The sequence below is a fragment of the Pelecanus crispus genome, chromosome Z (genome assembly GCF_030463565.1).
Source record: "Pelecanus crispus isolate bPelCri1 chromosome Z, bPelCri1.pri, whole genome shotgun sequence".
NCBI lineage: Eukaryota > Metazoa > Chordata > Aves > Pelecaniformes > Pelecanidae > Pelecanus > Pelecanus crispus.
In genome coordinates, this window is record NC_134676.1 from 34,401,726 (window position 1) to 34,473,814 (window position 72,089).

A 72,089-nucleotide genomic window follows, 5' to 3' on the forward strand; every position below is an offset into this window, starting at 1 on the left:
TGCATCAAAAGAAGTGTGGCCAGCAGGTCGAGGGAGGTGATTCTGCCCCTCTACTCTGCTCTGGTGAGACCTCACCTGGAGTACTGTGTCCAGCTCTGGGGCCCTCAGCACAAGAAGGACATGGACCTGCTGGAGCGGGTCCAGAGGAGGGCCACCAAAATGATCCGATGGCTGGAGCACCTCTCTCACGAGGACACACTGAGACAGTTGGGGTTGTTCAGCCTGGAGAAGAGAAGGCTGCAAGGACACCTTATTGCAGCCTTTCAGTACTTAAAGGGGGCCTATAGGAAGGATGGGGAGAATCTTTTTAGCAAGGCCTGTTGTGACAAGACAAGGAGTAATAGTTTTAAAGTAAAGAAGGATAGATTTAGACTGGATATAAGGAAGAAGTTTTTTGAAGGTGGTGAAGTACTGGAACAGGTTGCCCAGATTGGTAGTGGAGGCCCCATCCCTAGAGATATTCACGGTTAGACTGGACGGGGCTCTGAGCAACCTGATGTAGTTAAAGCTGTCCCTGCTCACTGCAGGGGGGTTGGGCTAGATGACCTCTAAAGGTGCCTTCCAACCCAAAGCATTCTATGATTCTATAATTCTATGATTCTATGATAATTGTTAACTTCCAGTCAACTGGGACCTCCTCTGTTAGCCAGGACTGATTATAAATGATTGAAAATGGTTTGGTAAGCACTTCTGTCAGCTCCCTTAGTACCCTTGGGTAGATCCCATCTGGCACCGTAGACTTGTGTGTGTCTAAATGGTATAGCAGGTTGCTAACCATTTCCCCCTGGATTACGGGGTCTTGATTCTGCTCCCCTTCCCTGTCTTCCAGCTCAGGGGGCTGGCTACCCCAAGAACAACTGGTTTGAGTATTAAAGACTGAGGCAAGGAAGACATTAAATACCTCAGTCATTTCCTCAGCCTTTGTCACTATGTTTTCTCCCACATCCAATAAAGGATGGAGATCCTCCTTAGCCCTCCTTTTGTGGTGAATGTATTTATAGAAACATTTTCTATTATCTTTTACTGCAGTAGCCAGATTAAGTTCTAGCTGGGCTTTGACCCTTTTAATTTTGTCCCTACATAACCTCATGATATCCTTGCAGTCCTCCTGAGCTGTCTGCCCCTTATTCCAAAGGTCATAAACTCTTTTTTTCTTTCCTGAGTTCCAGCCAAAGCTCTCAGTTCAACCAGACTGGTCTTCTTCCCTGCCAACTCACAGGATATAGATACAGCCTGCTCCTACACCTTTAAGATTATGTTCTTGAAGAATGTCTGGCCTTTCTGGACCCTTTTGCCCTTCAGCAATGCCTCCCAAAGGAGTCTGTCAACCAGGCCCCTAAACAGGCCACAGCCTGCCCTCTGGAAGTCCAACATAGCAGCAGGCTATACCCATGCCCCCTGTCATGCCATCTATATTGAATTGTCCAAAAAGGAACTGCATGTGGCCTGTTAAGACTATTCTTTGTGTAATTCAAGATCTTCCTTACATTAGAATTTCTGCTGAATTGCGATTTCAGTATCCTTTGCATCAATTTGACTCAAGCTGCTTCCATGTAAGAAAAACAAAGAAAAATGTATCACTTAGCTACAGCAAATTGATGTGCTTAGCAAAAAGCAATTTGATACTCTGCAGTATTTGAAAAAGGCACGAGTGCAACATGCATCCCTAGTAAAGACAGAAAGAACCTCCCAGAATAATATGTATGTAAATAGTTTCATCCATAAGGCATCCCATCTGAGATTCATGCTATATGGGATGTAAGACTTCAAATACATGTCTAAAAAATTCCCTAGATTTTCGTTTCCAAAGCTGCACTCCACTGCCCCCTGGTAACTAAAAGAATCAGTGTGGATATTCTGTGCCAACAGCACATCATATAGAGTATTAAACCAAATGAAAATGTCCAAATATATTATTTATGAGACTTTTACAGAGCACAATATTATTTTAGAATTATCTAGTAAAATCTGTATTGGGGATAAAAAAATGTTGGGTTTTTTTTTTCCTGATTATATATGTATTCATATATATAATTATGCCTATATATATGTATAATTATTTTCCTGACTGTTACATAAAAATGTATTGACATTTTGCTCATTATATGTAGTATGTATATACAAAATAATATTTATGCTTCTATGTGTATATATATTTATTTATATAAAACTCAAAATAACACTACTTTTTATGCAACAATTGCCATGATACATTTTGTATGTGTATGTACATACATATTTACACATGCATGTATATGTATATGCATATACTTGGCCAATGCTGTTAATTGAAGGCGGAATGGGGGACAGTATAGGAGTTTACAGTCCCAGACAAAAAATCAGGTACAGTAGCAAAGTTTCCCTTTAGTTGCACAGAAAGTAGGCACAATTATTCAATAATCTTTTGGTTTTGCAAGCAACAGAAAATCTAGTGGATGATTGAGAGAACAAGACTGTTTGCTTTGCAGTGGATGGAAGCAATTACTCTTACAATGATAAACCATTTCTTTTGGATTATCAGACACTTCATTTATAAGAAAGAGATAAGAACATATGAACTGCGTGATATTGTCATCTGTAATGTTCCCACAGAAGAGAATGTATATTCCAGGAGATGAAAAAAAAAAAAGAAAAGAAAAGAAAAAGAAAAAGACCTAATGACAAGTGTAGCTAGTAGCTATTTGTTGAAATAAAAGTTTTGGGGTTGTTTTGGTTTTATTTTCTGCAGATAAATCTTCAGTTGTCATGGAGGTCACAAATTGCAGCTTTATGAGGACAGAATGAGGAAAAAACTCTCATACATTCTGAATTTTGGTACTCCTGTCAGTCTGTGCACTTCTGTGAAATTATTTTCTTCAACAAACATTGATTTTAAGTCTTGTGTAAAAGTTAGTTAGTGATAAGGAACAGATAGATATGAAAATTATTAACTACATTTTGAAAAACCATTTTGAGATGAAAGGATAGCTTCACTATATTAGGAACAGATGTTATAATCCAGATTCCACATAGGGTGAATTCAGTGAAAGTTATTAAAAATCCCAAACCTCTTGGTAATTTCCTACTTGCTGTGATTTATGGCATTTTCCTATGTTTGACCTAGAAAATACAGTACACACACAAGAGACACAGAAAACTTTATAGTACTATGAATTCATATAAAAAATAAATTCAAGCTGGGTAATATATCAGAAATGTTACTATTGCATTTAGGTATGTTATTTATCTAGTGAAATTTAACATGCTGATAAATAGAAATGCCAGTCTAAGCAACGCTTCAGGGCCTTAAGCTGCTTTATGCTGTGTGGATATATCCCTCGGAGTGTTATATTCATACTTGATGAATCTAACTTTCATCTCTGGGTATTCCTGAACTTCAGTCTTTATCTCCATTTGTCAGCTTAGAACCCACCAATCCACAAAATCAGAAACAAACACTGATGTTTTCATCACAACACAAATATGATAGCTGATATTCTGAACTTTATGCACCATGAGTTAAGAATTGGCAGTACAGCAACATCACTATAATCCTGTTGTGACAGAAGAGCTGAGTCTCAAATCCTCTCTCATGCTAGAACTGCAAATATGGATGTGTGAAACAGAGGTCAAAATACAACATAAATTCTATTTCCCTTCACTGAAGATCTAAAAACATTTCTTATTCAAAGGGCAGGATTGGGATCCTCAGTATGTAATTAAGTAGTGTGTTATAGATCTACAATTCTTTTCAAAATAGAACAAAGGGTGGATATTCCACATTTCTGTGATGTGAAATTTCAGAGGGTTTTGACACACAAAAACAGCAGGTGGCAGATATTGAAGCTCTGAAGTGAGGGAGTACATGAAGCCACAGGTTTCTGCTCTGACTCTGATTAAGATCCTGAGAATGATGGAAAAATAAAATTAGCACAACCTTTGGATGACCCTCAGTCACAGTGATACATTTCACCTGCATTTAATCCATACAAAGCTTGACATTTTCACTAGCCTCCTACTGTATTATTCCTCCAAAGAATCATCCTGTCTTCAGTCATTACCTTGAATGGAGTTAGACACTGGGTGTCTGGGCTACTTAAAACTGATTGTAACCAACCGAGTCACTGCATTAAGGTATGCCGGTTTAGGGCATAGTTATCCCAGCACTTCCTCTGGTAGGAAAACTGATTTAAGAAGTTTCTTTTTACCCCTATCCAGAGGTAATTACTCCTGCCTCATGTGGTAAATGTCCCCCATCTACTGTGTTGACCCAAATGCTGTTGAACCATTAGGTAAACAGGATCAGAGAAATGATCCTATTCAGAAGAACAGGACATTCCCACTGTCAGAGCTTCCCCTGCCCTGAACAGTTGTGGTACACTTGGACTGAGGGAGTTCTCACCACAGTCTTGGCAGAATCAGGAGACTTTCTGAGATTTGAGTAACAAGTATTCTGAGGTTCAAAACTGAATGGCTTCTTGAGGAAAGTAGTGGGGACATGATACAAGTGTTAAGGGAAAAGGCAGAGAGAGAGTTATGTGACAGAAAATGCCAAGTGCCCCCGCTCCCACTTGCAAAGGGAAACTCAGGCAGTGGCCATCACCCTCCCAGGGGAAGACCTGGCAGCTGTGGTCACCACCGCCCGAAAGCCGCCGCCAGAAGGAATGCGGTGACCCAGCCGGAGCTCCCGCACACACACGCAGCCGTCCAGGTCTGGCTGCGGGGAGTGCCTGAGCCTGTCGCTTGTACCGCAGGGCAGCAGAGACGGCAAATGGCTTCGCTGTGAGCAGGGAGATGATGTCCTCAGCCTGGTGGCAGAGCTGAAGGAGGAGGTGGGAAGGCTGAGGAGGATCAGGGAGTGCGAGAGGGAGACAGACTGGTGGAGCCGCACCCTGCCGTCCCTGGGGCCAGGGCAGCAGGCGGAGGCCCCACAAGGAGCGGAGGATCCCCTGCCCTCTTGCCGGCAAGCAGAAGGAGGGGATCCAAGAGATGGGGGGGAATGGAAACAGGTCCCTGCCCGGGGAGGCAGGCGAATCCCCTCCCGGCCTCCTCACCTCCCCAGCTGCCCTCACATAACAGGTATGGGGCTCTGGGAGTTGAGGGCCAGGCAAGCGGGGAGGGAGGTGAAGGCGAAGGTCCAGCCAGGGCGTAGCTGACGGCCAGTCGGTCAACCCCACGGATCACGACTACCCCTGTTAAAAAAAAAAGGAGGGTAATTGTGGTGGGTGATTCCCTCCTGTGGGGAACTGAGGGCCCGATCTGCCGCCCGGACCCGTCCCACAGGGAAGTCTGCTGCCTCCCTGGGGCCTGGGTTAGGGACGTTACTAGGAAACTCCCCGACCTCGTAAGGCCCTCCAATTATTACCCGCTGCTGGTTGTACAGGTGGGCAGTGATGAGATTACAGAGAGAAGTCCTAAGGCAATGAAGAGGGACTTCAGGGCACTGGGACGATTGGTTGCAGGATCGGGAGCGCAGGTAGTGTTTTCCTCAATCCCATCAGTGGCAGCGAAGAATGCTGAAAGGAATGGGAAAACTCTCCTAATTAACAGGTGGCTCAGAGGCTGGTGACATCGGTGGAATTTTGGTTTTTTTGATCATGGGGAGGTTTACATGGCACCAGGCCTGTTGACAGCTGATGGAGATCGGCTGTCTCCAAAGGGGAAAAGGATTCTTGCCCATGAGTTGGCGGGACTCATTGAGAGAGCTTTAAACTAGGTTTGAAGGGGGAAGGGGATCTAAATGAGCTCGCTAGTGAGGAGCCCAGGACCGGGATGACAACACTGGGGGCAAAATCGATAGCCCATCTCAAGTGCATGTACACCAATGCATGTAGTATGGGCAACAAACAGGAGGAGCTGGAGGCCCTTGTGCAGCAGGATAGCTATGACATAGTCGCCATCACAGAAATGTGGTGGGATGACTCTCATGACTGGAGTGCTGCACTGGATGGCTATAAGCTCTTCAGAAGGGATAGGCAAGGAAGGAGAGTGGTGGGGTGGCTCTGTATGTTAGGGAGTGTTTTGACTGTATAGAGCTCAACAGGGGTGATGATAAGGTCAAGTGCTTATGGGTAAGGATGAGGGGGAAGGCCAACAAGAGGGATGTCCTGTTGGGAGTCTGCTATAGACCACCCAACCAGGATGTAGCGATAGATGAAGCATTCTACAAGTGGCTGGCAGAAGTCTCACAATCACCAGCCCTTGTTCTTGTGAGGGACTTCAACTCGCCGGACATCTGCTGGAAATAAAACACAGCAGAGAGGCAACAGTCTTGGAAGTTCCTAGAGGGTGTGGAGGATAACTTTCTGACGCAGCTGGTAAGCAAGCCTACCAGGGGAGGTGCTTTGCTTGACCTGCTGCTTACAGAGAAGGGCTTGTGGGAGATGTTGTGGTCGGAGGCAGTCTGGGGCTTAGCGACCATGATATGATAGAGTTCTTGATTCTTGGCAATGTAAAGAGGAGGGGCAGCAAAACTGTTACCATGGACTTCCGCATGGCAGACTTTGGCCTGATCAGGATGCTGGTTAGCAAAGTCCCATGGGAGGCAGTCCTGAAAGGCAAAGGGGTCCAGGAAGGCCGGGCCTTCTTCAAGAAGGAAGTCTTAAGGGTACAGGAGCGTGCTGTCCCCGTGTGCCGTAAGACCAACCAGCGGGGAAGACGACTGGCCTGGCTGAACAGGGAGCTTTTGCTGGGACTCAAGGAAAAAAGGAGAGTTTACCACCTTTGGAAGAAGGTGCAGGCAACTCAGGAAGAGTACAGGGATCTTGTTAGGTCATGCAGGGAGGAAATTAGAAAAGCAAAAGCCCAGCTAGAACTCAATCTGACCACTGTTGTAGGAGATAATAAAAACTGTTTTTATAAGTACATCAACAATAAAAGGAGAGCCAAGGAGACTCTCCATCCTTTGCTGGATGTGGGGGGGAACCTTGTCAGCGAGGACAAGGAAAAGGCTGAGGTAGTTAACGCTTGCTTTGCCTCAGTCTTTAATAGCCAGACCAGTTATCCTCAGAGTGCTCAGCCCCCTGAGCTGGAAGACAGGGACAGGGAGAAGAATGGAGCCCTCATAATCTAAGAGGAAACAGTAAATGACCTCCTATGCCACCTGGATGTTCACAAGTCTATGGGGCTGGATGGGATCCACCCGAGAGTACTGAGGGAGTTGGCAGTGGATCTTGCCAAGCCACTCTCCATCATCTATTCAGCAGTGCTGGTTAACAGGGGAGGTCCCTGATGACTGGAGGCTTGCAAATGTGACGCCCATCTACAGGAAGGGCCAGAAGGAGGACCTGGGGAACTACAGGCCTGTCAGCCTGACCTCGGTGCCAGGGAAGTTTATGGAGCAATTCATATTGAGTGCACTCAACAGGCATGTGCAGATCAACCAGGGGATCAGGCCCAGCCAGCATGGCTTCATGAAAGGCAGGTCCTGCTTGACCAATCTGATCTCCTTCATTGCCCTGGTGACCCGCCTAGTGGATGAAGGAAAGGCTGTGGATGTCATCTACCTGGACTTCAGCAAAGCCTTTGACAACATCTCACAAAGCATTCTCCTTGGGAAGCTGGCACCTCATGGCTTGGATGGGCGTACACTTCGCTGGGTAAAAAACTGGTTGGGTAGCTGAGTCCAGAGAGTAGTGGTAAATGGAGTTAAATCCAGTTGGCGGCCAGTCACGAGCGGTGTTCCCCAGGGCTCTGTTTTGGCGCCAGTCTTGTTTAATATCTTTATCAATGATCTGGATGAGGGGATTGAGTGCACCCTCAGTACGTTTGAATATGACACCAAGTTGGGTGGGAGTGACAAGCTACTGGAGGGTAGGATGGCATTGCAGAGGGATCTGGACAGGCTGGACCGATGGGCCGAGGCCAACGGTATGAGATTTAACAAGGCCAAGTGCTGGGTCCTGCACTTGGGTCACAACAACCCCATGCAACGCTACAGGCTTGGGGAAGAGTGGCTGGAAAGCTGCCTGGCTGAAAAGGACCTGGGGGTGCTGGTTGACAGTCGGCTGAACATGAGTCAGCAGTGTGCCCAGGTGGCCAAGAAGGCCAACAGCATCCTGGCTTGTATCAGGAATAGTGTGGCCAGCAGGACTAGGGAAATGATTGTCCCACTGTAGTCAGCACTGGTGAGGCCGCACCTTGAATACTGTGTCCAGTTTTGGGCCCCTCAATACAAGAAAGACATTGAGGTGCTGGAGCATGTCCAGAGAAGGGCAACGGAGCTGGTGAAGGGTCTGGAGCACAGGCCTTATGAGGAGCAGCTGAGGGCACTGGGGTTGTTCAGTGTGGAGAAGAGGAGGCTGAGGGGAGACCTTCTTGCTCTCTACAACTACCTGAAAGGAGGTTGTAGTGAGGTGGGTGTTGGGCTCTTCTCCCAAGTAGTTAGTGATAGGACAAGAGGAAATGGGCTTAAGCTGTGCCAGGGGAGGTTTAGATTGGATATTAGGAAAAATTTCTTCACGGAAAGGGTAGTCAAGCATTGGAACAGGCTGCCCAGAGAGGTGGTGGAGTCACAATCCCTGGAAGTATTCAAAAAACGGGTAGACATAGCACTTTGGGACATGGTTTAGTCTAGTCTACCCTTGATTGGTTTAGTGTGGACTTAGTAGTGTAGGTTAATGGTTGGACTGGATGATCTTAAAAGGTCTTTTCCAACCTAAATGATTCTATGATTCTATGATTCTATGACACTTAGTAAAGGTTAACACTCATGCTGAAAGTTCACATCACTGCATTTTCCTTCATTGCAGCTTTGTTGACTTGTTGGTCGGTTAAAAGTCTCATGTTTCCATCCTATGACTAGGAATAGATACCTCCGTTACACCTGAAATATGTCTGGAATCGTAACAGTTAACCTGCTGTAGATCTGTTCATTATTTATACATACATAAATTGATCTGGACCTGCTCAGGTGTTGTGGAAGTCACATTTGAGCTGAGGACTTCATGGGCCTTGACAGTTTTGAATAGGCTCCCGCAGCACATATAAAAGGTTAACTACAGTCACACATTTAGGAATCTTACATGCATGAATGAAGTAAAGTCTTCACCAAATGCCCAGCAGTTGAGTCACTGTTCAGGAAGCTGACTGCACTGCAGCTTTCTGCAGTTCCTAGGGCTACTTATTTCAGCACAAAAATGTGGAGAAAACAAAAAAGGAACATAAATGTTCTCTGACATTATAAACACCTTTGGTATTGAGAGTTTAAGATTTACTCTGATGTTCATTTCAACATCATCCATCACAAACAGACATCAGAGAAATGGAAGTTAAAAAACCCCAACCTTCTTTGTTGCTTGAGGCATGGCTTGGTTGGGGGTGGCTTTTGTTCTTTTTTTTTTTTTTTTCTTTCTCTCAGTTTATCGCAATGCTTTATTTTTATTATTTTACTTACTGAGTTTTTGACTAAACAAACTCCTTAATCCAAAATAATCTCAAAGCCCCAAAACCTGGCAGTAAAAATATCTTGAGTATCCAGCTACCTAGAAGCAGAAATACCCTGCAGCAGCTTCTATGACTGCATGGTGTGTGTAAAATGGGGTTTATATTTCTGTATAAGATGGGCTATAAGGAAGGGGAGATCAGAAAGACACAAGCACTTGTTGTTCATGTTCAGTAACTTCGTATTTAATTTTAGTATTTTCTTATCCTTGCTTCTGTGATTATTGCTTACTTACAATCACATAAATACAAACCTATGTATTTCTGATTATTTTTTTCTGGTAAGAAACAGAGTCCTAGGAGAGCTAGCCTTCAGCTGCCACAGCGTTGGTTGGGGTATAAGAACTTAGCAAAGGATAAGACTGAAGTAGATAACACAGTGAACAGCACCGCCGTCTCTTTTATCAAGGCTATGGACAATTATTTTAAAGAAATTATTGTCTTGTGGTTTGGGGTTTTTTTTGTTTCCTTGGGAAAGCTTCCTTAGACATAATAGGCACATATTCTGTAAGAATTTCTGTAATCAAAGTAGTATAAGACCATGTCTGTGTGTCCTTTCCTACTGGAAGTAGATCCTATCTAGGAGGTGAATGACACATTTTTATCTTTAGCAGCTTTTTTCCAGCTCCATTCCAGGTGGTTACTTCCACCTCAGTTGTCAACTCAATTGCTTTTGTGATGTTATGCTGTTCGTGTTTTTGGTTTGGTAGGGTTTTTATATTTTTTGTTTTTAACATATCAAAAAATGACTTTAATTTTTTTAAATGCCTAATGAAAAACAAAGAAATGGAAGAGAGGTTGTTTGTGGTCTAAAGAGGGGTCATTATAGACTGATACACAAGCAACTGAATCTTCACAGCTGAGTCACAAGAGCTGCTGGTGAGATGAAAGCGGAACATTAGGAAGATTATATTTTTTAAAATTTACTGTTCTCTCAGTCCCATTTTTTCCTTATCATTCTTAATATATAATATCACCATGTAACATCCTAATCCAAAAGGGAAGACCATGCCACACAGCCTAACGATGAGTGAATCATACAGCTGTCTTGATAGTACAACTGTAGCAGGTGGTTATTTCTCATCCTCTTTCCTTTTCCCTTTAGATTAATTCTTCATTATGTCTGGTGAATGCAGGCTGTGTAGACACTGTAGTAACTTAAGTAACTGTGGTCACCTGTCATAACAACAAAAATACCACCTCTGGTTCATACACTTCAGGAAAATAATTACAAAAGACCATTATAATAGCTACCTGGGACAGGAACAACCTATTTATGTCAATCTTTCTATGTGATTTAGGAAATATGTATTTTAATGCATCATAAACAGTTAGAATTAGCAGGGTTTTGCTGTGGTTTTGGTGTCAAGATTTCTTTTCAGTAGCTGACTATTCTTGCCCCATAGCTGGGAGATGCTACACCACAACAGTGCCTCAATAAGCAAGGGCAAATTTATGTGATAAGATCAGTTGGATTGGGGGACAAATAAAAGAGACATGAGCCCCTTGTGACAGTAGCTGAAGACAGGTCAAGACTGATCACATGCTGCACAGCACAACACTTCAATACCAGTGATTAATGGGATAGCTTCTGAGACTGCATATTCTTTTTCCATCACCAACACTTAATACATAAGCACTAACTAGATACATAAACTCTAACTACACAGAATGACTTCCCTGTCACTAGCATTAACGGATGTGACAAAAAGCAGAAATAAACATCAGAAGAATTAGAAGTGGACCAGTGTGGGCAAGACCGAAACGCTTCTGGGAGCTTTCAGCTTCCAAAAATGCCCTCTTCTCTACTTCGCAGTGTGTCAGTATGCTCTTCAGGATAACATCACTGAAAAAAAGGTGATCACTTTTTCTCTCCCAAAACAATTCTCCCAAACTATCACATGTAATTCTCGTGTGTGTCTGTGCGTGTGTGCATGCATGCACATGCACATGCACATGCACCCTTTTACCCTTAGGACAGTCTGAAGAAAGAGCTGCAGAACTGAGGTTTCAGACAGTTCTCAAAACATACTTCTTTCTACCTCATACAGGAGATAATCTTAGTACTCTTCCAGCCTGCATAAGTCATACAAATATTAATTTGCCTGACCATTCAAAATCTAGTATTCTTAATTTCTTAACTAACTATTTATTTATTCAGTGAGAACATCCTCCATATTCCTTTGGTAACTAACTCTGTACCTGTTAGTCTGAAGCATTGCCTCCATGCCAGTACATATGTTTACATGCACAACTGTTAGAAGCAATTCTAGATGGAATCGAACTTTAGTTTATTGTTCTTGACTAACATCAAGAAGGAAGTAAGCTGTTGCTTTGACATGAAAATGATCTTTGGGAAATTGACCCTCCTCAGCTTTCTTCCAGTAACATTGTAAAATTGTGACACACTCCAAAGGAGAAAGCAAAGGTTGATCAGATCTATGTCTCCTCTTAGCTTGTGAGTGGCTACATCCATGTATTGGCACAAAGTGCTCTTGTATTATAGTGCCTTTGAAGTAGATCTTCAAACTGTGACTGACAGAGAAACAGGGCTCCTGCCTGCTGCTTTGTCAGCAACATTATGTCCTAGTCACTGAAGTGCCTACCTGTTCATTTTGACTACAAGAAAACTGGGCTAAAAGATTTGGACTTCTATCTTCAAAACTGAAGAACCTGACCAACAAAATGTGTGTACTCAAGCTGGGCTAATATCTTATGACCACCAAAATTTTTTACCATTTGTAATTGCAATCACAAAGCAACTACGAGAAAGGGCAATTATTTTATTTTTTTAAAGTGGAACAGCAAGGCTTTTCTCATATCAAAGAAACCAGTGAAAAGTCAATGATCTAGACCAAGGTGAACTCTGAAAGTATGTATGAAAAGCAAGCCCATAGGAAGTTCATGCGCCCCTCATCTTTCATCTTGTTCTGTTACCCCAACTAAGACATCTAGATTTAGACTGGATATCTCTCCACTACAATAGCTTGTCCTTTATGAATGTGAACTAATAACAGAAAACAGAGAATAAAGAAGTGTCATTTCTACTTCCAAATGTGAGTTAAAAAACTAAGGGAAAAAGTAAAATAAATTACCTAGCAGTAGAGTAAATTATTTAGGATCTATGCAACCTAAGAGAAATGGATGTTCTAAATCGTTTAGTATGGGGTAAAATCCAAACTACTGACAACTGTTTGAAACACCAGCAGCACTCTGTATATGTTATGTATTTCCTGGGAGAACAATTACCTCTTTTTCCAGTGTTCATTGCACATAACTTAAGAAACAGGACAAAATGGTATGGCAGCATAGTGACAGAATGCTACGTATGATGAAATTAAGACATCAGAAATCTTAAAACAGTGTTAGCGGTAATATTAAATATCAGCATGATATTTAAGAATCAAATGTGTACCTTTTAAGGCAATATTTACATCCAGACTATGCTTTCCATTCTAGATTAAAAAAAAAAAAAACCAAACAACAAAGCCCTCTGGCTCTTTGCCTGCTCATGTTTTTACCTTTTATGGAAAAAAAAGTCTTTAATAACTTCTGTAAGTCAACTGTAAACTCTGAAACAATTAATTGATCATCTCAATAAACCAGAATGTTTCAGACCTTAAACTTTGTAGTATAAACTATGCAAACATAAAAAGATACAATCTGTCATTTATTTCTTTGAAACAAATTTATAAATCAAAATATTCTATTGTGAAAATACTAAAGCTGTGCATTTTTTTCTTAAAAAGTATTCAGTCAAATCTGCCTCTTTCTTTTTGCAAAATGCATAGGCCCAGATAAATATGGTGCTCACTGTTAAAATACTCAACAACAAAAATTTAATACATCACAATAAGCCCTATTCCAAATATTCCACATTTAATGCAAATATGTTATTTGGGAAAACTGCCCTGTGTCTTATATTGTCCCTGACATTCAGTTGTTCTGTATTTTTATCATTAGATCCATTATCTAATGAGGAGCAAAATGTTGTGTACTGTAATGTTACCTCTAACACTTTATCCCCAGAGTTATTCACATGTTTTGGTCATTATTGTCCTATGAAAATTCTTTATATTCTGGCTGTTTGAGGAAGTACCACATATTACATCAACTAAAGGATTTCCTTCACTGTTGTGGGAAATCTAACATTTCAGCTCTTGGGCCTTTGAGTTATTAAGGGAATTTTCATGTTCAGTACCCTGCAACACATTCAGCTTTGCATAATCCAAAACAACTTCACACCACTTATGGTACATGGCCCATGCAGGAATGTTTGATTTTCCTAACCATTCTTTTCCCTTCCTCACAGATGATAATTTTTTAACCATTTTTAAATTCTCTTTCCCCAATTAATGGGAAAAGGTAAAGTGGCATCACTGATTATCAGAAAACAATGACAGACTTTTAAAATCTGGAAAGTTCTGAGAAGTTAAATTTATCTGCCAGTTTTCTGCAACTGATTTTCATGCTGTCTGTCTAATACCTTCATTCTCCACAAACATCCAGGAGGGCAAACCTCTACAGCCAAGTGCAATCCCACCACAATCAGTCTGGCAGGCCTGAAGCTTAGGATATAGGTCTTGTCCATGATTATTTAAAGTGAAAAAAGTTCTGAAGAAATTCTAATTAGGATTTACTGGGAGAGCTGAGATGAAAACTTTAGCCTGATTAGTAAGAAAAAAGCATTCCTAAAAGAGCATCCAAAAAGGAAGAAGGACATGAGATGTCTTGAAGTCTGGTCAAAGCAGGAAATGAAAATACAGTGATAAAAGGCACAACACTAAGCATAGGTTAGCTGACCTAAGAATTACATTTTCCATTTTGTTTTTTTGGAATACACAGCTTTCAAAAAAGTTAATAGTGAATCAGGGATTATTTAGAATTAAAAATGTGTCAGAAAAACCATTAAAACTATTACTGCTCAGTGACAATATTTCTTATATTACTGCAAGGACCAGTCTTGCATTGAATGACACTGAATAGTGTCATTCAGCAGGCCTTTTCTACGTCTAACTACATGTACTTGTAAAGGAAATTCAGAAGTTAATCTAGCCTGCTGTAAGTTATGCTTTCCTTTTGCCCACTTATTAAGTAAATTGCTCGACTTTATATTCCTTTAAATTCTACTTGGAAATACATCCAGTTCAAAGAGAAGAAAAATATTGTGGATCAGAAGTGTTCACTGAGTGCAGCTATTAATTGAGTGAATAATATAATCAACCAGCTCCACCATAACTTTTTTTTTTTTTTTTTTTAGCTTGGACCTCTAAGAATGGACTTTTTTGGATATAAATTTTGTGCACAATTCTTCACTCAAACTCAAAGGACTAAATCAGAAAACATGTAAAAAACTGTAAATTTCCTGTAAATGGTTTGCTGTCATTATAGACAAACATATAAAAACCTGCAAAAAACCCTCTAATTTTCATGCTGAAATAAGTGGACAAAATATTTTATTAAATCTTTCTTAATGTGTCTCTGAGTTTGGCCCTATCTCAGGTTTGTACACCTGAATTCCACCATTTTTTCTAGCATAAATATCTGAAAAGTAGGAGATTTTCTAGAACACATCTATCATTAAAAAAAAAAAAAGAAAACAACAAAAAAGATGAAATCCAGTAACTCCAGATCAACCAGTGAAACATTAGTTTTAAGGGGGTATGCTTGGAAATAGTCTAAAGTGCTTGGAGAAACACCTGGAAAAACACAGTTTGATTTAGGATTGCTACTCAGGCAGGGGAGTTTATGCTTAATTGCACAGTATCCTTTAAAAATGCTTCTGTTATGACAGAAAAGAGAAATTCTCCAGATTCTGTAAAATTACTCTTTAAAAATGCATCTGAATAGGTTTCATGCAGGAGATGAGTGGTTAACATAAATAATACTGCATGTATGAAAATGACCAGAAACAGTACATATTCTAGTAGATATTACATATCTTCCTTCTCTTTGAATTCCCTCACCAATACAAGATTATGTAGCACAGGAAAGAGAAAGAAATAAACTATGGACTCTCTCCTACTCAGTCACTTTCGCTACTCTCCATTGCTGAATAGATCAAAAGTGAAGACAACGTTCCAGGAGGAACTTACATTTTAAATTGCTGTCAGAAATGGGAAAACTCTTTTTTTGAGCTAAAGAAAAATGTGTAGCCTAGTTAAAGCAAATCTTCCATTTCATTAGCAATTTCTGTAAGGAAGAGGATTGAATGTTCACATTTCATTACATCATCTCTTATTTCTATATTTTCTAGTGAGTTTCTAGGCAAAAACTCTCTCCTGTATTTATTTCTTCAAAGTTTTCTAAGCTTCTGTAGACCATAAAAGTAGTAAACCAACACTGTAATAACCTCCATCTCAGGTGGGCTTTTGTAGTATGGAGGGAACTGCAGAACTGTCCTGAATTAGTCCTTAAAATTCTGTTTCAGAGCATGAGCAATCCAAATTAGGAGTTATTACTTTATTTCTAGGGTAAAAGGCAAATCAGCATTCCATTCAGTTGTCAGAGAGGCTGACATCTGAGGAGATTCTTATCTGTTCCAGACAAACAAAGGTAGGACTCCGCTGTCCAACTTTTCATTCAGCCCCCAAGAGAGCTGTGGTCAACCAGAGGCTGAAAGGATGATCCTTGGAAACCTTTCCTTTCAGAAACTAGGAAAAAAAGTGCTTATCAGTTCTAAAAATAAAAATGTAACAGCCTGGTTCCCCAAATACTAGGTAACTTTCAGCAGCCTGAATTCTGTTATTGACACTTTAAAGATTTTTTTTTTTTCATTTTAATTTTACATTGAGCTTACCTTAAGGTATACTATAGAAGTAAACATATTCTCTAAATACAAAAAGCATCTAAAGAAAGAAAATTTATAAGCAATTTTCTAATGACCTCTTTTCTGAGCACCACTTTGATTTAGTTCCTAAATTCCCTGTGTTTTTCCCAAATCTAAATACACTAGAAATCTAGACTCTAGAAAGCTGGAATCTATGTCTTTCACCTACTTGTGGGGCTTTAAAGAAGCAAAATCAATTAAGTCTCTCTTCTTTAGATCTTATTTTTCACTTTCAAAATGGAATTCTTAACTGATTTTTGTTGCTAAGTCTAAGTCTTACTAAACACAATATTTTGTCTACTTATAGCACAATAAGGTCTCTGTGGGACAAGATATTGAAAAATGGAAATACCGGAAGACACCTGTTTTTGCTTTATTCAGTCAAAACATGGCACAGGCCATCCTTTTTAGTTGTTTGAGTGATTCATACTACATTTATACCGCTTCCCTTTTTTTTTCCTCTTAAAAATTACATTTGCCTTTAGCTTTACTGGCATTTAAGTCCCAAAAGTAAATATGTAACAGATATTATAACGACACAAATAAAAAGGTTTTAATTTCCAAAACCTATTAAAAAGCTGTATCTAAAAAAAGAAAAAGGGTTTGAAGTTCAAATGAAAGACAATATCTGAATAACACTAATCCCCAGGAGAATGCATGGCACCTGCCAGACACTGTAAATGTTTTATAAATGTTGTCTTCTGCAAAGTCGACTGCAAACATCATAAGGCCTTTGGTAAATATGTCTACCAGCCTTTTTGTTTGAGCAGAAATATTGAACTTCCTGCCATTATGATTATAAAGTAGAGAAGATTATTTCAGAATTTTATTTAAATATTTGATTAGTGGCCTCTCTCTTTTTCCTTGCTATCAAGTTTCAAATCACACACAGAGTTAAATGTTTGAAAAAAGTCTTCCTTAGCAATACAAGGCTGGCAAAACTATCTATTTTGAAGTCATTTATGAGTAAACATATAGAAACACTGAGGCTGGAAAAGAAAAAAATAATTTGGTTGCCTGATCCACAATATCAGAATGAGCAGGCAAAATTCTACACTGCAGGAAAATAATATTGGTGTTTATATTGCATAATGCAAAATGTTTATCTCTTTGGCAGAGACAAAATACCACATTTTGTTTGTCTAACATTATCTACTGATAACTGTATTAGTACCAATTTGGCTGTAATAAATAAAAAGGATTAGGAATGTTAACAAATTCTATTTAATTAAGGAACACATAATATATAAAATAATAAAAGAATCCAGAAATTTGTTATAAAAACAGAATACTGGAAAACTTTCTGCTGTATGCAGAGATGGAACTGAAACATATTTTTCAAGATATAACTTCGTTTTATTATAAGAAAAAAAATTGTTTTATCATTCTAATAAGGGGGATAAGCTTTTGAATAGACAACAATTAGAAAATGTTCAGTGACTACAGACTTTGAAACCTGAAGCCATTTAAAACAATAAACAAAATAATTTTAAAATTAAAATTGTACCTGCTTCCAGACACTATTGTTTGGAAATTTTTCAAATATATACATTATCTGTTAATCAAGTTTTAGTGGAGTTTCATATTAGTCTGACTGATAAAGCAAATATTCAAAGTAGGTGTCATTTGACAGGACAGAGTAGGATCAGTCAAAAACTAAATTTCAGCTCCCCCATTTTTATTTCTCCAGAACAAGACATGGTTTGATTTTTGAAAGTTCAGCATCCTGTTCTCCCATATTCTAATGCTGGTTTGGGTTTTTTTTTTTTTAAGCATCCTTGCTAAGTTCAAAGACTTTTTTAAGACTTTAATTAAAATCTTTTTTATTTCATTAAGGTGTTTTGCATTTAAGTGCAGTCCAGGGCTAACCTGATGAACTACAGTTTTGCAAAGATTATTATACAACTTCTGTTGACATAATGTTAGCTTAACTCTGTAATCTGAACTTTGTGTGGAAACATGTTTATTCTAATGACACCTCTGCTGGCATGAAATAGTAATCTGCAAATTAGTGAAACTATTTTTACCTGCCAATAACAGTAGACATGACGCTTAGGGATATAGTTTAGTGGTGGACTTGGCAATGTTAGGTTAACATCTGGACTTGATCTTAGGTGTCTTTTCCAACCTAAATGATTCTATGATTCTATTCTATGAGTCTATGAATACAACTGTAGTACATATCTGGAATGGGTAAAAGTAGTAAGGAGTATTCTACTGTATTTTGAATCAACATACTGGTTTTAGGACATAATAGTCACATTTTCCTGTTCACTACCCTTTTTTCCTCCTAGTCTGACAGAAATGTCTTGCTAGTGTTGCTTGCAAACATATGAAGTAGATTACCTCCATAGAGTCTTCTATCTGAAAATATCTTCATTTAGGAGAAGGTCAGTTATCCTTCTAACATCTAAATGTGTGGTTCAGACTTTGCTTATGAATGATTTCATGTTTGAAACATATTAACTTTAAGGAAAGAAACCTACGTTTTCCCTTCTTGGCTTGCTTCCTTCCATTATAATTTTATCTCTGCATGTCTAGTGAAAATATCTTGAGGCTTTATCAGTATACAACCATGAATAGTAAAGAATACCGTCAGAACAAAAAGACATTCATGAATCAAGTATGATACCAATTTCTCAGTAGGCCTGAAAGCAGCATAGCTCCAAAACTCAAGGGTTTATGCCAAATGTCTCTTAGAGTGCCCTGCAAATGTGGCTGGAGGTATAGTATGTTCTCACAAAACACATCAAAGCAAGGGAAAAATGAAACTCATTAATTGAGGTAATAAAGATTAATGTTCAAGCAGAGAGGTGATGAAAATTAATACTACTCTACCACTATACTGAATGGAATAGAACTGTGACAATTGAAATGAATTGAAGATATACCTCAAGTGATTTCAGTGGCTGTAGGAGATTGCTTTTGTATTTGGGGAAAGGAAAAAATGAAAGATTCTCCCAGGAGCCAGGCACAGATGATCTACTCCCAGTATTGCTCCTACCTTCAATCCATTGCATCATTTTTTTTGTGTGCAGTGAAACAAGATTAATTTTCCTGGCTACTAACTTCTGTCTCCTTATGGACAGGTCTTAGTCTTTGGTCTAAAATCCAAGTTCTAAGCTCATCAAGTCAAAGGCAGAATTCCAGATGTGCTCATGTTCTCTTTTATAACTGCAGGATTATAGTAACTTTACTTTTTTCACTCAAAACACACTTTGTGGTATCTTTAACAAAGAGAAATAAGCATTAGCAGCCAGCATTGTAATGTAACCACTTGGAAATCAATATACTTATATTGCACTAATTTTGCTGTTGAAAAACAGCATGACAATTTCTTGACTCAGAAGAGCCAAGTCTTTGACATAGCAAAGACTTTGCTGCTAGTCATTCCCTCAATACCAAGCAGTTAACAGATACTGTTCATTTCTGCTCAAGCTATGTCATTGAGTCACTGGCATTTGAACCTGTTGTTATTGGGATAAAGCAAAACAATACAAAATATGGACATGAAAAATGCTTTAGTTTTAAAGCTCATCAAGTACACTATGTGAGAAAGAGGCATAAATTATATATTAGCCTTATGTAATTTTTTTTTTCCAATAAAAATCAGCTTTCCGAGCACTACAGAAAAGAAACACATTTCAGGCATAGAGAAAGGAGAAAGCCCAGTGATTAATAGGTAGCTAAACACATGAAAATAATTTTCCATATAGTCTTTACATATGGAAGATGTACATCAATGAAAAGATACTGATAAGTGTACGTTATCACTTTCTTTGTTCCTTTGTTTGTTTTGTAAGAATAGCTCATCTTCCTTTGGGTTTCTCTTCTAAAGGAAAGTTACCTGAGGCAACCAAATCACCTAGGATGTTTCTTGATTCATAAAATTTTAGGAGATCATGAGAAGCATAGGTGCTTAAATATTTGATACTAATTTACTAAAACTGTTAATGTTTAAATTCAGTGTACTCAAAAGAGTGTTACTAGGCAAAGCTCCTGCTGAAATCAAGGTCAAGTCTGAATAAACAGTGTAGGACTTGGTAAATAGGACTCAGTGGGAGTGGCTTATTATTTTTAAAATTAATTTCATTGAAACTCAAGATAGAGTATCCAGTTATTATTATATTATGTTATTATTAATCATTATTATTATAATGAAAAAAATATAAAGGACAATCAATTTTTTAACTTACTCTTCTCCAAGGCACATCCTGTTGTTGTGTCTCAGGATAGAGATCTGAAAAAAAAAAAAAAAGTTTGATATTATTGGTAATAACAGTCATTGTCAAATACCATGGGTTTATTCATACACAGATATATGTTTGTTGGTAGGAACAGTCAGAAAGAATTATGACACATAAACATTGCAATACCTGATACAAACCTGAAAAGAACAATTAAAAAATTGGAAATGCAATTCTGCAGTTCTTTCTTTCCTCTTTTTAAATACATCAACGTTTCTGAATTTTCTTACAAGTCTTATCATGAATTTCAAATCATATCAGAGAATTGAATGTTTAAATGATGTCATGAGTGAAAGTCTAAGACAATGCAGAATTCAGTATTTGTATTAAGGGTCACCATTTCCAAATATATACCTTTGTAATTCTTGAAATATTTTTTCAGACTTACAGATTTTAATGACATTTAGAGACCAACTCAAATAAAAATTCTATAATATAAAGCACTTAAATGCATAGTTTACAATGCTGCATAAAGTATTCTATTAAAAATTATAAATTATCTCAGGGTTTTGGGTTGGCTGTTTTTTAAAAAGTAGGACTCAAGTAATAATAATAATAATTAGGAAATAATAACCAGGGTAGGCTATCAATATTAACTTCAGTGTTCCTACATCTGAGTCCTTGATATTGTTGCAACAAAATTATTCATATGTAGAATTTTGATATGCCATTGCAGAAGTCTGCAATGTTTCATAATAAAGGATGAAAGCTGAATCAGATTGAGTTGAGAATTGGCACTTTATTCACAAGTGATTTGACCATGTGCAATATCCATACTAACATTATGAATGTGCACATCTTAAGATCTTCATGCCCTGAAGAGGGAAATGTTCAAAAGCTCTGTTCATCAATTTCCCCCACCCCTTTTTCTGTTGGTATGGGTATCTATGCACTCTTAGCATGAAACCTATATACGCAATGTTCACATAAGTATTCCAAATGCTTCTGTTTAGAAAAAACTTAAGGTTGTTATAAGGGTGAAATTTTAAGAGCTGCAAGGTCTAAGAAAAACAACAGATATTAGGAGGCTGAAATCTACCATACCAGTGCATAAAGATGTTGGGTTTAGCCCTGCAATAATTAGAAATGCTGAATCTTAAGTATCCAAACGGGAAGATTGATTGCTTCCAGGAAGGATATTTCACCTTATGGGGACAAAGGAAGAAGATTTTCTTAAGCAATTTGACTGTATAAATAATGAATACTTGAAACTGATCTGGGATCAAAATTTTTCCAATATATTATTGGGAATATGGACAAGTGGACAGAAAGCACATAAAAGTAAAAATTGCAATCAGGATTTACATCAGAAATAACATATGGTCAGTTCATGATATGACTGACTACATGGCTTATTACTGCTCTATACATGCAGCTGTTGGCCTAAACAGTTATTGACAAGTCCAGTTCCTATGTAAAACAGAACAAAACAAAACAAAAACCAAACAAAAGCAAGCAAGCAAACAAACAAATAAACAAAAAATAATCACATCTAACCAAGGGCTCAGAATGCACAAATTTATTTCAGTCTTTATTCATGCTAGTTAGGCTTTGAATTAATTTACTTCAGAAGCTGAATTATGCTCCTGTGAGTTATTCACACTTTTAAACATTGCAAGGTTAAAGTTGCAATTAGCAGCGACCTTAACGTAAATTATTATTTTTCTCCTTTTAAACCTAATAGAATAATCTAGACACTCTAAAAACCTTCTACAGCTCACCTTTAAAAGCAGTGACTGATCTCGTAGCTTGTCAGATTTGTTGAAATATTTCAAGTCGGGTTTACTGATCAATGTCTATATGGAGGGCATGAGAAAGAGTACGTCATACTCTGCAAGAATTCTTTAACTGAGTTTAGAAGGGAGGCCATATCTTTGAAGTGAAAGGAAATGCTTTTGAATTCTTTAGATTCAATAACCCATGCACTTCTTTTAAGTTCAGAATCTGTAAGAATCAGTGAAAGCACATAGGACTATTTCAAAGTGTCTAATTCATAGCATCTTTAAAAAAAAAAAAAATTAGAAAGAGGCAAGAGTTTCTTACACATGGCAAAACCTAACTTCAAGATGTCATTCTCAGGATAATAAATACGCAATAGAGCACAAAGCACTTATTCTTGAATACAGGCAAGCCAGTCATGTCCTTGTGTGGCACTTCCCCAAGGTGACGACTGTTTGGCAGCTAAGTGACATGTTTCCTCATGAAACAGTTACTCCCTTCTGCCACATTTCCTAACTCATTCCTCAAAATACCAACTTTTCTATTGTGTTCCTTTATTGTTTAAAATCGGAGGTATTGGACAATAGTCCTTCCAGATAACTTAGTAACTGGCTTCCAATGATAGTCCAATCTCCTCTCCCCATGTCAGTTTTCCTAGACCTGAAGCTGAATTATGTTTTAGTTGAGGGACTCATGTTTACAAGAATTCCAGAAATAAAGAGTTAGTGTCAAGAAGTGACAGGAACAAAACCAAAGTGCTATCCACTGAACCTAAATAGAAATCAAAGATGTGTTTTGAGCTTTTATTGATCATTTAAGAAAACAGGTTTCTTGGCAGCAACTGAGTGACCTGTGTGATATTTGGCCTGTGTAAATTAATTCCTGCTTACTTATTTACATCTCAACTGAAAACAAGGTCACTGAAGTTGATATGCTGCAATGATGAAAGTAAGAACAGAAATTACAAGATCTCACACTGAAAAGGTAAAGTGACTTGATTCACTCATAAAAGTCCAAAGGATACTTTAAGACAATACATATTTGAGCAAAGAAATACATATTTGCATGAATATCGCCTCTGGCAAAAATAGCTCAACCTTTTATGATGCTTTCAAATGGTTTATGGTAACTTCTGGTTGATGAATTTCAGCCTCACTTGTTTGTCTTTTGTGGAGCTTTGTGAATGAAGTCTGAGGAAGGCTGTTAACCCACTTCATACCAGAATCGAAAATAATATTCCCATCCGCTTCATCTGATCAAGCATCAAACTGTGATTGAGCTACTTCAATACTTCTGCTGCTTTCATGATGTGTGGAACCAGAAAAAAGGACATAGCAGCTTTGTTCTTTAACGAACCCTCAGTATTTTGGATGATCAATGTATTTGTGGTTAGAAAAAATATTTCTTTGAATAGCAAACTTGTCATGCTCCAAACTCCACGGCCTGTCCCTTACTAATTGTATGTCCATGATGTATATCATGTAGAAAAGAAAAAAGCTATTCTGGACAGTATATTGCTGTCTCCAGGCATAGTTTTGTCTGGGTTTGTCATGCCTTTTCTTGATTAAGTTATTGAAGATGCCTAAGCCCTAAGATTTTTGAAAGGTATTTCAGTACATTAAAGATAGATGTAGATTTGCCAAAATGCTTAATCATCTAACTCTCATCAATGTGATTTCTAAAAGCACCTGTGTAGGTTAGGTGTTCAGGTGCTTTTCCAAGCATGCTAATTCCTTTGAAAATACAGTCTGCAAGCCTTATCTCAGAGTTCAAAATTAAAGAGGTGTTGCCATGACTAGACAGATGTTAATGACATCAACAGCTATTCCGAGATTTATTATGGAGGCATCTTAATCAAGAGCATCTGATCCTTCTTTTGGGACCGGGACTGATGGGAGACTTATGGTCTCAGCTATTGCAGTTCTGATGATGTGTATGTGAATATTGCTTCCATGGATATAAAGCCACTGAGTAAACATTAGCTTTATTTATGGAATGGTATTTCTTAATAAAGTTGCAGCTGGAGGCCTTTAGACTAGATCTGACTGTTGTATACTTGCTTTTGCCAGCTGTGAAGTGTCAGTCAGTTGTATGAAATATTTACTATCTGAGGCAAATGATGATGAAATGGAAAGAAAAAAATTAATCTCTATCAAAATTAAACCTCTCTTGAAAATATACTCAATTACTGTCAAAAGACTTAAAGCATTTAATCTTTAATGTATGAATATTTGCCTCATATTGATTTATTAGGAATTACAAGCTAAGAAAATGTGCGGTGTTTCAGTTTGTTGATTGCCTTCAAGTATTTTCTTTGGAAAGGCCAGTTAGCTAGGGAACACCTAATTCCTTGCAACAGCTTGTCAGTTGTAGGTAAATACAAACATTGGAAAAGAATAGGGACAGCAAACTAAAGTGTTATTTTGTATATCAAAATCTTTCTACAAGGGGAAAATGAAGTGGTATCTACAGATAAAATGCAGAGCTTATAAACACCTACATAATGAAAATAAATAGAAAAGCATTCTCCAAGACATTGGTCCATAAACACATTATTAATTTACAGCAGAGGAAAAAAGAGGAAAATATATTCAAAATGCTGTCTTGGGATACCATCCAGAAATCTTCATTGTATCACAGCTAATTTCATATCTGTGTAAGTGACTTTCCTTATATAACACAGTGCATAGGAGAGCAGAATTTGATTTCTTAAATACTGTCTAGCTGGATGTAGCATTAGGACTGAAATGAATTGCTTCCAGTCACAGCATATTAATCTCCCAAATCCTCTTCATATGTTACCACTAAATGATAATTTTTAAATATTAATAGATCTTTGGAAGCACAGAAGATGCATGTTCTTTCTCTTCCTACTTAACTACCTATTATCTAACGCAAATATTTAACATTCAGTCAAAGGTATTACATATTCAGTTTTGTATCAGAATAAGAAAGCTGGATAAAATACTGACTGTTCTCCATTTTTATGTTTATAAAAAGAGGAAACCACTGGGAAGTCTTGGCAATGCCCTGACATAAGTTTATAGTCATAAAAAAAAATAACTGTGAGACCCATTCAGACAAGATTTGTATGACTGTTCTGTACTATAAAGTAAACAAGCAACATAAGTTACATTCAGGATCTTTGTTTTCTCATTGTCTTGACTTTAACTCCAAGGAGTGCTTTAATTCCTTGTCTTCTACCTCAACAACACTGAACCATTGTTCATTGTCTACTTCCAACATTTTCCATTATTGTGAGGTCCATAAGAAAGTTATTAGTATTTTCATTCACTAGCTTCATAAGTAGCATTTTCCAAAAATTCAACCCTGTTTTGTTATTTCAGCATAAATTTGAACACATAGGCCTCAAATTTGATAGTCCAGAGGTGGGTAAGACCACTGGAGCACGCAGATTGGGCCCAAATCACTGAGGTTATTTACTTTTTTTACAGTTTGTGAAGAGTTTCTTAACCATAAAGAGGCAGAAAATGTAAGTAACAGTGAATGTTTCAACTCCAGAACAGTTATTCTTAAAGAAAATGTAAAATTTTCTGCATGATCATGCTATACTTGACTCCCATTCTGCTCTCATACATACGATATAGAGGTATTCTTAATCATTATACTGATAGTGACGTAATAAATGCAATAACTTTTCTTTATATACACATTACATCATACTCCTAAAAGCCTGTCTTAACATTATACTTTCAAAATCACTGCAGGACTCTGTTACTGCCAAAGAGAGTAGTTATATTAATGTGCAATGACAGCAGTGTCAAAATTACACTCAGACTGATTCATGTTAATTCATTAAAAAGTATCAGAACCTCTGATGGGGGTAGGGGTTCAGAATCTGTGTAAGTGGTCTGTATTACTTCTAGCAGCTGAATTGCACCTGTGAGTGATAAAATGGTAATTGTACCATATTATCAGCCTGCAACACTGACATTAATGTATTACATGACTATACCATTACATGGATGGAAAGGTAATATTTCTCTTTGATTTTTTTTTTTAATTTTTACCAAAGAAAATGTTTTCTGTGCAAGACGTAACATAGAATACTAAAGGAGGAATATTTCTACAGCTATCATACTAATATCTATGGATCTGCTTTTTTCTTTTCTCTATTAGGTTTATTTTATGTTTTTGCTTTATGTAAGCCTGCTGTATAGTCTTCACAACAAAAGCATGCACAACACACCCAGAGAGCACTGTTCATCCACTAAACTAATTCAAGGTATGTGATTTGTCCTCTGTCTTTCATGATGGTAAACTCATTGCTAACTTCAGTTACAGTGACTCAACCACCTTCACAGCATCACTTCAAATGTTTAAGCACCTCTGTTTTCAAATCTTGATCCCAGGTCATCACATGTCTCCAAGAAGAGCTGCACAACACGCTAACTTTTAGCACAGGACTAGCATCAACGTCTCCAGGTACTATCTGTTATCATCTCAGCTTGTCTAGCTCACTTTTAGTTTTTCTGGAAGTGGTCCCCAGTAAATAGTCAACCCTACCTAAGGAGAAGTTTTTTATTAGTACTAAAACTTGAAAAAAAAAAAAAATGCACACGATGGCCAGTGTGCAAATTTTTCATCTTCCCTTGTCTTACTATTTTCTGTACATTTAGAGATACTCCAACTACTTCAAACATTTCCGTTAGTCATGTCCTTGTGTTTGCATCACTCTGTTCTTTCAAAAAAAAAGCTTACTGAAAGCTTTACTTTCATCCTCCTCTCCTCTGCCCCTTCTCTCCAGACAGTCAACAATTTAGGTTTTCTGTCTCTCTCCTGCCTCTCAACTTTAGTAAAACAGCTATGGAACTAAGTTAATATCTTCATCACTAAAATCATGGCCCTTTTTATAATTGTGTTTTTTATAAGATGGCTTATTTACATCTACTGTTTTTCCATTGACCCCAAATAAATTGACAGGAATTCTCTCATCAGCTAGTTTGAACTCTTTATTTGTAACTCTCTTGGCAATGTGCAACACATTAAAAAGCTTTTCCTGCTGCACAGTTATCTTTTCTGTTTCTAGTTTTATCATTATTTCCTTCTGAGGAATTATTTCAGAGGCAGCAGTCTCAGTCCTCTAAAAGCAATGAAATTTTCTGCCCCACCTCTTGGCTAAAAATGCTTTCCTTCTTGCAGAATTGTAGATTAAAGGCGATAACTTTCAAGCATATAAGTAGTGATATGAGTAAATGGCAAGGGGATAAAAGAGCTGCCAAAATAACCAACACCACCACATAATAGCATGCTGCAAGGCAAAGAGTACCTTCTTACTAAATGCTTGATTTTCATGTTGCATCATTCTGCAAAACCACTTTTTAAGAGATGTGTTTCTGAGCCAGCACACTGACTTTGAGTTCAGGGTTTGTGCAGAACACAACTTATGATACCCAAAAGGACAACTTTGGTGCTGAAGGAGGTAAAATGATGACACTTCCTGCTGAGTTAGCTTTATTCTGATCCCATAATGTAGTGGACTTTCTGCCAAAGAGGAGCTTATTTTGGTTTGAAACAAATAAGTGGAATTCTAATGATTTACACTTTAATGTAGCACAGTAAGTCCCATTTTCCCTCTCCCCAACATTAAAAACCAAGGAAAAGGCATGCATGTTAACCCTAGTATTTTGGACACTTTCCAGTTTGGATAATTGCATTCTGTCTACTAACAATTCTCCTGCAGTTTCAATTAGATACAATGTTCTTTTTCACTTTCCTGAGCTGTTGTGCAGTATTGCTATTCACTGTTTAACAGCTGCCACATTTTACTCGGGAGGTGCTTGCATTTCAGTATTTAATGAGATAAGCCTTATAAGTTTGAGACTTTTAAACTGCAATCTGTATCAGAAAAATTAGTTGCTGTGGGAAGGTAGAATTTCTCAGAAAAAGTTTAGATAGATTAGGAAAGAGACAGATGTCCTGTATAACACAAAGATGCAGAGAGATCCTGAAAATCAGAGTTTCTATCTGCTGAAATAAGCAGTAGGCTAGGGAATCAAAATCACTCTACCTTTCCTCTTTGAACATATAAATTTTTTTATTATTATCTTTAATTTGCTGCATTCTGTGCAAAATGGAACAGTTTGTGTAGGGAAGGCTGAGTATAACCTCAGTCCACAACCTTCAACATCTACTTTTCTCCTACTGAAAACAAACTAGATGTGTTTTTGAGTTCCGTCAGAAGAAACAGAGAATTGGAACAGTTTTATCATATCATGAGTGAATATTCTGTACCTACCTGTAGCTGGAGTGGGAGGGAGGTGTGATTGTCATTGCTTGTGTTGGTGTAAAGGAATAACTGTAACTAGGAAAAAGGTCTCAGGAATTTTTGGAAGAGAGTTCAGAGCAAAGTACTGAAAAAGATACTCATCCACATCTGTTGGTAAGATATTTAAACATTGGAGAAAATCTGGTGTAAAAAATACATTTGTCCTTATCATTACTTATAGTCCAGCTACAGGAAGTTTCTCGGTGTGGTGTTTGTGAATTTCACTGCTTAGCTCTCCACATTAACGTATGGGGGACCTAAAGCAAGAATTCAGAGATTCAAGAGTCAAATTTCAGCATTCAAGGTTCAAATTCAATCACTGAAAACTGGTACAACACAGGCATGTTAAAGGCCTTGTGGCAAAACACTGAGGGAATCCCCAGTCAGTGTTGGAACCCAGCATCCAAACTATATATGATTCAAGGCTCTTAACTGAGATTAACTCCTGTCTGTCAGTCAACAATAAATGCCCACTAAGAGTTTAGTCATATTGTGTGCAATCCTGAAAGAGATTTCCCATTTCAGTTTCATCTGGAAGGTAACCAGTTTGCAGACCCAGGACACTAAGTGAACGAAAGCCTGGTCAGTGGAGGCAGTCAGAAGATTCACTTCAAAAGCCTGGTCCAAACTCTAATGCTAATGTTAACACTGTGTTTGTAAAATGTTATTGTAACCCAGTTTACTTTTAAATCTTAAAGTTAACCAGACCAACTTTACATTTGCAGATGACACAAATAAAAATGAAAGACAAATGGATGAGATACTTATTCCAAGGTCTCGTTGCTTAGACAGCTCTAGAAATAATATTTCTAGAATGCTGCTCTTCTCAAACACTCAGTTGTACACACTCTAAAAACAGCTGTACATGAAGCAAACCATAAAAGTAACTGTGAGCTATTTATGATGTAAACAGATGACATGATGTAGCAAATGGTTATAATACAGCAAAACCCCCAAACCAGATGGATTTTTAGACATACCTGCACAAATTTTGTAGCAAGATAAGGAAAGAGTAAGTGATTTTCTGAAAACTGAATTATGTTAAAAGAAGCATGACTATGTATATTCGAATCTCTTATTAATCAGCTGCATAGCAATATGTTTCTCCAGTTTGGTTGATTCTTTTCCTTTTTTTACTTTTTAGATCTAGATAAAGGAATTATGGGATACTAATGAGAGAACCTATGTAAACATGCAGATATACAGATAGATATTTCTTGGAGCAGTTTGAGATATACATAATTTCTGAGTTTATCCATTTATCTGGCCAGGTCTACCTTGGATCTTCATAATCAGTATGTAACAAAATCACAAAATCTTTACTTGTTGTACAGCACCAATACAGCACCAATGATGAATTAAAATCTCTCTAGTGAGGAATTAAATATTTTCTTGGGTTTTTTTTTTTTTTCCTTTTCCAGCTAAGAAACAGACAAAATTTTATGTGATGCAGCAAAATACATCAGAAGAACAGTCTTTCCTGTGTTTCTATGTGGTACAACTACTCTTGCATACAAAATTTATTTCATAATATGTTCCATAAGGTTGAAATCTTCTTCCTTTTTACTAATCACTTCACCTTTCAACAAGCTTTGTTAGATCACTGAATCATGACAAATGATCCTTTACATATTAGGATACTCAGTTCACTCTGATGAACTAACAAATTAAAATGTAATATGAAATGATGACACTGAGAATATCAGGGACAGTCCTTTCGATGTGGGGAAAGAATTCATAATTAGACAAAGATTTGCCCTTTAATTAAAACATTATCACACTGATAATGCTGAATGAAATGTATTTTTGAGGAATTCAGTGAAATAATATTAAAACGACAAGAAGCTATCACACATTTTTTGTCCTGAAGCAGCCATATTTCATTACACAGTACTGAAGGTTAGAAAGCAATCAAGTGTGTTTTGCCATCCCTGGCTCAGACTAAGGTAATTATTAGTCTGAGAGTTTCTGCCTCTCTCTCCCTGCGCCCCCCACCCCCCACCCCCACCCCCTTATTTTTTTAACTGTGCTTACCCAAGAGGAAAATGAACCACAGTACTTATCAGCACAATGCATACATCAACGATACTGAAGGCAACTGACCATGGCTGGAGCCATAGGTTAGCTGCAAATCCATTAGTGAGGGGAAAAAAAAAAAAAAAAAAAAAAAATCTGTGAATCTAGGCTATAGCTGAGTGATAAGTGTAGAAAAGTCACAAAACATGACAACGTAATTTGCATTAATATTGAATCAGAAAGGCTCTTAAAAGGCCAAGTAACAGAGGTGAAAAGTTATCCATAACGGGACCAAAAACGAACTTTCTGAAGTAATAATAATGTCAAAAATGCTTTGCTTGTGTAGTTATGTGCACTACGTCTGAAAATATTAATTTTAACAAAAAGCACTTTTTTTTTTTGCACAATAGGATGATAAATAACAGAGGATTGTAAAAAGAATAAAATAATTAAAAGACACTTAAATCTTAAATGGGACAATGACCTTAGACTAAAGGGACACTAATACTTCAGATTAAAAGTTGAAGATAACACATTAATTTTAAAATAATTTGTGTTATATTTTTGGATTTGTTTTAGTCTTGTTGATTCTGTTTTAAGTTCAAGTTGTGCAAATTGGGCTTTAGTAATTCTCATTTTAATTTCATATCTTCCACAGAAATCTCCATATGTCAAAGGTTATTTACTTTTGTTTATTTTATTTTTTGCCATTACCTATTAATACTTTGCAACCTTTTTGAAGTTTCATGAAATTTCATGAATGGTTTATTTCTACACTTGCTACAAAATATTTCTTTTACGTATGCCCTGGTTTCAGCTGGGATAGAGTTAATTTTCTTCCTAGTAGCTGGCATAGTGCTGTAGTTTGGATTTAGTAGGAGAAGAATGCTGATAACACGCTGATGTTGTAGTTGTTGCTAAGTACTGCTTATGCTAGTCAAAGACTTTTCAGCTTCCCATGCTCTGCCAGATGCACAAGAAACTGGGAGGGGGTACAGCCAGAATAGTTGATGCAAACTGACCAAAGGGCTATTCCATACCATATGACATGCTCAGTATATAAACTGGGGGGGGTTGGCTGAGGGACAGGGATCTCTGCTTGGGAACTGTCTGGGTATCGGTTGGCAGGTGATGAGCAATTGCCTTGTACAACATTTGCTTTGTATATTATTATTGTTATTATCATTATTATTATTACCATTATTATTATTATTATCATCATCATCATCATCATCATCATCACTACTTTACTTTATTTCAATTATTAAACTGTTCTTATCTCAACCCAGGAGTGTTTCTCACTCCTACTCCTCCGGTTCTCTCCCCAACCCATTGGGGTAGGGGGAGTGAGCGAGTGGCTGTGTGGTGCTTAGTTGCTGGTTGGGGCTAAACCACAACAATATATTACATAAAAAATTTCCATCATAAATTTGACTAACTCCCTCTTCTGGTCAAAAGAAAATTTAAGAAGGAAGAGGCATCATTTTATATGCAGCTATACTTGAAAAAGGAAAACATTCATTTACCTAGCATTCTGTTTCCAGATGGTCTTTATATTATCCAATGTTTTGATTTGAATAAATGCAGGTTTGTTATCTGTATCTTTTATCAAGTCCCTGTTTTATCAGAAAAATAATCTTAAATCATTGTATCTAAGGATTAATAAAACAGGTGTATCTGAGACTGACATGTTCAACATTTTTTAACTTCACTGAAGGATCAACTATAACTTCCTGCAAGATGGAAACCCCTTGCTTATATAAAAGTAACCCAGTCAATATAGTCAAATAGAGGTGGAATGCACAACTTTTTCTTATAAATTTCATCATTTATAAAGTACATCAAATATGTCACCTAAAATCCAGCTGTCCAAACTATAGACTGATATTTGTAAACACTGATTGAAAAGCTTTATAAACTAAATTAACAAATTCACCAGTTGATATAATAAAAGGAAGGTATTAAATCTCTACTTAAAAAGAATTATAAAAATAGAGAAATCACAATGTTCATTAATAATAACTGTTGTCTCTATCAAAGGAAAACCAAATATTTTCAAACAGAATAGATATTTGAGAAACTCATATGTTTCTATAGCATATACCATCTTCATTTTGCCTGAAGGGATGAGAGAATTGGGTTTCTATGACTGTTTAGAAAAGTAAGTGTCAGGAATACCAACATTTAGATGTCAAGGTGTTGCATGTGCACAAAATTTGAATTTGAAAATTAGCTTAGTTGCTGGTTTATGGTTCTCTTCTATGTGTGGAAATGTTGTTACCTCTCCCAGACATTTCCAAATATGTATTTTAAAGTTTAGATGGGTTTTGCTCTACCTTTTTTTAATGAAACTTACTGCTGCTACGTAATTGTATTCTTGGCTGGTTAAAACATAAAAAATGCAACCCCAAAGGCTGAGCTTCTGCACTACCTTGACTTTTTGTGAGAAAAATGCTTCACATATGAATCTTTCCAACTCTCTGCCATTGCAGTGATCTTTGCATGGAGGGCTATTCCAGGACAGATTGCACTCAGAATGGAATACACCCTTTTAGATGCACTCATTGTTGAACACAAACCCACAACTTTTCTGTCCACTCATGTGTGTGCCTGTGCCTGTGTGCCTGTGTGCATGTCTCGAGTGTCTGTACAGCACACTTTTTACCCAGCATGCAGCATATGGTTACAACTTGCTCCTGGGCCTGCTGCAAAACATGGCTTAATGACTTTTGTGTAAGTAACTTGGTCACTCATTTCCACTGACTCATAATGCCTGAGCATAATCTTGATACCTAAAATAACTTTAAAATAGATAGATTTATGGCTAATTTGACAGTTGACAGTCTGACTAGATACAAAGGCACTGTGTACCTGAGGATGGGTGTAGGAATGGCACCTGGCTGTTTCTGCTCTAGTTATAAAACTATTGACTAATTTAGGGTAGAAAGCATCTCTGGATGTCACCTAGGCCAACAGTCTCTATGAGTCATCCACCAACAACACCCAGCAGTGTCGGCCCAGTAAAGCAGAGGCAGAGGGTATAGGGATAGTATGGGCCCAGCAGAACTTTGAGACAGGTACTTTAGGTTAAATACTTGTTGGTTTGGTTTTGGGGTTTTGTTTGTTTGGTTGTTTTTTTCTCTTAAAGAATGGAACTAACTGTTCTTGTCTTTTTAATATGTAAAGGTTGGTCTTTTTTGGAAATGTACCTTAGAGGATGTTAATCAGAATCTTACTGAACCACTTCAAAAGAGTCATTTAAGAATGGGGAAGACAAAGCAAGTCCCGCCTGTAGTCTTCAAATATGCCAGCATGATTCAAGTTCCACTTAAAACCTGCAACACTTCAGAGCCTGATTTTAATGTGAATCAGAGACCTGGAATTGCTTGAACAGTTTAAAAATTACTCATTGCATGTAAAGATCAGGTAAGTCACAGGACGTTATGTACTAGTAGCAATTGACCCTGGAGCCAGCAGAATTCACAGCTTGCTGTGACGTCACAGGGTAATAAGCTTGGTGCAGGAGCACCCCTAGCAATGTCATGTGTCTGGTTCTGCCAGGTGCTTCCAAAGTCACTAGATCAGTCTGCTGTCTGTCCTCTGACCATAAACTTTACTATGCCCCTCTTTTGCTTTTCTTGTTCATTTTCAATACGTCTTATTGTGTGGAGATATATTCTTATTCTGTGATACTGTTCAAGCAGTATATAAGCACCACTGAGCAGAAGCTACAGCATGCTGGCTGCCGGAAGAACTGCCCAGAAGATACACTTCCAGCTAGTTTCTCAAGTGCCTTATCCTTGAAGAGCTTTGCAGAGAGTCTGCAGCAAGGGAACAGCTGCTGAACCTTGAGAGAGAAAAAGAGGACAGTGGAGAAACAGCATCAGTAGGAAAAAAGGAATACAGAACTGAAAAGCAAAAAAGAGGTCTTTTAGAAGCCATAAAGAACAAGCACCAGTGTCAAGGCTGGGCTTCTAATGGTGGAAATAATGTTGGTGTTTTGGGGGTCAGAAGATGTTGGTGGTTATATCTCTGTCATCTCTGTTTGTAAAGGAACACTGTTTTAGGTCTCTCATGAATACATGGTCCTACAGGCTCCTATGTTCCCCCTGAAAGAGGTTGTGCTGCAAATGAGGACCTCAACTTAAAAATGGAGGAGAAAAGACAGTTCTGCTCTTCTTAGTGAAGGCAGATGAGATTACTTCACTAAGGAGAGCAGGTTTTCTAAAAATGTGGTTCCTAAGACTGGCTATTTTTCAGAGTCCTTCCTTTCTGTGTTGGGATGAAATTTACCCATGGCACCTATACTTCTTAAGTGTTCTGCAGAGAAACAAAGAAAAGTAGTTAGTGTTGTCTCTTTGATAGTCTTTCAGTACTGGCTAATGCTGGCTTTTTTAACCTGAAAGACAATGCTTATGGGTTTCTTTGTCTAGACTTTAACATTTTTTTTCTCTCTGGGAGAGTAATCTTTCTGTTTCTTTCTTTTGTAGAACATGACTTCAGCAGCTGAGTTTGCAGTGGATAGCAACACTTTGTCCTAAGCTACCACAAGTAAGTTGCACCACATGTCAACACATTGGAGGAGGGCCTCGCAGAGGAGGGCCATGAAGATGATCAGTGGGCTAGAGCACCTTCCTTATGATGACAGGCTGAGAGATTTGGGGTTTTTTAGCCTACAGAAGAGAAGACTCTGGTGAGACCCTTATAGCAGCCTTCCAGTATTTAAAGGGGACCTACAGGAAAAATGAGGAGGGACTCTTTATCAGGGCGAGGATGATAGGATGAGGGGTAATGGTTTTAAACTGAAAGAGGGTAGATTTAGATTAGATATTAAGGAGAAATTCTTTACTGTGAGGATGGTGAGACACTGGAACATGTTGCCCAGAGAAATTGTGGATGCCCTCTCCCTGGAAGTGTTCAAGGCCAGGTTGGATGAGGCTTTCAGCAACCTGATCTAGTGGAAGGTATCCCTCCCCATGGAAGGCAGTTTAGAACTAGATGATTTTTAAGGTCCCTTCCAACCCAAACAATTCTATGATTCTTGTGGTTTAACCCTGGCCAGTGACTAAGTATCACACAAATGCTTGCTCACTCCCTCTAGTGGGATGGTGGAGAGAATCAGAAGGGTAAAAGTGAGAAGACTCAAGGGTTGAGATAAAGCCAGTTTAAAAAATAAAGCAAAATCAGCACCTGCAAGCAAAGAAAAATAAAGAATTCATTCACTACTTCCCATGAGGAGGCAAGTGGTTAGCCATCTCCAGGAAAACAGGGCTCCATCATGTGCAACAGTTACTTGGGAATACAAATGCTGTAACTCCAAACATCCCCCACTTCCTTCTTCTTCTCACAGCTTTTATTGCTGAGTGTGATGTCATATGGTATGGGATATTCCTTTGGTTAGTTGGGGTCAGCTGTCCCAGCTGTGTCACCTCCCAGCTTCTTGTGCACTCCCAGCCTACTTGCTGGCAGGGCAGTCTGAGAAGTAGAAAGGGCCTTGAGGCTGTGTAAGAACTGTTCAGCAATAACTAAAACATCCTGGTGTTATTAACAGTGTTTGCCTCACAGATCCAAAACATAGCATCATACAAGCTACTATGAAGATATTTAACTCTGTCCCAGCCAAACCCAGTACATCTGGTGACTGTTGGCTATCTAGATCACTGCTTCCACAGGTTCTGTTTCTGTATTGTCCGGGAGTGGTCAGAAAACAAAGCAGAATGCCTACTTTGCAAGCAGTCTTTTTTTAAATTGTGTTTTCCACAAAATTCATGATGAAGATGACTTTAAGGAGTACATACTCAGACCTTCAGAAAATGGCTCTTTTGACAGCCCTGATGGCTGGAGATCTCCTTACCATAACAACCTAACATGGGAACACCATACTTCAGCTGAATTCATCAGTCTTGCCCTATCTCCTTTTAACTTAGAAGCATATGTTCAACATGCCAAATATGACTCTCCTGCTCTATTGTATGGTGAAGAGAGTTGTTCAGACTCATCAATTATTACAATATCTACATATGAAGCAGACTGTCAAGAACTCAATCACAGTTCATCTGTGACTGGTATCCATCAATCCCCCTTGGATGATGAAACTCCAGGGTTATCGTTCCATTTCAGGAGACAGAAGTTCATGCAACAATAAGTTCTCCTCTAGAGTTTCAGAAAGTTCTGGTGAGGACTTTGCTTTAAAGAGAACTGAACAGTAAACTCAGTTGCAGGCTAATGCTGACTTAAATGACAATGACTGTTCTTTGGACAATTGTGTTATTGTTGGGTATGTTAAGCCATTAGCTAAGAGGACACTAGAACAGGTTGAGCTGTCTTTGGACACTGAGGAGTCAGTCAGGGAAGAGAAAAAAGAAAACATGAAGAAACAGCAGTCAACTCAGCTTCACAGTTGTAGTGACAGTGGACCAAGCAGAAGTTCTTTGCCATACTCCTTCATATATTCAGAGAATGTAGGTAGGTGTAAAAGCTGTTCACCCCTTGCAGTAAAGAAGAAAGATGATAAGAACAAATGTAAAGTAAAAGATCTACCTCTGCAGGACTTGATCTGGAGCCCCTCTTCAAGAAGGGACACAATGCTCTGCTTCTAATCTACCTCTGCAGGACTTGATCTGGAGCCCCTCTTCAGGAAGGGACACAATGCTCTGCTTCTAATCACAGATTGTGCAGAAAAGGAAAGTCCATGAGTCCATAATCCTATTCACAGCGCAGTCATAGAATCATAGAATCATAGAATCATTTAGGTTGGAAAAGACCTTTAAGATCGTCAAGTCCAGCCATTAGCCTAACACTACCAAGTCCACCACTAAACCAATTAAGGGCAGTGTAATAATTAATTTCATGTTTCCCGGCTTGGTGGCTGGATTAACTTTTTAATGAAAGTAAAACTAGAATAGAATCATTAAGGTTGGAAAGGATCTCTAAGATCATCAGTCCAACCATCAACCCAACACCACCATGCCTACTAAACGATGTCCCAAAATGCCACGTCTACACGTTTTTTTGAACACTGTCAAGGCAGTCATGGGCATAGGACTAGGAAGGAGCATCATGGCAAAGTCAACTTAAAAGAAGATGATCAAGAAACAGAGATAGTAACATACATGGGAGCAAAAGAAACAAAAAGTAGGGAACTCATAACACCAGCACCTCTCAAGAAAGCCAGAGAGGCTCTGTAAGTCATGAAACAACTGCATCCAGAGAAGTAAGTAGATCACGAGCATGTAGCAAAGGCCCAGGCAAAAGAAGATCAAGAAGCATAGACAGTCATCATTATTATATGAGAGACAATTGCCAAAGTAGATACCAGGAGGGTTCTGCTTTCTGTAGTCAAAACATGGTTGAAGATATCTATGAATCCTCATGCAGGAGGAAGACTGTCTCATGCTCACTATTCAAGGCAAGCTGCTAGTCCAGAATACAGTACGCAGTCTTTTACTGAAATGATACTGCATATCTGGAGGAGAATCTATGAGAGACACTATTGTTATTATGAAAGCTGCAGGTCAAGGAGTCAATCAAGCAATAGGTCAAGGACACACTCTGGAAGTACTGTCGGAATTAAAAGTGAAAATCCTGTTGGAAAAAAGAAGTACAAAACTCACCACTTGGACAATGCAGTCAAGGACAGCACAATTCTAGAGAAAGGAAAGGACCACAAGAAAACTTTATCAGAATTCAGTGACTGCTACAAAAATGAAGATAGCCTTTCAGACAATCAGAAAAATTTTAGAAAAATTTCAGAAAAAAAGAGATTAGGAGTCCAAGTGTGGAGGCAGTCTGTGAAAGAAAAATGATACAATGATGCATTGTAAAAATAAAAAGGGAAATCATAAGAGTAAGCACCAGAAAGATCACACAAATAACTCAGCACGTTCTTTTCCAGTTGTGATTACAACTGATAGTGATAGTGACAGGGAGCTAGAAAGTATTAAATTTGACAGCAGCATTACTTGGACAGGCACAGCTCAGATAAATGAGAAGGAAAATGAGTCTCCATCTTCTTTTCTGGGAATGACGGAATGTGAAGATAGCTAGAGAGTCAGCAAGGAAAGTGGAGTAGCCACCAAAATTATAGCTTTACTACCACAAGAAGTGTCTTAGATGGGGACATTAGAAATGCTGAAGTTGAGCTTTGAGAAACAGCAACTGATCACAGTCTTGTCATAATGGATACCAGTAGTAACACCCTTCACACAGAAACTGTAACTAGTCATGTTCAAGGCACACAAGCAACATCCTCCAGTCAACTGCCTTCTCCCAGGACTTCCTTTCTAGACCATCCAGGGGAACCGCCATTGATACTAAGACTGCCAATGAGATTTGTCAACAGATCCTCTTGGTTAGATTCCCCAGGAAAAAAAAAGAAAAAAAAAAGTATGTTTTATACTGAACAATTCTTAGAAGTGAAAAAGATAGGGTATTGCTAGCACATAACTTCTGAAGTTTCTTAGAAGAGGGTTTGAAAGATGTAATTTCAAAGCAATGCTATATTCTCACAGTTCATAAAATATATCCACAGAATATTTCAAAGTTGTGTTTAAAAAAACCAAACAAACAAAACCACAGAAATGGGTCACTTGCTTTCTTTGAGACACGGTACTTTTCTCCCTTCACTTGTACTTGGGACAACCTTAGTCAGAAGACTCTTCTCTTCCCTAAATGTACAGAACAGGGTGGGCTGTAGAACTGATTCTCATCCTTGAGCCTGTTTGCAGCTACACATGTGGAATCCCTGGCAGCACTTCCCTTTGGTTTACCTGGGGACAGATTTGAACGTTAATTTGCTGTTGGCTTTAATAGGGCACTCACTAGGGCAATGATTTGGAGCTCTCATCCCATTAACACATTTTGCATCCATTACTATTCAGGGTGACAGCACAGACACTTGAGCACAAGGAGGAGGGACCACATACAGTCAAGGTCAGGAGGGGAGGGGAGTGCAAACAGGGAACAGCAAACTGGCCATCTTCCTGCAGTTGTCACCCAGGGGTATAACTACTCTGATACAAACCACTTTTGCAGTAGTTTGTCTAAGAGTTTTAATTCTGATTGAAGCAGAGGAGAAAAATTTGCAGAATGTAGGGTAAAATGTTCAAGACACCCACACTCACAGACACCTGGATACAATCACACTTACAACCTGCCTGGTGTGCCAATGCCCAGGTAGCCAGGACAAGAGGCCCTGGAGAGTTGGGGTTGCTGAAGCAGGCAGTATCAGCATGAAAGATGCTGCCAGCAGTGCCAGGCCTCTGCCCTTGGAGAGGTCTTGGTCCATGAGACTGAGTCCCTGCTGGAAGCTCCTGGGCCACCTGGCCAGTTTTCCCCTCTGCTGCAGAAAGGCTGTAGTCATGTGACATGAGGCTCTCAGACAGGGGCTGTGCTTCCTGCCTGGGATGTGCAAACCCCTCTTCTGGGGTTGAGGAAGGTGGCATGCAGGCAGGTTTTTGGCCAAGACTCACTCATCCCTCCTCCATCACCCTGGCGACCTAGAAAGATACCTCAATTCATGCAGCAGCACAGACAGCAGTGGTCTAGGAGGTCAGTACTGCTCCGACAACACTGGCTAGATGTCCACTGCTGGAAGTTTGAGCCTGGGTATCAGAACAGCATTGCTTCCCTCTGGTGTTTTCAGTTTTCTGAACAGTTGTTGGTAACCCTGGAGAGATTCAACTGCTGAAAGAGGAAAGAAGGTGACCACTACTGAGGTGCCTGGACAGTGGCCACCTTCAGGAATCCTTTGCTAGATACCCAAATCAGTCGTGGTCATGGAAAGCAAATGCCTAATGCAATAGGTGAAATATTGATACTCTCCTTATCAATCAACAGTAACACTTAGCAGGCATAGTTCCAAACTCATGAAATAGACTCATGGATTGCAGTATCATTTATCACAGGAAGGCTGTGAAAGCATCCCCCAGGGAAAATTATTTAAATGAAAGCATTTCATTCCATTAGCAGTGATAACGTATACCCAGTGTACAAATCTAATCTGTAGGACCAGGAGGCACTTCCCAGTTCCTGGATCTAGGGACACATCTTGTTCACTGACTATCGTGAAGGGCCACAAATACTTTCCTCTCTCCTCCCATAGCTCTGTTTCCTTTGATTGGAGAGACCCAGACATGCGAAGAGGAAGCATGCAATATATACCAACAGGTCCTGCTGTGTTAGCAAAGGTATAGGCACTCATCCTCCAGAGAAATTGCTTTTTTCTTAATGTAATGAGGATGAGGATGGCCAATATTAATAAATGACTGCATATTCTGGAAAATCTATTATGTGGACTAAATAGACTCATAGACAATTACACAGCTTTCTCTGAGCTTTTAATGAAATGTCCCTAAGAGGTAAAAACATGCATACACATGTTGTAAAGAGTTAATTCCAGGAACTCCACATATAGCTTATAGATTATGAAACCATTGATCTTTGGCTTTTGTTTCTGAGACCATTTCAACTGCAATAGTAATAGACTTGATTTCCACTCATTTAAGTCCAAAATCATTATGTATTTGTCTGTTTTCAGATAAGATTCTGCTGTTTTCTTTTGGAGGACATGTTCAGCCTTTACTCCAGATGGATGATGAATGCTGAAAATACCTAGATAGCATTTGAACATCTACACATGTGAGCATAGTTCTTGGTCATCAATGTTTGAGAGCTGAGCTTTAAAATTAACTGGCTTCAATAACGGGTGCTAGCTTCTTATTTTGTATACTGAAATTGTGGTCTAAAAAAAAGATTCCTGTAACCAAGGCCTCTTTACTTCCCTCCTGGGGTGGTTATGGACTCCCAGGGCAGTAGATGACCATACACTTATGAATTCAGAGAGCTAAAAAGGCATTTCATTTAATCTTGAGCTCATGAAGAACAGATTTTTCTCCAGAGTCTGAACAAAGGACTTTTTTTTCACTAACCTTCTCTTAACGTTGAAAAACAGTGGTATCACAAAAGTACAAATATGGGCAGAGCTAGGAAAGTGTTTATTACTGTACTACCTATTGGAATTGTAGTGTAGTGGCATCAGAAAATAATAAATACTAAATATATTTAGTGTTTATTAGAAAATAAAAAACAATAAATAAATAAATATATATATATATACACACACTTCTTCCAAAAGACTGTGTACTTGGTATCTAGCTGCTATTAGAGAAGCCCTATCATGTCAGACCAAAAGCATATCTAGTGTAATGCTCTAATTTCAACAGTGGGCAACAGCACAGACAAAGGTTAGAATACAAAAGCTAAATATGGAGTATTCCCTTAGTATACCTTCTTAGCTTCCTGCCTGCAATATTTAAATATGTGTCAAGCCTCTGTGTGCAGTAGTGCAGCACAGGTGACTAGAGGTGTCCCATACATGCATAAATATTTTAGTGTTCTTTCTGAAGTTTCATTGTAGTACACTAAAAGCTAATAAATATTACTGTAAGTACTTGGTATTCCCTCCTATTCCTCTTGGATTGCAGAAATATATATAAAAAATAACATAAAATAAAACTTTGAGTTGTATGTCAAGTGTGAGCTCGCAGCCAAATATGTAAACTGTTCAAATTAGAAATACAGACTGACCTTTGAATTAAAACATCTATTATTATTGCTTCATTGTTGGACCAGAAAATATTTTCACCATCCAATTATCTGTCCACCAAGCTGTTGGACAGGTTGTTTTTCTTTGTTTACAATAAAGAACAACATAGCCAGGCTTGTTTACCTATCTGTTTGTGTATTGATAATATTTTTCATTCCAACAGAGACTTTGAAAAATTGGGGTGCTAAAAGAAAAACTAACATTAGACAGAAGAATAGACAAATGTAGAGATTATATGCAATCAATGAGTTTGGTGTTAAAGAACATAGCTTAGTTTACCCTAAAGAACCAAAAATAAATTCACCATTGGTTCTTGGCTTATGTTCCTTCTAGGAGCAGGACATGGAGAATACACATAATTCATAACATCACAACCCACAACTTCAATAAATGGCAATTATTTATAACTTACTGAAGGTTTCTTGTATTTGATACTCACAGTTTTGGCATGTTAGCAGTTTATGAAAAAAAACCCAGTGCTTTTTCCTTCCTCCCTGTTTGCCCCCACTTCTTCCCCCCAGTAACTCAGTGGTGGATTTAAGAACTAGCAAGCAGCCAAATGGTATTTTCCATTAAACTACAACTATTTCTAACAAACCACATTTTGACACTATTTTTTTCCCACTGTCCCCTATTTAAAATATTGTGAAAGATAACCACACTGCAAAAAAGAGTTTAATACATCCAGTCCAAAAGGTTCAGAAATGCATTTTGGAGTATTGTGATATTAGAATACCAAGACTGCCATAAGAACAAAGAGTTTTGTTTTGCGATATTTCTGTTCTCATTGTTCTGAGATTGTCATGAAGATGGATTCTATACAGTTTCTGCTTTATTTCTGCAGCCTTTGTTATGAATATGGTCTGATTTTTTGCCAACCTTTGTCACTAGAATGAGAATCAGAATACATTATGAAAACTAAAATGTACTAAGCATTAAAATTCTGTGATAGCTCATTCTTGTGACAAAGAGATCACTGGGAAAGAATGGCACAAAATTAATCAATTATAGTGACAGTCTCACGATTGTAATAAGAATAGAAAGTGGCACCACATTTTGTGCATTTACATAATTGAGGACTGGTTTAAAATTAACTCATTCATATCTGGACATTCACCTCTTTTCCTGGGAAACCAGAACTGTTGTACTTTGACTGACAACCATAGACAGTGAATATACTCTGATACAAAAAAAATTTACAAATTCTGCATATTTTTGAGTCATTCCCCAACATTTTCATAATCTCTTTCTAATATATATCTTTTTCCCCTCCCAGAAAGAGAAAAGTCTCACCATTAGCTTCATAGCTATATACTATGAAAGTGCAGTGAGAAGGAAGGCAAAAATGGTCCTCTGGAAATTAATAAAAAGAGACTGAAAGCCCCTGAAATGTTCCTCTTCAGATTCTTTTATCTTATGCTTTATTTTGGATTCTTTTATTGCTTGCTATTCTGATTAAAAAGAATGCATCAGAAAATAACTATTTTCAGGAATATCAGAAATACAGAAAGATAATGGTATTTAGAAAACTCCTCTGTCCAGTTATTCACTCTTTCTTCTTTTCCTGCTTATGAGGTAGAATTATCAAACTCCAGCAAGAGCCCAGGCGTATAGATCAAGGCCTGAGGCCTCACTGTAGATTACCTTGGTTAGATACCCCATATAGGCAGATTTTTATTGACAGAATATTACTACAGCACCCTTCACAAGTCAATGGGAGCTCTAGAAAGCCTGCTTCACTGGGGAGACAGTGAAGGGCAGCACCTGGAGTCGTCCTTGCTGTGACTGACTCCTGGCAAACCCAAGGCAACTCAGGTCATGGCAAATTTTAAAAAAATTCTCAGAAGCATACAAACCCACTCAACAATGGGTGGAAACAATCTCCAGCCAAGAAGAAACTGTCCTGTATGCGGACTGAAAGACTGTTGGTGTGGAGGTTTGAAGTTTGGGCAGGGACTTTTTTTGTACGTTTCTCAGTAGATTGCATTTAGCACTTGCCAAAGACAAAATACACAAGATGGATGAGCTGATTTGATTCAGGTCAGCATGCTTCTGACATCAGTATAAGTGCTATCTTTACTAAGATATGTATTCATTTACAGATTATTTTGGACTGGTGATTAAAATGATACACTGTTCTTCTTGGCCCTTCCTACATGTTTATAAAAATCAAAGAAAATAAAATGTTCCTTGGTTGCAGTGATCCTGCTGTTTCATTAGGTTTGTGACTATGCAACTGGAAAATGGTACAGAGCTTTGCTTGTTAGCTGGATATCTAACAAAAAAACCCAATAGACTTCTGGAGATTTCTCTCCTACTGTTTTAATTTTTTCTATCATAGTACAGTTTCATAGAGTTGGAGGAGGGATCTGATACAAAACTAACCCTCTTTATGGATAAATGTGATTGTCACCTTATTACAGTGACCCATTTTCTCTTCATTAGAGTTGTCTTACAGTGAGCAAATTATACAAAGTAGGGCTTCTAATATAATAAAGCATTCATAACCATTAGGAAATGGATTCCTTTCCTCCTTCCTGCCTGCAGAGATACACAAGTAAAGATACAATAATGCTCACTGAAATGTTGGATCTCAAGGAAATAGGCACAAGATTATTCTTCATTATTCTTAGGTCATGTTTTTTGATAGTTTTGAGTTAAAATATAAGAAGGAAAAAGGATTTATCCCTAAAACTATTTTTTTTACTATTGATAATCTTCCCTTTGCTATGTGAATTAGTAAAAATGTACTAAAAATGATTAATTAATGAGTTTACACAGTTGCCGTATAATCATCAAAACTAACCTGTTTTTAACTTAACTATTTTTGCCACGCAATTCTCATGTTAGTACTGTTGCTAAATCTATTTTTAATAAATATCCTAGTAACAGTGGTTAAAAAAATACTTTTTCTATCAGTAAAAGAGTGGAATGAAACACAAAATGGATGAGGCAAGAATAACCTTCCTCAGTTTGCAACCTGAAAATGTTTTGACTGAATAATATCCAACCAAATTGGTAGAATGGCAGAAAAAAAATTGTATTTCAAATACCAAATGGAAGCCAACATCATGCATTATTTTTTTCTTCTTTTAATATTTTTGATTGTTTTGATATTTGGGAAGTAAGAGAGGGAACTTGTTAAAACTTATGGTAAATAAGATTATGGTTCTTAGACTACATTATTAAAAACTAATTTCAGAGAGCAAGATAAATTCTTAATAATGTAAAATACAAGTAATAATTTAAAGGAATAGAGTAGTTCTAAGTCATAAATACAGAATTCTGACAGATCTTGAGTTTTTTCCAAATACATTAATTTATTTTATATGTGGTTGTACTTAGTAGTTTGGTAAGATATGATTTGATTCCTTTATCTTTATTTTCTCCTATGTCTTAGGAGGGAAAATAAAGAAGTTGCAGAAAATGACCTTGCCTTTGACAACAAAAGACTATTGAGGGATGGTGGCTGATCAGTGTGTTCATCCCAGTAAGAGTCTTGTAAAAGTCCTGGTAATTCATAGCATTAGGAATCAGTGTTGGAAAAGCTTCTTTCTTAGTTTGGTGAGTGAACTTAAATACAGAAGTCATGTACCCACTAAGAGGTAAAAATTACACCAGGTGAATTATTTTACTGGTTTTTTTTTAAATCTTTCAGAAGATTTTCATATCTTCATACACACACCTCATCACTGATGGCTTCACGAGGTAATTTTCTTCCTTTGACAAATAAAGTTTCCATAAAACCACAAAAGTATATCTTTCATAAACTTGCTTGAAAGAGATAATATTTGCTGAAGCAGATAAAGATAGCACTTTAATTTTTTAAAATGTAGTATCAGCTGATATCCCAAATTACATTGAATTGTCTGAGGAATAGAGCTAAAGGCTGCACAAATGCCATTGTTGTATCTCAAAAGGAGATAGAGTGATATATTCCATTTGCTTTGTAGTTCAACTTAATGTAGTGCTAAGCCCTGTATACTTGCATAAACACTTAAATGGTTCAGTGTCAAACTTAAAATAGAAAGCAAATCTAACAATTTTTCCCTAAAATATCAGAACTTATTTATTTGTTTGAAAAAATTAAAATGTGATTTTCTATATATGACTGTGTATACACTGTTGCCTTGTGTGTGATCCCAGGGTAGTTCATTAGGTTCTCAAGAATCCACACAGCTAAACACTTGAGCTTAATTTGCCCATGGGAAATAATATGCTAAATAATAGTATCATCTGATTAAGTCTTCTCAGGCAAAACGTGTGCTTGGTGGCCATAACATTCCAAATTAACATCCCACAACAAAATTAAAATTCAGTGTGATTACCTCAGATGATGATAAGGTGCTTATGGCTTTTAGTCCACTCAAGCATAATATGGTGCCCTGATCATAAAAGTAAACTACTTGTAAAAACTTATATTAAATTCAGGATAAGATGGTTTTACTGTTTTTTACATTTTACACCCTTTCAACACACATTAAAGAAAATGTAAAAATACCAAAATAATAGGAATCTTCTAAACTTTCAAAGCACCTCTTGCAATTCATTTATTGAGGCTGAGAGGTCTCACTCTGACACATTAGCAGTTTGCAGAGCTAGATGAATGCCTTGCTTACAAGATTCATAGGATCTTCAAATTTTGGACAATGAGGGGTGGCTCACATATTTTGTACTAACATGATTCAGATTCACTAAGGATTTTTTACTGCATAACAGCCTCTGGATCTGCTATTAATTATTCTAAGGCATCTCTCTTTCCTTTTTCCTTGCAACTAAGTAATGTTTTTTCCCTATTGATGTTGCTGGGAGAAATTTGTTCCACTCTTGATCTTTGGATTTCACTCTCTCGAATGCTAATAAAGAACTCACAGTTACTCCACCAGAAATCCTGACCAAATTCCTCCCTCAGGGGTGAGGTACATTTGTGTGCCCCCTCCTGCAGCAATGGAACTAAGGCCTGGCAAATACCCATTACTAATCAGCAACTCAGAAGTCTCCTTAAAGGTTGACTTAGACAAAAATGTGCATGCTATTAGACTATTTTCTTGAATCCACCCTGGGACTGAAAGTGGAGTAGAAGATCTTCACTGAAAAAAACAGTAACAGACCACTTACAATACAATTACAATGGTATAACTATTCTTGGGAATGTGGAGGCCTCCCTTGCAGACATTTCAAAAATTGTTTCATGACTGGTGGTGTCATGAAGAATCTCAGTGGGCAATGGAAGTTGTCTTTTCCTTCATACATATTTGAAAGTAAAAGATTGCCGAGGCTTCTTAAAAAATGAATTTTTCAGAAACTAGGACTTAAGAGCAGATGGGAGAGAAAAAGAATACAGAGCAAATTAACTACTGATCACTGAATACCCTAGGAATATTTTAACGTTGCCATACTATGAAGATAAGCATAAAACCCCAAATGTTTAAACAGTCTTATTGGTGGCTGGCAGGTAGGGTAATCAGGGATGAAGAACATGTATAATGTAAGCAGCTTATTGGATTTACACAGGGCTAGTTCTCTCCATGTTGAAATACTGTATTTTGGTAGATGAACACAGATTAACTTTGTTAACAGATTACTAGATTATTCAGTGTGAGTCTGTTTCTTTCTTCTTAATTGTGGAGGCATGAAGAAAAGACAGCAAAGAGTCTGAAAGTAAGCATCCTTTTTCTGAAAAGAACAGAAATATTCTGAGATCATTAATCAAACAAAGTCACACTTTTTCTTATTTCTATACCTCTCTTTACCATACTGAGATTGGTTTGGTTTGGTTTGGTTTGGTTTGGTTTGGTTTGGTTTGGTTTGGTTTGGTTTGGTTTGGTTTGACTTGTTTTAAACAGGACTCTTTGACAGTGTGATAACAAGAAGAGATGTGGTCCAGGTCATCTAGTTTATGAACCTGTGTTTTACAGATTTCTTAAGCAGTCTAGGGACAACAAGTGGCATGAAATTGAGGCTGGAAAGGCTGGCTTCCCACATTAGAATTCTGCTTGTCCAAGTGACATTACCTGAGAAAAGAGACTTTTTTCATCACCAACATGCTGAGTACACAAAAGAGAAGAAAGTGAAAGATCACATCCTGGGAACCTTTCTGCTCTATTGCTTTTGTCATGGCATACTTGACACCTATTATCATCCCTGTTTTCCCAGATACGCCTGCTCCCAAAACACGTAGTGCTAGTTCTTACTTCTAGAGGTAGTGTAGTTTCTCAGTGGGAAAAGTGAGCTTCTAAATAAGGTGTTATGAAAGCTGAGACAGAGAGAGAAAGGTCACAAAAGAAACAGAAAAATGAGGAAAGAATATAGGAGAAGGTAGGAAGACATATGGATGAAATGAGAAGAAATATCTGAAGAAACCTGACGCAAAAAATGACTGAGGCATATCTATGTTCCTTTATAAATCTAGAGGGTGGCACATGGTTGTTTAAATGGGTGGAGTTGCACAAGGAGCTGGGACACACCCCTTTAACCCTAACAGTGTAGAAAGAGAGGCAAAGGAGAGGATATAACTGATGAAGAACTGTGAAAGCAAATGGACCTGTGGCAGTAACAATGACAGTTTTAAGCTTTAAACAAGGAAGCCTGTTGTGGTGTTAAGCCTTGGCAGACAGTCAGAGGTCCACTCAGCTGCTCACTTACTCCCCCTCCTCTGCAGGAGAGGAGAAAATAAAAAAAAAAAAAAAAAGGATGAAAAAAGGTCATGAGTCAAGGTAAAGGCAGGGAGGTCAATTTCCAGTTACTGTTACGGACAAAACAGACTTGATTTGGGGAAAATTAATTTAATTTATTGTCCATTAAAATAGATCTGGGCAGTGAGAAACAAAGACAAATATTAAAATAACACCTTTCTTCCCCCCTCTCTCAGGCTCAGCTTCAGTCTTCACTCTCGGCTCCTCTAGTTGCCCCAGGTAGCATGTTGGGGGGGGGGGGGGTGGGTGGGTGGCCAGGACACAGGGGTTTCTCTCTGCTGCAGCTTCCTCCTCACTCTTTTCCCCTGGTACAATGTGTGCTTCCCTCCACAGGCTGCAGGGAAATGTCTTCTCCAGAACCTGGAGCACCTCCTCCCTCTCTTCCTCTGCTCTTGGTGTTCACTCTCATGTTTCTCACTACTTTTCCCTCCTCTGACTTCCAGCATCTTTGTGCTTTCTTAAACATGATTTCCCCAAGGCACAATGATCTTTTCTGACGGACTCAGCTGTGTCCTTTGGTGGGTATGTTGGAGGTGGCTGGAAACAGCTGTGTCCAGCACAGGGCATCCTCTAGCCTCTTTTCACAGAGGCCACCCCTGCAGCACCCACTGCCAGCACCTGGGCACCTGCATGGGGTGTACAGCTGTTCACTACTGAGTTAAGTGGAGGTTGCAAGCAGCCTCTCAGAAAGAGGAACAGCTTAAGAGATGCAGAAGGTGGATCGATTCCAGCTGTGCATTGACAAGGTTCAGAGCTGCAGCTCATTTATGGTCTGGGGACCCATAACTCCAGGACATTTTCTTCAGGGAGCCTAGCCAGCCAGACTGCCACCTGCTTCCAATTGTAATTTCATAGAATCACAGAATCATTGAAGTTGGAAAAGACCTTTAAGATCATCCAGTCCAACCATTAACCTAACATTACCAACTCCACCACTAATCCAGTTAAGGGCAGAATAGCAATTTCATGTTTCCTGGCTTGGTGGCTGGATCATTTATAATGAAAGTAAAAACTAGGAATCATTAAGATTAGAAAGGATCTCTAAGATCATCAGTCCAATCATCAACCCAACACCACCATACCTACTAAACCAGGTCCCAAAGTGCCACGTCTACCCATTTTTTGAACACCTCCAGGGATAGTGACTCCACCACCTCTCTGGGCAGCCTGTTCCAATGCTTGACAATGTTTTCCATGAAGAAATTTTTACTAATATCCAATCTAAACCGCTCTTGAAGCAGCTTGAGCCCATTTCCTCTCATCCTATCATTTGTTACTTGGGAGAAGAGCCCAGCACCCACCTCACTACAACCTCCTTTCAGGTAGTTGTAGGGAGCAAGAAGGTCTCCCCTCAGCCTCCTCTTCTCCAGGCTAAACAACCCCAGTTCCCTCAGCCGCTCCTCATAAGGCCTGTGCTCCAGACCCTCCACCAGCTTCGTTGACCTTCTCTGAACATGCTCCAGCACTTCAATGTCTTCTTTGTAGTGAGGGGCCCAAAATTGGACACAGTATTCCAGGTGCGGCCTCACCAGTGCCATGTACAGGGGAACAATCACCTCCCTGCTCCTGCTGGCCACACTATTCCTGATACAAGCCAGGATGCTGTTGGCCTTCTTGGCCACCTGGGCACACTGCTGGCTCATGTTCAGCTGGCTGTCAACCAGCACCCCCAGGTCCTTTTCGGCCAGGCAGCTTTCCAGCCACTCCTCCCCAAGCCTGTAGCGCTGCATGGGGTTGTTTTGACCCAAGTGCAGGACCCAGCACTTGGCCTTGTTGAACCTCATACAGTTGGCCTCGGCCCATTGATCCAGCCTGTCCAGGTCCCTCTGCAGGGCCATCCTACCCTCCAGTAGCTTGTCACTCCCACCCAGCTTGGTGTCATATTCAAACGTACTGAGGGTGCACTCAATCCCCTCACCCAGATCATTGATAAAGATATTAAACAAGACTGGCCCCAAAACAGAGCCCTGGGGAACACCGCTCATGACCGCCCGCCAACTGGATTTAGCTCCATTCACCACTACTCTCTGGACTCAGCTACCCAACCAGTTTTTTACCCAGCGAAGTGTACGCCCATCCAAGCCATGAGGTGCCAGCTTCCCAAGGAGAATGCTTTGTGAGATGTTGTCAAAGGCTTTGCTGAAGTCCAGGTAGATGACATCCACAGCCTTTCCTTCATCCACTAGGTGGGTCACCAGGGCATAGAAGGAGATCAGGTTGGTCAAGCAGGACCTGCCTTTCATGAAGCCATGCTGGCTGGGCCCGATCCCCTGGTTGATCTGCACTTGCATGTTGAGTGCACTCAATATGAATTGCTCCATAAACTTCCCTGGCACCGAGGTCAGGCTGACAGGCCTGTAGTTCCCCAGGTCCTCCTTCTGACCCTTCCTGTAGATGGGCGTCACGTTGGCAAGCCTCCAGTCATCAGGGACCTCCCCTGTTAACCAGCACTGCTGATAGATGATGGAGAGTGGCTTGGCAAGCTCCTCTGCCAACTCCCTCAGTACTCTTGGGTGGATCCCATCCGGCCCCATAGACTTGTGAGTGTCCAGGTGGCGTAGCAGGTCATTAACTGCTTCCTCCTGAACTACAGAGGCTCCATTCTGGTCCCCGTTGCTGTCTTCCAGCTCAGGGGGCTGAGTACCCTGGGGATGACTGGTCTGGCTATTAAACACAGACGCAAAGATGGTGTTAAGTACTTCAGCCTTTTCCTTGTCCTTGGTGACAATGTTCCCCCCCACATCCAGCAAAGGATGGAGATTCTCCTTGGCTCTCCTTTTATTGTTGATGTACTTATAAAGACATTTTTTATTATTTTTTACAACATTGGCCAGATTGAGTTGTAGCTGGGCTTTTGCTTTTCTAATTTCCTCCCTGCAGGACCTAACAAGATCCCTGTACTCCTCCTGAGTTGCCTGCCCCTTCTTCCAATGGTAGTAGACTCTCCTTTTTTCCCTGAGTCCCTGCAAAAGCTCCCTGTTCAGCCAGGCCGATCATCTTCCCCGCCGGTTGGTCTCACAGCACATGGGGACAGCCCGCTCCTGCGCCCTTATGACTTCCTTCTTGAAGAAGGCCCAGCCTTCCTGGACCCCTTTGCCTTTCAGGACTGCCTCCCATGGGACTTTCCTAACCAGCATCCTGATCAGGTCAAAGTCTGCCATGCGGAAGTCCATGGTAACAGTTTTGCTGCCCCTCCTCCTTACATCGCCAAGAATCGAAAACTCTGTCATATCATGATCAGTGACCCCAAGACAGCCAGCCTGTGCCAGTGTGAACTTGTGGGGTTCAAGAGGGACCTGCCCTTTTTAAGTAACAAATCCCAGTGCAAACCTAACAGCGGCATAGTCTGCCTTTAAATTCAGACACCTAAAGCACTGAGTAGCTTATGGATCACTACATTGGTGGTGAATTACAGTCCTCTTTTCAACAGAATTTATTTCTTATCAGTTTTAATCCTAAGTCATCAAAAGCGCAGGGTTTTTTTGCTTTTTGCTTGTTTCATTGGGGTTTTTTAAACTGATTTTAGCAGAGTTTTTTGTTTGTTTGTTTGCTGGCTGTTTTACTGATACCTAAATACTTCCTGAAATGTTGTGCTTACCACTTAGCAGGTGAATGAAATAATTATTATTTATTAAGAAAACACAAGTATTTTACATGTAAAACATATGAATAACTATTTTTAGCTGGTTTTCATCTAATACTTTTCAGAAAGATGAAAATTTATCACTGACACTTCCAAGAGTTCAAGACAAATTTTATATGGCCTTGGGAAAATGCACTTTTTGCAATTTTTCCTCTGGTAGCATATATAATTTTTTGTTTGCTTGCTTGGTTTTTTAAAGGAACTGCAAAGTTACCATGTTTGCAAATAGCTATGGTTTTATATTACCAATTAGAAAAAAGACATGAATGAAAAGAAATTCTGAAGAAGAGACATATTAATTTTAGCACTTTTGTGGAACAGAAAATCTGTTCTGCAGGCCTTTATAAATGCACAGAAAAGCACTCAAATACAGACAAATGTAGGTTGCTTCTATTTACTTTTTGTAGCTTTGTGATTTGTATAAATCGGTTGTGCGAGAAAACTGCTAATCCAAAGGATTAAAAGCAAAAAAATCACTGCAAATCTGGGACTGGAACTAGGTTTTAAACATAACAATTTGACTTAAGACAGCAAAGCTAGTGATTATCAGCAATGTGTTGTAGAGAATGGAAAACAATGCATTCGGTTCTGAACATTAACTTGTCCTCTTTTGTTTTCTCTTCACTTATTTTAATTCTCTAGTATGTAAAGACCATCTAGTTCCACCTCCAAACCAACAGCTTTGTTTGTGTTGAAATTCTCTGCACTTTGAAAGATGTGCCTTTATAGTAAATATTTTTTAGAAGGAAAACTAGCTCTGAAAAGACTTTGTATGAATACGTGGTCTGTATCAAAATTGCATATTTGGTATTGATCCAAATTTTTCATTATCCATCTGCATGTTCAGAATTGAGTAAGAATGGCCAACTGTTTTCTATATGTGTACTTTTACTGCACAAATAAGATCAAACCTATTGAAAACATCTGAGAGGAACAGGCATTGAGCTCTCCTCCATCTGCATTTAAGGATTTTTTTGAGACGCTTTTAGGATGATGCACACTTGAAGCCAGTGAAGAATCCATTGAACATTCCGACATCTGTTTTGCCTAACCTTTAGTGTTTAACAAAAAAAGATGCTAAGGGGATATGGGAGAAAGGGAGCAGAGGGAGGGTGTTTGTGAATTTACAACTTCAGGGGTTTTTTACAGTGTTTTATTTTTGGAATTGCTTTCATGTGCATATGTGCATATATGGGAATATGCCACATGCATACAATTGCTCTCCTGATGTTTTAAAGAAAAGTTATTTCTCTAAGAAAAGAATGAACTTCCTTTAAGGAATGTGTATAAACCATGTAACATATTCATAACTAAGTGTCTCATCCTGCTTCTGCTTAATATTTTGTTGACTGTATATTTAACATATTTTTACATATTTCCTCTATAGCTTGCCAGAATCTTTCTTCACTTGAAGTCAGGTATTAGCAAAAGACATTTCACTCCTAGGAATTTCCGTCTTTCAGTAACCTAAGTTGTTTTAGATATAAACATTTAAAGGAAAAAAAAAAAAATCCCCTAAACACCGAAACTGTTGCTGTGTTACTTCTCTTGTACCTTGGAAATCAGTCTAGGAGTTACAGTTCCCTTTTTTCCACTTCAGTTAAAAATAGTTGCCACACTGCCACCTTATGGCTAATACAGATGTTAAAAGTAAAAACATGTCTCCCACTCAGCTTGTGTTTTGATACTTCGGCATTTCATGTGGTTTCCACCATGTAAATAAAATACGAAACTTTAATCCCCCCTGAGAAGCAATTTAACCTTCAGTTTAAACTGAAACATCCTTACCTGACTTGCTTTGTCTCTCAAATTGTAAGAATACAGTGCAAGTCAGAGCACACAGGAGGCTTAACATTGGGCAGGCAAGACCTAGTCTCATTTTTACAATGATGTGAAACTGTATGAAAGTCTTTGATCAACGTCTACTTTCCTTATGTTGTTCAAGTCTATATCCTATACATTACGTGAATGATGAAAAAACCCTAAATGTAACCCGAATCAATTGAATATGCCATTTTTTTTCCCCCCAGTGTATCTATGTAGCTTTGAGAAATTAAACAGTGGCACACACTTAACAACTGCATGTGCAAAACAAAAAAATTTTTTTATTAAATTAAATGCAAAGATAAAGGTGATCCAATGTACTCTGTAACAGATTGTGTGGTTCAAAATACATCAAACTTGTCAAATGTGTGCAAAATGTCTCAAAGTAAAATTATGCATCAAGCTCCTTATTTAAACAAAAATGACACAATGCCTGTCAAAGTCAAAATATGAAATGAACAATTTATCTTTATCAAATGTTTTAAGAATCATATCAGATCATCCTTAAGTAAAATAATAATGAACTCACCCTAATTATCCAACCTTTTTGTTCTTTAAATGTTCTAAACAAAATTCTTGCAAATAAATTCTCAGGAATAAAAAGATCCCTTCTGGAAGAGCAAGAATTGACAAACAGCACAAGCAGGCACTGAACGAGATAAGTATTAAGAAATACTTTGCAGCAAACAAAATGTTTGCTAAAAAAGCAGCTAAGTGTTGTCTATTTATTTAACTTATTTTGTAGTTGGTATTCTTATGTGGAAAACTTTTGTTCATATGAAAACAGAATCCAAGAACAAGTAAGTGGGCTTCATGCACTGCAGTACTACAATTAATTTTTAAAAAAGAGAAAAAAATAATCCTTATTTTCAAAGAGTATCAAAGCATACTTGATCATTAAATCAGTATAACTGAACTGAATGACTCTACCTTACTGCTTATGTGATTGAAAACCTTTGTATCAGGCATCATATGTGTTTTTTCACAATTACTCATCTGAAATTCACTGCCAGTCAATATTCTCAAACATTTGCTTAACTTGTATTCTCTTGGAAACATCTGTACCAGCAAGTGCATTTGCTGAAATAGTGTGGAAGAAAATTCAAAAGGCTTTTTTAATAGACTTTAGATAATGTGGTGGTTTCAGGTTTTTTTTTCCTTTTTCCTTCATCCAGATGTAGTCAAAAGTGTATGAGCATGCTGAAAAATGCCAATAGCAAAACCAGTCTTTTTCCCTGATGGTCATTTAAATAAAATAAAATAAAATAAAACAGCTGCTGAGTATAATGTGAAAATAAAAGATAGTATTCTTTATGAAGAAAACCAGTTCAAAATACTACTAAGGGAGAAAACAGAGAAAAGAGCTGGCAAGCAAAACTGCACTAGACAAAACAGTATGAATACAGCTCTATGAGAGAAAATTTCTCTGGTAACAAGATGACTCTTATGCCCCCCCAATCTCATTGATAAAATAGATGGAGCCTAGCTGAGAATACCTACTTTAAACTGGTTGTATAGAGGTAGAAAATTCACTCACATGGATTATGTCTGGAATGCTTAAATCAAATGTTTTTATCTAAAAGGGAATTATGAGTATATTTCCTACCATGGGATTGTCTAAACTGTGCATAAAGCATAATCCTTTAGTAGCACTGAATAATCTATTGTGTTTATATTCTGAAGAGAAGGACTATTATTGCTTTTTTTGCATAATATTAGAAACAATATGTAGCACAACTATTTAATTATAAAGAAAAGGCAATGAAATTAATCAAACTGTCTCTTTTTGTGCTGAGTTCCACTGAAGTGATAATTTGAGTGTTTATTTTGACTTTCACATATTTATGAGACACCAGATGACATTTGTATAACTGGACAAAAACTCAGTTAATGAACTAAGTATCTAAAGGAGAACTGGTGGAAAACATTCCGTGACAAAACTGAACATGCTATATTTGTGCTCCAAGCAAACTCGACTCCTTTTTGACTGACGATGCAAACTTACCTCCGCATACTATAATTACTATTTGCAGTTGTTCTCCAAGACCCAACATGTATCTTGCTGTGTGTTTATACAGCATAGTTTGTTGTTTTGTATAAAATCTGCTTATTTCAAGGGTCCAAACTATTTCGTACTTAGCGCAAAAGTGTAGTAACTGTTTATTTTGGACTTAGTGTTCAGTATGCAGACCTCTGTAATCTGTGTGTCCCATTCAGTTCTTGGAGTAAGGTGAAAATTATTAACTTACCTGATGATCTTATAGCATATTAGGTTCTCATCAAAAATTAATTTATATTTCTCAAACCTCAATATGGTTAACTACTACTGTCCTTCACACTTTGCAAATGGAGAACAAATGCACAGATATTTCAATGCAAGAATATTTACTATTTTAGGAAATTTAGCATAGACAATGGATACTATGGTTTTTTAAGTGTATCTAGAAATATATATATAATTTCTCTTGCAGTAAAACACCTTTAGGGCTTCGGTGTATCAATACAGATGTTAAGACACAATAAAAATTTAAAAGGGCAGGACTTTTCTGTTTGCCATGTGAAGCTCCAACAGTTCTTCAAAACACACAACAGGACTTTCAGGTCAGGTACAGAAAACAAGTGAAACATACTACACACCCCCACTAACACAGCAAAACAGAGTATCACTTCTCTCACACACTGTTATGGTGTATAAACATATCTTATAAATCATGTAGTCAGCTTTCCCCTTACAAATACAGACCTCAAGACTAAAGGAGCATGTACAATGATGTGACCAATAAGGAAGTTCACACCAAGAGTAAAGTAGGTACCCTTGCGTGCAATTGACATGGACAGAACCTGAGAAAATTTTGGTCTAGTTTCCCTACAGTGCATTAGAACATGTGGCAAAAAAAATCTGCTTCCCACTAAAGTGTTCCATAACCTAGTTTTCTGATTTTGACCTAATAAATATTTACTTTTAAGGTGGAACTCTATTCTGAGAAGTAACCTGGAAAAATGTTACTAAATGGTTCAATGCTTCTACTTTTAATTATTAATAGATTGCATTTTCTCAGTACTTAAAGGGATAACTTTCCCAATAGCTAAACTCTCAAGCTCAGCATGACCTCAGAAGAAAAACAAACCAAAATAAAACAAAGCAAACACATATACAAACAAACAAACAAACAAAGTATTTTATAGAAAAATAAATATCAAACATCACTTTTGCTTGTTTTTAAGAATCCTGCCTTTCTCAGTTTTGTTGCATTTACCACTGCTGTAAGTTTCACTAACTCCATTGCCTTCACCAAACCAATTAATCCACAATTCATTGGATTCTATTAGGTTCCTTTTATTTTACTAGGTTTTTAAAAGGATCTAACAAATTTCTTTATTAATAGGTGCCACACTAATAAACAAGCACAAAAAAAATTAATTATTACATCTCATATTGGTGTTAATGTGGAAAAGAGATTTAGTAATATTTCCCTAAATCACTTGGTAGAAAAACAGATGAACTGTCTTATACACAAATATGGTCAATAAATTCAGCAATCCACTCAGTGGGTGAGTTAAATTTAAGAGTTACTGGAGATTCATTAGAAGTACCTCTGCATTTTGGAAAACATCATGGCATTTGCATAGAGGAATATATTTGTTTAAGCCTAATCTCAGTAATACAAGTAATGAAAAGGAAGTGTCACTAAATGCAGCGATTCCTTTCTTGGACCCTCAGGCTTCTGGTACATACTGTTACTATTCCAGTGTTAGTACTTCTGTATCTGTTATTCAGCTTAAAGTTCATATGTTACAACTGTACAACTTTACTATCTTTTGTTTGTAGCCAATGAGATAATTCCAGCTGTTTGTGGGAGTTTTTAATTTGTTAAGGGGTAGTGTTTTAATAGATCAGTTACACTTCAAAAATGAACCAGGAGTCAGTGAAGACTGCAAAAGCACTGATTTCATGTTTCCCCTGAGAAAGGTCAGTATGTGGATAGTTAGTTTCTTGAACAAATACCCCAGGTATAAGGAATGCAGTAATCTAATTTAGAAAATAAAAAGCATGCAACAGAAAAAAGATTACATTAAAAAGGAAAAACCTAAACATCAAAAATCATGGGTTTGTTAGTAACAGGACTTCTTATCTGGTTTTTATCTCTGTATGTACTTTTAAGTGTTTGAAATAATCCAAAACCTTATTTTTGCTTTAGTATGAAATGAAAGTTGCATGAAGGAGAACACTCTTGGGAAAAAAAAAAAAAAAAGGAATCCAGTGTATAATAGTATCGAAGCCTCAAATAAGTAATTGAGAGTTATACAACAGGCCTCATAACTAATTATTTCCACTTTATAGCAACTTATCTGAACTTTATGTGGAAGAGAGAAAATAGTATGGGGTGTCATAAGATGATAATTAAAAACAGAAAAAGCAAAAGGAAGTTTCATTTCTCTGCAACTGGAACAATCAAAAGGGAACAAAAGCCCTTTAGCTGAAGGTTATTAATTTGTATCTACTATATTTGAAGATTTAATATGGAAGCTGTAAATAAGCAAATTACCAGCTGTCAGAAAAATTTTCACTAGCAATTTAAAAGAATATCCTTTAGGCAAGCTAACATTTTGTTAGCCTGCAGGCTAGTTCTACAATAGAAAAAATGCATAAATAAACAGTTAATTTATTTCAAAGTTCATTTTCCAAGTTTGTACTAATATGAAAATAAACTTTTATAGCCAAAGCACTGTGTTTATCAGAATGAACAACATGATGAGTGACCTCCCTCTACGTTATAAAATTAAACAGTTTCTTGTTATTCTATTTGTCTCCTTTCTTTCTTTAAAGATAACTTTTACATTGTAAAATTTGATAAGAACACATGTGCCTTGTGAAGGTCAAACTGTAAATTTTTTTGTAATGAATCTGAGGCAGATAAAAGATACTCTGTGATTTATATTTGTATACTGTACAAGATGTCAACTATGAGAAGTAACCTTGGTCAGTTCCTCAAACAAAACTGTCTCAGGGATGATCTTAGTCGCTGAAACCACAGTTTGTCCTCTGTAACTCATAAAATGTGCTAAATATGTTTTACTTAATACTGCCGAAAAGAGAAACACACTGTAAATGCACCTGCTTACATTGTGCCCTTTTGAGCATGCCTACAAAGTGTAAAGGAGAGCAGAGGGAAGACACTGATGTTAGCACCTTTCAAGCTCCTATGTCTGTGTAGGGAAATGCTGCACTGCACAGATACCTAAGGCAGGTCATAAAAAGCAGGAGTTAGTGCACTATTAATTAACTCTATACTGTCATATTTTGTCTACAATTTAGATAACCTCCAGAAGAAAAAAAAGCCTTGTATTTTCACCAAGTACAAGCTTATAAAAATGGATCTTTATACAATAATGCAAAAGTTAGATGATTCACAAGTTGTTTTTTCCTTATTCATGTCATCCCATGACCTCTTTGGGAAAAATAAAAATAAGAGAAAAAAAATATATGAAAGAATAAACTTTGTATGAACAGAAATACCATAAGCTTATCATGTTGATGATCTATAATTCTAATGAACCAGTCACTGCCATACTTTAAAAGACAACTGGAGAATATACATAAGAAAGAGTGAAAGTAGTCCAAAGAGACAAATTTATTTTAATTCTTCAGCAGATCTTTAACTTTACATTCATAATGTGAGTTATTTTAGTATGACAGTCCTTATATTCCTGATATATACTGCATGGCAGTAGATATTGACATTTAAAAAAAAAAAAAAAAAAGAAAACACCCATGTAATTTATCTCTTCTGGTTCCTTGTACAGATGTTAATATTCCAGTACTGGTCAAGGTGTTAGTAATATAATGATTACTGGGCTAATAAGGATGTACCAGATGCTTCAAGACTGCAAGCTTGTCCAGCACATACTACACATCTCCAGAATCCACAGAAATTGCTTACCTTCCAGGCATCCAGTAAAATACTGAACCTTCTTTACCAAAATCCCAGCTACTTATAAATGTGGGAAGAGTGTTTGGCTGAGATGCAGACAACCTAAAAATTATAGGTCTGAGAGTGAGTAATTAATTTAAAGATCACAGCTTAAGTGGAAAGCAAGTTGGAAGGGGTGCAGAAAGACAGTCAATGTTTGACAAAGCTTGAAGCCATAACTTCACTAGAATTGTATTTTCTGGGAGGATGTGTTGATACTGATCACTGGGTTTGCACTGTATATTCTTGCTCTTTTGGAGAAGTAGTAGTACAAAGGGGCAAACACCAGTTTGTATTCTGAATTTATACATCAGTCTTTCTTTGAAGTCAGCTATCAACAAATAAATAGTTTGCAGTTGCACATAAAGTACTGGAATTACAGTCTCCCCCAAACAAATCTGCACTGTGTATGCACATTAGTGTGTGAAAAATAAATTCTTGTTCATCTGCTACAGGATGTTTGTAGCACCTTGTCATATTTTGACAAATATATTTATTTCACTATTTAATGCAACAAAATGCAATCACCAATGTTAAGTGCCCTTTTGAGTAATTTTCACACCAGTTCTTCTTTGAAGAATGTTTGGAAATATTCTGTTGCTCTGGAGAGTCTTTTAAAAATAAATAAATTGCTGAAGTTTATAAAAAAGGCATATATTCATATTTTCTACTGAGGCAAAGGACAACAGAGTAACTAAAACAGCATTATGAAAAAGAGTTTTAGGCAAACTCATTTCTACAATGCATCTCTCAGTAAAACTAACATGAGTAACATTTTGTTTCTGGTGATTTTACCTGATTATAATGTTTATTTATAGTACAAAAATAATAAATCTTACTGATCTCTGCATATAAAATTGTGGTAAACAAAACCATGCAGCCAAATAAGTTAAGTCAGGCCTTATCCAGAGGCTATTAAGCATTTATAATAAATTATGTGAAAGATTTACAAAGCCACAGGCTTATCTGAGACTGCTGTGAAATGCAGCTCTCTCCAGTGGGTTTGATACAGAATCATGTGATGTTCTCAAAGGGTAAACTCAAAGCTTGCTTGTAAACCATATCTTAAAAACACATGGGTTTACATTTCTGGAAGAAAGAACATGGAATAATGCTTCACATTAACTGTAACTATGTCTCATAGTTAATACCCTACTAAATTACACAGAATTATTTAACCCTTACTCCATCAGTTACATGAAAATCATAAGGGTTAAAAGAACTTTCAGAGTAGTAATTATGGTATAGGTATTTGGAAAACAGAAAAACTCTGAATTTGTTTCCTGTATTTTGATTAGCCCTCAAATATTACCCCTTTCAATTATCTTACAGCATGTTTTGCTTTGCTATCTCATTTACAGAACACATACAATAACCAGGTTTTAATTTTTATGTTGATTATTTTTTAAAAGAAATCCAGTAGTAGAATAGGATTAAAATGCAACCCTTCAAAGTCACAGTAACTTGACATAATTACTTACAAGACAGTAACATAATCAAACCATATCAACCCATTGACACACATAGATTCCAACAGATTTCTGTCACCACTAGTAGATCATAGATTTAAAAAAAGAAATGTACTGGTTCTTTGACATAGTTAGGTGTGTTGGGGAAAAAAAAAAAAAGAAATAAAGGTTTTGGGTGAGAATTTTCTCACTGGTATCTAGGATTACAGTTTAAACAGAACAGTCTTTTAAATTCTTTTTATTTCTTTTTCCTCTCCTTCTAGAAAGATGTTTAAATGCAAAGGAAAGACAGAAAGCAGAAGTTCTCTTCACAAATCATTCAGAAAAATGTCTTCAGGGAGAAATTATACAAAATTGCTGTTCCTCATGCAAAAGTCTTTGGATGTTCTAATTCCTATCAACAAAGCAAAGCTAATATGAGAGGGAAATGAAGTAGCGAATGTTTGTTATATGAGGAAGAGATAATTTCCAATACACATAAGGAAACAGACTTTTTAAAGAACAATGCACAAGCCTCTCACAAATCCCACATTTGTGTTTGAAGATTTATTGAGTGTCTTGTGGAGATGCATAGTGGGCATTTATGGAGCTGGATATTTATCAACATGTTTTAGTAATGATTTACAAGCATTGGCAGGATGGGGCCAGGAAGAATATTCAGAAGTGTTACTTCAGAAAGTGATGTCATGCAGAATTAAAACACAGGGAAAAGATTTTAAAGAGAAAAATTGGTGAATGTTCACAGGAACAGAGTGCTGTTCAAATGTGACACTGCAATGGCAAACCCAGCATGAAGATATCTGACTTTCACTGGAGCCTGAATCAACAAAAACAACACCATGACTCAGTGATGAGGATTTCATCAGTGATTCTAAAGGCACAAATCAGACCAGTTCTTTGACTCTAATGTCAGGTGATAACAACAGCAACAACAAATGACATCAAAGGCAGGATAACAAACATCCATTGGTTGTACTGATCAGTAGATTTAAATATTGGTTGTGTTAATTGGCAAGTTTCTGTGGATAAATATCAGATTATTCCATGTGTTTCATTGATACAGCAAGAACATTGCTTCAGAAATTCCACAGTGTAATATAGAAATAACTGTTTTAAGAGGGCAATTTTGTTTTCTTCCTTGGATAATCATTATTGGGTGAAGATTTCTAATGTTGAGCTAAATTAATCATTCCACATTAAGTATCTAAGAAACAGAATAGAAACTTCTGTTTGTAGAATACCTTTGTCCCTGACAGAGAATGTGACTTACTCCACTAATGAAATAAAGAGGATTCTAGTATTTTCATCCAATATCTAAAAAGTTCAGAGGTTTTATGTCTGTAATGTTATAAGATTATATTATATTACCTGGCCGAAAAGGACCTGAGGGTGCTGGTTGACAGCCAGCTGAGCATGAGCCAGCAGTGTGCCCAGGTGGCCAAGAAGGCCAACAACATCCTGGCTTGTATCAGGAATAGTGTGGCCAGCAGGAGCAGGGAGGTGATTCTTCCCCTGTACTCGGCGCTGGTGAGGCCGCACCTGGAATACTGTGTCCAGTTTTGGGCCCCTCAATACAAGAAAGACATTGAGGTGCTGGAGTGTGTCCAAAGGAGGGCAACAAAGCTGGTGAAGGGTCTGGAGCACAGGTCTTATGAGGAATGTCTGAGGCAACTGGGACTGTTTAGCCTGGAGAAGAGGAGGCTGAGGGGAGACCTTATGGCTCTCTACAACTCCCTGAAAGGAGGTTGTAGTGAGGTGGGTGTTGGTCTCTTCTCCCACGTAGTTAGCGATAGGACGAGAGGAAATGGGCTTAAGCTGCGCCAGGGGAGGTTTAGATTAGATATTAGGAACAATTTCTTCACGGAAAGGGTAGTCAAGCATTGGAACAGGCTGCCCAGAGAGAGGTGGTGGAGTCACCATCCCTGGAAGTGTTCAAAACACATGTAGATGTGGCACTTTGGGACATGGTTTAGTAGGCATGGTGGTGTTGGGTTGATGGTTGCACTGATGACCTTAGAGGTCCTTTCCAATCTTAATGATTCCTAGTTTTTACTTTCATTATAAATGATCCAGCCACCAAGCCAGGAAACATGAAATTGCTATTCTGCCCTTAACTGGATTAGTGGTGGAGTTGGTAATGTTAGGTTAATGGTTGGACTGGATGATCTTAAAAGGTCTTTTCCAACCTAAACAAATCAATGATTCTATGATTTTATTATATTATATTATATTATGCTATGTTATGTTATGTTATGTTATGTTAATGTTATGTTATGATGTTGTGTTAGATATTATGCTAATAAACGTTTGTAAAAAAACCCTAAACAAACAGCTATGTTATAGTACAGTAAAGCCCAAATATACCAGACATACAGGACAGACATAGTAGAGGTAGGACAGTACTGACCAAGGTTAGTGTTGGCCATAAGAGAGAATAGAATGCAATTGAAAGGGAAAACTAGAAAAAATGCCAAATAGATTGTAAATGACTAGGTATTGTCAGTACATTTAAGCTACAGTTACGTGCAATTGGAGACAATGATTATCAGTACTGCACTATCCTGAGCAGCTGAATCAGCTGTTATCTTGAAATATTAAGGAGCCTAACCTTAAATTGCAAGAAAACTTTCCTAAGCATCAACAAGTTTATGAAGTCAGAACTGTAAGATTAAGTTAGAATCTGAGAATTCATAAACCAAAGACTGTATTTTTGACAGCTCTGTGTATGAGATGCATGTAGTTAAAGCATTTTTTGTCATCTGCCTGTTTATAATCAAGTAACCAGAATGTGAAGGGCACTTTTATTACTTATCTGTAGAGAAGCTGAGACAATAGCATAGCTATACAGCAGCATGCACAAAGCTAGAAAAATAATGATAAGTAGGGCAGGCAGGGGACAATGCATGTCATACAATCCCAGTTACTACACAGCAACTTATACATATTAAGTTAATGAAGCCACTAAACATAAATGCCCTAGCTGCGGCGTAGCCTGATGCAAGAGCAGAAGCAGGAGGTTTACATATTGTAACAACCACTTCAGCAGTGGTCAGGTGTGCTGGAGGTGACTTTTAGTTAGAGATTTTTGGACAGGATGCTGAATGTATTCCCATGGGAGTTTCCTCCCCTCCCCCATAGCTGATTAATAGGAGTGGCATTATCAGTGTCCTTGGAGTAGATGGTACATTTTGCCTGCTAAGGGAAAGGGACAATGCTGCAGACATAGTCAGAAGGAAAATTGATGGCATGACAGTGCTGTGATGTGTGAAAACAGCAAAGAGCATAACATAATAAAACTAATAAAATGTATTTAGTAAAGTGCGTGAAGGAATTCAGAAAGAGCATGAACCCACCAATAATTACAACTGCCATTCTTCAAAACTCATTCTTCAAGAATCAGCTTTTCAAATACCTGACAATTTTCTCTTTGCAAGCTATGCACTCCAGTATCCTTTATGCTTCTGAATCCTCACATAAAAAATCTAAATACATTTTAAGCATATATTAACACTTATACTACAGTTTTGTTTCAAATACCTTTTTTCTGTAAAGTTGGTGCATAATCTTATTTTCCTTTTCCATACTCAATTTATAAATCACATTTTTAAAGATTTTACAGAAAGGGTTCAATTAATATCAGCTTTGTTGCTGTTGGTCCAAACATGCAAAAATAAAAGATCAGCCAACCAAACACGATCAACATGCATTCTTCTTAATTTGCAAAATTATACAGTATATTTCGGGTTGTTTTTTTTTTTTTTTTTTCCCTTCTTGAGCACCATCTGCAGTATTTCAACCATGTAAAATGCTGTTTAGTGCCATAGGGGGACTTACATAATTTGCATTGAGTTTCCCTGAGAGTAGTACAAATGGTTTGTTATGACAAGTTTGATCAAGTTAACTCTTACTATCTCATAAGACTAGCATTCAACACAGTAAAAAATCTCTAGTCTTACTGTAGTTTGGATGAAGTTGAAGGAAAAAAACCCTAACTTTATAAAAAAAGCCCAACACATTTGAACTAATAAGTCTATGAAAAAAACTTTAATACCAAATAAATCAGTCCGCACATAGAGCTTGTCTATCTGTGGGAGTTACTACACAATAAGCTAGGATATGAATTTAGTGGACACAAGTTACTCTGCACTAACTTCCCATGCAGAAGTGTCTTTACAGCAGAGTTAGTCAGACTAACTATGGTAAAATCAACTGTCTACCTGAATTCTCTCACATGCTTACCTGTCTTTCACGATAAGCTTTTGTGAATTATCTTGCACTTTTTAAAGGACAACCACAATTATTTGGAATATTCCCGGGATTTAGCTGACAGACACTGTTGTGCTACATGCTACTAGGGGAATTTTTTCATCTGCCAAAGACATTCCTTTCCATGAATTTCTTTTTATCTCTTGAGAGATGCCAGCTCTCAAGAAAATATTCCTAACTATTTAAACAAAATAACCTGAGGTTCTGACACCTTTGGACTGTCTTGGCAGGCCATGAGCTTACATCTTAAACAGACAGCGTCCTGTATCATAATATGGTGGGAAAAAAAGTAAATGTATATCATCATGAAATGGAAGGGATTCAACTCCTCTGGGTTAAACAGAGAACAGGGATAATAACTAATTACAAAAAATCTGTGGCAAAACTGAGTGATTAGTATGATACATCTCTCAAAGGCAAGCAAGGGTGATCCTGTACCAAAAAAAGAGCCTTTTAATGGTTATGCTAAAGTTCTGCATCATGCTCATAAGGATTACACTTAATTAGCAAGAGTTTTTCATGCTTTTTAAATGGCAGTGCTTGTTACATGTCAGGTAGAACTATTTGTTGGCAGTGGTAATAGTTCTGTTACTGTGTTTAGTATTAATATTTTGGTATTGAAACATGATTAGAACAGAACACACAGAGAAGTCACTCAACATGAAAACTTCATATTTCTTAGTTGTCTTGCTTATTTTTCAAGATTTTGTTGAAGTATATCCTTCAGCTGAACCTAGGAAGAACTAAATCCTTTTGCCTTATTGAAATACTACCCTACACTTTCAGGAACAGAATTTTCTTAACCCCAGTCTTAAATAATAAGCTTTTCACTGAGGGCTAGAGTGAATGTAAGCTGCTGTTTTCATTTGTATTGTTTGATGATATCCATGGTGTATTAGGTGTTTCCCAAAACACACAGAAGATATTAAAGATTTTCTTTTATGAAACTCACTGAATTTGGTAAGAAACAATCTAAAGACTGATCAATAACTCTGGTTCCTAGGTTAAGAAAAACTCGTATACAACATAGTTTTAGGAATTTGTCATGGGAAAGGCTTGTGTATTTAAATCCTACCTTCTCACAGATTTAAGCATCAAATAATGAAGTGATATAAAAGTAAGCTGGGCAACAAATAGTTTTCCTGATAACCTAGAACTACATTCACATTGTTCAAAAGTGAGACTCTTCAAAGTTTTAATGCAAATTCATAGAAAATGAGCAAGACCAGCTGGTATTACACACTCAGGACTGGCTCTTGAAAATGGGTTCTTTAGTTTCAAGCCAAGCAGGAACTCTTATCCTCATCATCTTCAGTTCAGTAAACAACCTATACTGACATATGTGTGTATGTCCCACTTTCTCCATTAGATAACCTGCTCTGGAAAAAAAGTCTGTCCCAGCATGTACATATAAAAATTATATGTTCCTACAGAAGGTTTTAGATTCCACAATTACCAGATTCATTCTGCAATTCATCAAGACCTTAAAAGATAATAATAATATATAGTTTACGTTTTCTGAAAGTTCTAGATGTAAAATTCTACATTAAGCTGACGACTGACCAAATCAACTTGCATATTCTTTTTGAGAATTAGGTAAATACTTTCCAATTTATCTCAGATGTCTTTCTTCCTCTACCTGCAGCTATAAATGCACAGAGATTTTCCAAACTGCTGTCTTACAGGGTGCAAGTGTTCTGATAAAAATAGCATCCTGAAATTAATATTATAGACAGAGACAGATGACGAACTGCAGTTATAAAACAAAAAATTCTTCTTGCTGATGTTATACCAAGTATGTCTGAAAATTCAGTAAGGCAGCATTTAAAATTTTACTTAATTTGTTTATTTACTTTAAAATCAAAACTTCCTGAAAAAAATTATTCCAAGGCATATATCAAAGGATACACATGGTTGCACGCAGTGCAATTATGTTCATGCTGTGCAAGGTCACTAACACGAATTTTAATACATGGAAAATGTTTTTGTTGACACAGTTTTAACTTTAACTAAGAATTTATAGCTTAAATCTATCCCAAAGCTGATATGAACTGGCCCAACACTATATAACTGTTTCAGTCATCTTTAACCAAAGTCATTGATTGCCTGTAAGTAGGATGAGGAGATCACAACCATAAAAAGGGATAGGAAAAGAGCACAGGGAGCTATATATGTCATTTTGAGCACACAACAAAGGGTTTGGAGAAAACAAAAATGTTTTAGAGGCTTCTGTTTTAAATACTTTCCTATTTACCCTGTATATGCTTTATAATAGTGAAACTGAAAATATTAATAAAATTTACTAATTCAGTATCAACCAAATTAAAAAACAAACCCTGTATGGGCATTTTGAAACTCATAGATATTACTAATATTTTACTCTAAGGGTTTTTTTAAATTATTATTTACCTTTGAGTGGCACAAATCAATCAGTTTTGCAGTGCTAAGACAAAAATATCAGAAGCCTAATTCTCTAATAGTGGATTGCTTCAGAAAACATATTTCTAGTACAATAACACTAGCCACAATGGTTTTAATTTTTGTTTTTAGTGCATCAGATCTTCTATCTGATCTGAGTACTAGAGGACGGATTTTCATTGATGCCACTTTACTTCCAACTGCAAGTTAAATGATACAGTATCTCCTACTGCTTTTCAATTAAACCTGTTCTGCAAAGGCATAAAGAATGCTCCTGTGACAATGTGTTGCAGTTAGAGCTCATCTGTGTCTGCTTTGCTGTAATCCATAGCACAGGCTGTAACATCACTTGAGAATAATGGGCTTTTGTCGAAGAGGGAGAGACAAGAAAAAGAAATGGGTCCTAATTGTCAAATTTTAGACAAATAATACAGGCAGAGGTCTAAAAACTCTGTAACTGAAAGGATCAAAAGACACAGGATAGATGTTCAGGAACCCTGTTATACACCAGGCTGTAGTATTTCGACAAAATCATTATTATCATGATCCTTAATGACCACCTTCAAGGAAAGTATAAGAGGCATATCTTCTCAACTCTTACTCCTTTCCAGTTGAGCAGAAATTTTCACTGTTATATCTGTTGGGTTTCATTTTTTTTCTACAGAGGTTCTGCTTTAAAGAAATGCTTTTGTTCTTAGGTCTACTACTAGACTCAGTGCCATCTATTCCATTCCACCTCACTTAAGGAATGATTTTCTTTCCTTATGCAAGTGGTTGCATACTTTCTCCAAATTATTTTTTCCAATTATTATGTTAATTTTTCATGTATTCACTTAAGTCGGCTAAAAATTACCTACAATGACAGAAATGTGATAGAATACTGCTTATGACAGAAATACAAAATCTGGCAATTCATTTCACTAGAGAGAATTACCAGCACAACTTTTTTTCTTTCCACTTTTCATATTTCACCTCTGGGTCTTACAATGAATGTGAGCCACATTTGGACTGCTGTAGATTTTTGTGAGGAATCTTGAGTTACAGGGGAGGGGATCTGAGTAAGGTACATGAAATTCAAGTTTCCATTCAGACCTGTCTGTTAGAGTAGGTTTATATGGAATTAAGTAGCTAAACCAACTTATACACTCTTTGGAGTAAGAAATGGTACAATTATTTCTAGCAGCTATTAAACTTTGATTAAACTGAATTTCTTTAATGAGTTTACCTTTTCCCCTCACTTGTTTTAGTATTAGTGCCTATTAAGAACACCTTCAAATACAATTACTTCCACTGCTCTTATTTTAGAAACATCGACATCATTTTACATTCATTAACTCTGACATTTACTATTTGAATAAATCAAGGACAGCCAGGGCAATAAAAAGACCAGTAACATAGCTGTGGCACCACAAAACTCATCATGGGATTCAAAACCTTAGAAATTGAGGAAATATTCAGCAGAGAGCCAATGCCAGTCTTTCTGGGGATCAGCTCTGCTGTTAGAAGTGTTCAAGACCAATTTTAAAGTGACTGTGCAATAGCTGTAATGGTTGACCAGACGTATAAAGGACAAAATTGCTGACCTGTAGACCAGCTGTCTAAATTCCTTGATCAGTGTCCTGGTTTTGGCTGGGATAGAGTTAATTTTCTTCCTGGTATAGTACTGTGTTTTGGATTCAGGATGAAAGCAGTGTTAATAACACACTCATGTTTTAGTTGTTGCTGAGCAGTGCTTACACTAAGTCAAGGGCTTTTCAGCATCTCATATTGCCCTGCCAGGAGGGAGGCTGGAGGTGCACAAGAAGCTGGGAGGGGACAGGACAGCTGACCCAAGCTGTCCGAAAAGATATTCCATACCATATGATGTCATGCTGAACAAAAAAACTGGGGGAGTTGGCCAGCAGGGCACAGCCACTACTCAGGAAGTGGTTGGGCATTGATCAGCAAGTGGTGATCAATTGCATTGCACATTGCTTGCTTTGTATATTCTTTTATCACTATTATTATTTTCCTTCTTTTTCTGTCCTATTAAATCATTTTTATCTCAACCCATGAGTTTTACCTTTCTTCTGATTCTGTCCCCCATCCCACTGAGGGGGAATGAGTGAATGGCTGTGTGGTGTTTACCTGCCTGCCGGGTTAAACCATGACAATCAGTTGCAGGACCACAGCTTTTGTGTTTAAATGTAGGGGGTGGGGAGAAAGATATACTCTTAAACATTTGTTGGTGATTTAATTGACCCAGTTCTTCAAAAATAAACTCTTACTACAGTTGGGACAAAACATTTTTAATTACCTTGTGATTTGGATTACATAGGTAACCACATGATGCTCTTTCTGTACTGTATTATCTGTGTCAACAGCCTGAGAAATTACTGAGAAATAGGGAACTCATAGAGAGTGAGTGATCATAAGAAATGCATATTTCGTGTTGACATGACAGATAAATTTTCCAACTTCTGTGAGAAATCAACTTAGTGTCATAGTAAGAACAAAAAAACCCAAACAAACAAACAAAAAAAAGCCCAGCCAATAAATGAGCTATCAAGAGCAGACAAAGAAAGAAAAAGGAAGGACAAAAAGAAATAAAATTTTTAAGAAAAAAATAATTCTTTTAATACTTCTCTACAAAAAGTGGGGCATTTTTGTAACACAAGCTATCTTTTACATATAAAAGTTCTATTCTTTTTCTTAAGAAATAAAGATTTTATTTTTGTTAAAATCATAGTGTTTTTCTGTGACATTTATTTTGCAAGGTAACATCATATGAATGCCAAAATCTGGAATTTGTATTCTGTCATTAGCTACAGCAATCATAGTCATGTTTGTTAGGTGTAATTACTAGCTTGTCTCAGCTTGAAAAGATCGAGATGGACTGAGACGTAGTGGCCAGTGCTGGTGAGAAGGACGTCTGCCTCCCTGGACACAAGCCTTACCTAGAATTTTGTGCAGCCTTGCTCCAGGCAGATTTTAGGAAGTTAGGCAAAAAGATCAACCTCAGAATAAGTGTTCAGAGTCTGTTTGTGTGGACATGCAAAGGTGGGCCAGAGCATATGAGGCAGAGGCACAAGGTGCTGGACTTTGTACTATGCTGAAGTGTTACACCCTCAAAAGCTTAAGTCTTTGCATTGACTATGCTTCACTGCTCAAGGGATCAAGTCAAGAGGACAAGGAACAGAGATGAAGCATAAAAGTTACCAACTTGATTACTCAGTGGGAAGGGTTTGTGGCCACAACTGCTTTCTCTCCTTCCAGATACCAAACAGCCTGATTCTTTCTGGCTGGGTATATGGTAAAAGGCATCACTTCGTTTCGTAAGTCAGATTTTTTTCTGTGCCCCAGTATCCCTTGTGACATCAAAGGTTGTTTCTTACGTTTGCTCCCTCAATTGGATGTCTTTTGTTGCTGTTATCCTTTCATGTCATATCAAAGTAAATGAAATCTATTCCCCTTTGTGAAAGTGCGCTAAGAAGTTCCATAACAGGTAATAAATAAACGTACAGAGACTATTTGGCACTGAATACCATTTCAGCTTAATCACTGTGTTGCTTGTAATGTAGCTTTCTGTTAATGGAATATTTGCAAAAGCAAGTTTCATTAAGAACGCTATGTAGGGAAATATAAGACTTTGAAAGTGATGATACTTCTACTTTGTGAAGAAAAATGTAAGGAGATAT

General features: G+C 37.6%; 1 pseudogene; it reads left to right on the forward strand.

The window, feature by feature from the left end:
• The first annotated feature begins 2,299 nt into the window (after window positions 1-2,299).
• Window positions 2,300-38,958, forward strand: LOC104031727 (E3 ubiquitin-protein ligase Topors-like; annotated as a pseudogene).
• Window positions 38,959-72,089: the final 33,131 nt, after the last annotated feature.